The sequence below is a fragment of the Mytilus trossulus genome, chromosome 8 (assembly GCF_036588685.1).
Source record: "Mytilus trossulus isolate FHL-02 chromosome 8, PNRI_Mtr1.1.1.hap1, whole genome shotgun sequence".
NCBI classification, from domain to species: Eukaryota; Metazoa; Mollusca; class Bivalvia; order Mytilida; family Mytilidae; genus Mytilus; species Mytilus trossulus.
Genome location: NC_086380.1, coordinates 25394310 through 25466398, shown reverse-complemented (window position 1 = coordinate 25466398; position 72089 = coordinate 25394310). Strand labels below are relative to the sequence as shown.

General features: G+C 31.5%; 2 protein-coding genes across 4 annotated transcripts; one reads left to right on the top strand and one right to left on the bottom strand.

The window, feature by feature from the left end:
• Positions 1–6646: 6646 nt before the first annotated feature.
• On the bottom strand, positions 6647–12553 carry LOC134680747 (probable serine/threonine-protein kinase clkA). The gene is made up of 5 exons (XM_063539953.1): positions 12494–12553; positions 10263–10321; positions 9820–9910; positions 7868–8647; positions 6647–6841 (listed from the first exon to the last, which is right to left on the bottom strand). Exons 2-4 carry the CDS (start codon positions 10306–10308, stop codon positions 7873–7875), a joined length of 912 nt encoding a protein of 303 aa, XP_063396023.1. The 5' UTR covers positions 10309–10321; positions 12494–12553; the 3' UTR covers positions 6647–6841; positions 7868–7872.
• A 23962-nt stretch (positions 12554–36515) lies between these two features.
• LOC134681771 (AAC-rich mRNA clone AAC11 protein-like) lies at positions 36516–54416 on the top strand. 3 transcript variants are annotated; one of them, XM_063541415.1, is made up of 4 exons: positions 36516–36642; positions 38026–38084; positions 51379–51490; positions 53461–54416. In XM_063541415.1, the coding sequence occupies exons 2-4, from the start codon at positions 38039–38041 to the stop codon at positions 53786–53788; spliced, it is 486 nt and encodes a 161-aa protein (XP_063397485.1). In that variant the 5' UTR covers positions 36516–36642; positions 38026–38038; the 3' UTR covers positions 53789–54416. The 3 variants fall into 3 exon arrangements, with proteins under 3 accessions (XP_063397485.1, XP_063397484.1, XP_063397483.1); XM_063541414.1 differs by lacking the exons at positions 51379–51490; positions 53461–54416 and adding exons at positions 39943–40054; positions 41120–41700 and having other exon boundaries at positions 38026–38077; XM_063541413.1 differs by lacking the exons at positions 51379–51490; positions 53461–54416 and adding exons at positions 39943–40054; positions 41120–41700.
• Positions 54417–72089: the final 17673 nt, after the last annotated feature.

Below are 72089 nucleotides of genomic sequence, written 5' to 3'. Positions count from 1 at the left end.
CAAAAGTCTTTAAATATACTTTATATTCATATGATGGACACATAATCTTTCAATCAGTTGAATTGAAGTTTGTAGCTGGCAAGTCAGTTAACTGCTAGTAGTCTGTTGTTATTTATGTTTTATTGTCATTGTGTTTTTTTCTTTAGTTACCTCTTCTGACATCAGACTCGGACTTCCATTGCACTGAATTTTAATGTGCGTATTGACACCATCACGATTTGTTCGACCGTCATGGAATAACCGTTTCAAAAATGATATCGGATATGTTCCTTACGTCGTAACTACAATCCCCTTCCCTTTCATGAATGTGACCTACCGAATTAGACTATTTACCGGATTTGTTATTACGTAAGCAACACGACGGATGCCACATGTGGAGCAGTATCTGCTTACCCATCCGGAGCACCTCGGATCACCTCTAGTTTTCGGTGGGGTTCGTGTTGTTTATTCTTTAGTTTTCTATGTTGTGTCATGTGTACTTTTGTTTGTCTTTTTGTCTTTTTCATTTTTAGCCATGCCGTTGTCAGTTTGTTTCAGATTTATGAGTTTGACTGTCCCTTTGGTATCTTTCGTCCCTCTTTTGTTATGCGTTTTCTTTTCTTCATTTGCTATATGTATAGGGGGAGAGCTGATATCTCATAAACTTGGTATCCACGCCACATTTTTGCGCCTGTCCCACGTCAGGAGTCTCTGGCCTTTGTTTGTTTTGTATTATTTTTATAGTTTCTTGTGTACAATTTGGAGTCTAGTATGGCGTTCATTATCACTGAACTAGTATATATATTTGTTAAGGGGCCAGTTGAAGGACGCCTCCGGGTGCGGGAATTTCTCACTGCATTGAAGACCTGTTGGTGACCTTCTGCTGTTGTTTATTCTATGGTTGGGCTGTTGCCTCTTTGACACATTCCCCATGTCCATTCTCAATTTTATTTGTTGAAACACAATTGATGTATTTGAAGAAGGTTAATGGCAATTATCTGAAAAAGATATATATTTATTCTCTACACATGCTACATTTCACTCTTCTGTTACCGTTTCTTTAAAACATCTTACCAAGAATGCACCTATTGATTGATAATTTTTTATTTTAGATAATTTATTTACGAGAGGGGCGATATGTTTCGGACTTCAGTGTGACGTCCATTTTTACTTAACTAAAACACATTTGTGTCGTGGGATATTGTCGCAGAGTTGAAACAGAACCCCATTTGAAGGCTTGTACTGTCTCTACTGCGTGGAAGTAATGTTTTCTCTTTAATACATTCCTAATCACAATTTATAACTGATTTAATACATAAACATTCTCATTTTTTGTACTCATTTGTGTCGCATAACCGTTCAATGAGGTTCAATAGTAAATTTGAGGCAACTGTAGTTAACAGATGTTTAAATCTATAAATATAACATACAACTCAGCGTAAATAAACTCATCATAGATACCAGGACTAAATGTTGTATATATGCCAGACGCGCGTTTCGTCTATAAAAGACTCATCAGTGACGCTCGAATACACAAAAAGTTAAAAAGCCAAATAAAGAACGAAGTTGAAGAGTATTGAGGACCAAAATTCCTTAAAGTTTTGCCAAATCCAGCTAAGGTATTCTATTCCTGAGGTAGAAAAGCCCTAGTATTCCAAACAATTTTGGAATCTTATGAATTTCCAGAGGAACGAGAAGGGGCTGATAAACACATAACTCATGGTATAGGTGAATTTCTAGCCATGCAGAAAGTAAAATCACATAAATACTGAACTCCGAGAAAAGTTATAAAAAGAAAGTTCCCTATGAAATGGCAAAATCAAAGCTCAAACACATCAAACGAATTGATAATAACTGTCATATTTCTGACTTAATCTTATATACAATATGAACCAAAGAAAGCTAATCATTTTACAACTTTATCAAAATTCATTTCAGACAATATTATAAAATTTCATGTTCATAATGAATCAACGTCAGTAATAGGAATCTGCTGGAATCCTAGATAGATTGACACACACTTGCATTTTCGTGGATATAAGTTTCGTGGATTTGTCAAAGTCTGCATTCAACCTTATAGAAAATGTATAATTCGCTGACTGACCTGTACCAACGAAATCCACGAAAATTGGTATCCACGTAAATAAATGAATCCTAAGTAGATTATCGTTTGTTTTTATTGATATATAGCATGCGAGTACCTTATTGGTTGTTTACAGCTTAGTTTTTTTCTATCATTTATATCACTAAATCTCAACGTTTACTAATTGAGACATTCCAGTATATAATCCTTCTTTTAAAGTTGAGTTTTGTAGATTTTGTAAGACCAGTTCTGGCTCTTATGGTTTAAATGCCCTTGAATGTTTTATTTTTTATGTTTTTTTTAAATTTCGGTCATGAACCTGCCTTATGACGTGTGTTCAAGAATCTGTATATAATTTTAAATAAATGATTTGAAGACCATTTTTTTCACGTTGTTTCATTAGTATTAAACAAGTATAATTATGGTTGACCGTTTATGTGAATGACACCTTCTTTCCTCAGTTTTGTTGTAACCGGTTGACCCATAAATGACATTACTGTGCGTTTTGAGAAGAAGCATTAATAATGTATTGTTCATATTCTACGTGGACATTGGTCGTATCATCCAATTAAATTGGATGATGAAAAATAGTTCAATTTCGATTATTCCTTGTTTACCTGAAAATTCAACTAAATTCTAAAAAAATATGTTCATCGACCGGTTTTCTTTTAGGTACGATTCTTTAATAAATATTTCGGGCCGGATCGACATGCATGTAAAGATCTTAACAAAGAAACGAAGAAACAAAAGGGTCAATCAAAACCTCGAAAAGTCAAACACACTATACCATGCATTACACATAAAACAATACATTTAACAACCGGACCCCCCCCCCCCCCCAAAAAAAAAAAAACCCAATAAAATCAGGGGTCAATCCATGTGCCGCGGTCGGCAGAGTCAATACTTATTTCTCTTTAAGTGACTTCATTTATTTCCTTTTTGTTTAAATTTACTACGTTACGTTTCCTAGGAAATAGGTTACTACAAAATAGACTGCTAAATGTCTCATGTTTAATTCTAAAACATTAAAAAAAAATCATCATGCTTGAACGTCATCGAATAAAAAATAATTGAAATTAAAAACCAATTGTTCAGAGAACAATTGAAGGTCTTTCCATCAAAACAATGTATTTTGATATGAAAAGTTGTGAAACTAAGTTTAAAATGTCATTTCAATCGTCAAATGATAGCTCCTAGTAAGCTGATTCCAAAAATATATTGTTTCCATACATTTTTTTTTAAATAAGGGAGATAATTTGTTACTTCCGGTTTGAAAAATGTTACTTCCGATTATATTTGATATTTACTTGACACTGATTCCAAAAATATCTGGTTCTATATACTTTTATATTAATAAAGTACAAAAAAATAGCTATTTCCGGTTTACAAAAGGTCACTTCCGGTTGTTTTTTACAAGATGAAATGGTTTGATACCTTTTTCTAAAAGTTGTATATCTTTATCATGTATACATATAGAATAAAAGCAAAGGTCAAAATCTAGAACGTCAAATTAAGCTATGACCTTGAGATCAATTTCAAGGTCATAAACCAAGGACCTCAAATCAAAAGACCATAGGTCTTTATTATATTTAGTTAATGAGTTATATCACCAAACGCGTATTTTTAAATACAAGAGGGGAGAAAACTCCCTTTTACATTCAACGTACGCTTGCAATCAAAATTTACATCTTACGACATGTCGCAACTAACAATTTAGTAAAAATAATTTGTTGGTATCTTATACAGTCTTTGGATATAAGTGAAAATAAGCCAAATTCAAATATTAGAATATGACCTTGACCTTTGATCTTGACCTTATTTTCATTTTTTGGGACCAAGGACCTCAAATCAAAAGATCCTAGGTCTCTATCACTTATGATTTATAAGATAGAAATTCATATCACTTATATCAGATGCATAAGGGGAAATAACTCTCATATGGAGCGGTCATATCGCTTCGGTCAAAATAGGACAAATCATGCGAAGGATATAACGAGCAATTTTGTAAAATAAATTTGTCATAATCTTTTACGGTTGCGAAGGAGATGCACTAACAAGGAAAACAGTGTTTGGGGAGATAACTCCTACAAGGAAAAGTATTCGTTTACGCAGGGTAAATTTCAAAAGCGCATAAACTGTTCGATATCATATACCAAATATCTAAGCGACATATTGCGAAACAAATGTTTATCGCAAGAACAAAATTAGGCGGAAGAAAAAAAAAAAAAAAAAATAATCAGAAGAAAAACAATAGGTCTTTCCACAGAAAAGTGGAAAGACCTAATAAAACTGTATTTCTGGTCAAAGTATAAAAATAACGTTTGCTGTTACGGCAAAATAGACATTAAAAAATAAAATATGGCAAATACACACAGAAAAGTAACAACACGCCCTTTAAGCAGGAAAGTGGGTGCTTAAGAAATTTAAGTCATTTCCAAGGATAAGACAACGTCAATGACAAATCGGTAACGATTTAATACAGGAGAAAAAATACATTTCATAACAGTCAACCAAAGCATGGTGTAAATAACGCTCAATTTTCTAATGCGAATAGTTCAATTTAACTATTCCGAACTCTTAGTTAAATAGGTGTCGTGTAAGCAGAAACTATTTTGAAAATATTCGTGTTAGGAAAAAGAAAAGCTCTGAAAATGTTAAAAAAAAAAATAATTCATAAAGATTTGTTGTATTGTCCAGCAGATTAAAATTATACCTACATTCGATCTTACTAAGTTCTAAAAGGACAGAAATAAAAACTTTATGATTTCAATTGATTTTTAAATATTTGCTTTATCTTAACCTTTACTGTTATGTAATGCTTACATCTCCAGGTTTTAATGCTGTCCATTGTTATTTTTTAAATAGAAAGAGTGCAATTACAAGTTAAAGAAAAAAAACAAAGGACATGAGGTATCCACCCATCACTCAAAATCAGTACATGCACATCAAAAGACACACAAAATGCAAAGGAACATTGCTGGTCTTCATCTCAGAGTCACATATTTGAAATCAAAACGATTAACGACGGTGTTAACCTAAGATATTGTTCCCCGTTGCACGGTTCACCACTCAATAGTGCTTGATTCCCTATTGACCATTTCATAATTAAACTTTTACCATTAAAACATACCACTTCTGTATTTTGAAGGTTGCGAATTTTTGAAAATATATATCTATAGTTCTTATCTGTGTTGATAAGGAAACTAACTTTTGTTAGTTATAACAATAAAATGTTCGATGTAGCAAGACTGAATAATGTCACACTGAATGTATATTTTCTACATGGCAATTGATGACAACATCCTCAGCTCAAACCTTTTAAAAGGAGTTTCAATGTTTTCGTTTTGTGTCTATCTAATGTATAGCAAAACAACATAACAAAAAGGAACAAATGATAACAACTGCGCATGCCATATTCCCAAATTGGTACAGGCATTTTCCAAAGAAAGGGTGGGCTAATCCTGGTTTTATAGTTAGCTATCTATGTTATTCTTCACTTTCCTTTAGCTTACACATTTCGTAGAATATTGTAGACAAAAGTAAAGTAGAAAGTTGTAGAACTGCTAAACCAAAGGGAAAACGAAAACACCACCAGTCAAATGACGACAGATAGATAATTCATGAAAATTGTATTTGTGCAATTAAAACCTTTATTAAACATGTTAAACACTATAAATTATTCGAAATAAAAAAGTATTACAACAAAGCAAGTATTTAGCAGTATTGAAATATAACATATATATTTATATATAAAAAAAATGTAACATAACATAAAAGAATGATAAAGTGATATATCTTATGCAAACAAAACTATTCAAACAGTGTAATGTATAAGTGTATCTTTCTCAGATTAGTTCATTTGACTATTATTTAAATGCCATAGTACATGTAACGAAAATTTGTGTTTAGTCATTTGGTCTATTCTCACTCTTTGTTTTAGGATTTAGGCCAATGAAAATTATAAAACGTTATGTTCCAATTCTCCTTTAATTTTTAACATTTTGCCTGTAGTTTCAAGAAATAAAAAACAATCATCTTATCATTCCATAATGCAATTAACATTTTAAAGGAAAGAGACCAATGAAAATAATATTGGCTTTGGATGGGCAATATCTTTTTTTGAATAAATACACAATTGAGAACAACGTTTTCTTTTATTTCATAAAAAAATTTTAATTTCAAAATTGACAAGTGTGTATTGATTTCTAATCGAGAAGCAATTACTATTGATGTACATGCAATGGCGCACACATTTGACATTTTTACTCACATGATTGATCTGTGTAATAAAATAAACTCAAGTATCCGTAGAATTAACAAATATTAAAGATTTATCGTAATAACGAAAACATTTACAGATTTAAAACTGTCATTTTACTTTAAAATGGATTGCAGTTGCTCTTTTCTTGGGTTACCTTTTATAAAAAATATTTCATAGCCATATCTGACATCTCAATCGTATTACACACGTTATGCTCTATATCTTATTGAGTAGGGAAATTACTACTGTTGAATAAAAAGTGGACACAATGAAATACCGTAAAATCATTGAAAAAGATAGTGTTCTTTATGAAGACAAATCGATTCGGGAAATACTAACACTTTATTTACTAAAAATATACGGTATAATATAAAACATAAATCTAAAATATTTCTGTTAGAGTATCTACATATGATGAACGTGGTGTACATGCAAATTGTTTAGTAATATATGATATATTCACATCTCACGCAAAACAAAAGGTGACTTGTGTTAATGTCCTTTCTTCTCTTCTTAACCTGCATAACAAAAACAAAATTAATAGTATAAGAAAGTTAATGACAAGTTTTTTTTTTTACCCATTATTAAAATGCTATCATATTTACTAACCTTACAAGCGTTATCTAATATCTTCTTGACAACAGTGAATTATAAATATAAAGAATTTTCTTAGTCTTGTAAAAGGTTTGATATCATTTACTTACGTTCACAAAAAATTTTGTACCGTTTTATTAGTATATAATGTTCTACTATATATGTGTAATATATAACATATACGTTTAATGAATTAAGTCTTGTTGGTCTTAACATTATATGAAAAGATTAGAACTAAAATCGTTAAATCTTTAAGGTTTGAAGTTATTTTGAAGATATTTTCTTCTAGTTGATTCAGTACTGTTCGGGTATTTTCCTAGCAGGCAGTCAAGGAATGGTCAGTATATTTTTACGAAAGTAAGTATGATGTTGTTTGTACAAGCAAAAACAAAACAACTACTGAAAAGACAGAACAAAGACTGGACAAATCTTAATTGACTGCAAGCGATTTGTTCTGCATTAACCCGCGTGATCCAGTTTGAAAAATAACCGAAAGACTGAAAAAGAGAGGCAAAATATACCGAACTGACAGATATTGCTCCAAACGTCGGAAGTGTTGCTCTTTTAAGTACGAACTCGGTGAACACGGCCACGAAAGGGAAAGCTGATGATACAAAAGGAATAACTCATCTCAGATGTCGAATACAAACTGGCAATGCCACGGCAAAAAAAAACCCTTCAGACAAAAAACGGTCTACAAAACGAAAAAAAAAAAAATAACAACAAAGACAAACTCCATAAAACAAAAAGCAACAAAAAACAGGGTTGATCTCAGGTGCCCTGGAATGCTAAATACATCCTGCTAAATTATTTATAATCCTGTCTTTGATAAGATCAAAATGACTGTTGCAGTTCACATACTGTTTACTAGTTAACTAGGGATATCAGACTGATTTAGTCAACATCTAAATTGTGTTTACTCTATAAAAACATTATTGGAAACAAGTTACCTTATTTATCGTTTCCCATCAAAGTTTCCGAAATTTCCAGCTCCTATAACATTTGTATCTTTATTATTCTCTTCATACGAATTACCAATGTTGCTGTTGTCATTTGCAGTGTTACCATTCCCTTTGTTGCCACTTCCTATACTCCATCGTTTACCTTCATAAGACCAGTCACGTTTTCTTCCAAAGTCTCCGATATTTCCGACGCCATATACATTTGTATTCTTGTCATCATACTTCTCGCTATTGCCGATGTTACTATTGCCATTTGCAGAATTATGATTGCCTGTATTGCCACTTCCAATATTCCAGTCCCTTTTCCTTCCAAAGTCTCCCATATTGCCTATTCCCGCTACATGTGTTTTTTTATTATTTTCAACATGAGAATTACCGATATTTTGGTTGTTGTTTGCTTGATTCCCATTACCTGTGTTGCCACTGCCTATATCCCATCTTTTATCCTCATTTGACCAGCTACGTTTTTTTCCAAAGTCTCCGATATTTCCTATCCCGGCTACATGTGTATTTTTATTATTTTCTTCATATGAATTACCGATGTTGTTGTTGTTGTTTGCTTGATTACCATTTCCTTTGTTGCCACTTCCTATACTCCACTTTTTCTCTTCATTTGACCAGTCACGTTTCTTTCCAAAGTCTCCGATATTCCCGAAACCCGCTACATGTGTATCTTTATTATTTTCTACATGCGAATTACCAATGTCGTTGTTGTTGTTTGCTTGGTTATTATTTCCTTTGTTGCCACTGCCTATACTCCACCTTTTCCTATTGAAAAGGTAAACAACATATTTAAGCTCATACTTCCAGGTTTAAAACAGAAAACAAATATGGGTGGAAAGTATGACATTTTGTGTTATAGAACAAAGATCTGAGATGCTCCTAGTACTAGTTGGAATTCTAATATTCACCAGTAGAAAATTAGATATCAAGATTTGTACTTGGAGGAATATGAATTGTTTTAAATTTCTATTAACAATGATTAAAAACTAAGATTGTATTTTAAAAAACAAAAGAAAGTATGATTCAGGATTCTACTGGATGCTTTCAAAATAATGGATAATGGACTATTTTTACTGATGCACTTGTTATATAGAAAAACAAAATAAACGATAACATAATACAACATTCAATAGTTTTTAACAAAAGATATACTGTAAAATACATCAATGTTCGTGAAATTATTTTATTTATCATGGTATTTTTTGGTATTTGTTGATGGAATTTTGATAAGCAAACAATTTTGACTTTGTAGCAAAAAGACATCATAAACATAAATCAATCAAGTTTTATCATATACACACCATTTGATATGCTTCCAACAAAAATAAGATATTTGTTAAAATGTGTCCTTAATATTACTCAAAATCTGCAAAATTGAGAGTTTAACCACACATAGATTTTTGTATTGTCCTTTGGTCATGTTGGTACTTCTTTTCATAACATCGGTTCAAATTTTATCTATTATTGCAAATGTATCCAGTGAAACGATCAACCAATCCATTTTATTTGGCGGCTAACGTACAAAATGAAAATAACTTCTGAAAAGTTAACTTTAATGTTGAAACTTCAAAGGCTTGGAATGATGTCATGATACTGATTCATACTTGGAAGTTGCAAATTAATCAAAGATGATAGATGAAATTCAACAAGAGTACATAGATGTAAGTACTCACTATAATATTAGCTATAGACATAAAGTGAATGTTTAAACAACAGAAATGATATATAGATTCTAACCACGGTTTGTAATGGGGTAAGCATGGTTCAGTGCTTAGATTGTTAAGAAGATAAGCCATTAGATCTCGAAATTTTTCTAAGTCAGAAATAAGATTCATAAATTTTAGTTTATTAGTATCAGAATGAAAAACTATAAAAACCTTATAAACTATGAATTGTTCATACAAGTTGAACTAAAACTTCTACAACACTGGTTTTACCTGAGATAGTTCATCAGGGAATCAATGGCGACATCATCATTGTCACTATTTATTTCTCCAAGATCTGCATTTCTCTTTTGAATACCCATTCCTGAAAATTTTACAGAAAAGATGCAATTTGGAATTCATTTTTGAGAACAACACAAAAAAGCATTGTTTAGATTCGCTTATCTTTGATTGAACTATGCTTCAAACAAGTATTATGACAACGAACTGTTTGCACACACTGTACACATATAATCGATTAAAATGAATTTCGTCGATTTTTTCGATTTTTTTTTGATTGGTTGTATACCTTTATCTGAAGTCATTGACAAGACAAAAACAATAATTTTTCGAATGTAAATAAACATATTGTTAATTAGCAGTGGAATTGTTCTGTGAAATCTTCTAAAGACTTCGTGTATTATATTTTTGTATAAGTATTAACACAATTGTCTTACCACATACTGTCATGAACAGACAGCTAAATATTACTACAGCCTTCATTGTCACTAGTTTTCTGCAAAAGAAAAAAGAACAATTCAGTATTGAAATTACATTCAGTAAGATTGTTCATCAGACAAAAATGGTGCATGTATTTTGCTTGTTAATGTTTAGTTTAGTTTATGTAGCTGTTTTTAAAACGTGTTATTAAAGAGTAAATGTTCAAGTTCGCATATAAGTTAAAGAGTATGTGTTTAAGCTCTTTTACAAGTAAACAAGTATATATTCAAGCTCATTATTAAGTTAATTTGGCTATACTTGTTGGACCTTTTGGATTATAAGCTCTTCATCTTTTATATTAGCTTTGGAATTCAAATATTTTGGCCATGAGCATCACTGAAGAGACATGTATTGTCGAAATGCGCATCTTGTGCAAGAGAATTGGTACCGTTAATTTTATTAAGGAATATATGTTCAAGCTTGTATACAAGTAAACGAGTATGTGTCCAAGCTCATATTCAAGTAAACGAGTATGTGTCCAAGCTCATATTAAGTAAACGAGTATGTGTCCAAGCTCATATTCAAGTAAACGAGTATGTGTCCAAGCTCATATTCAAGTAAACGAGTATGTGTCCAAGCTCGTAAAGAAGTAAACGAGTATTTGTCCAAGCTCATATTCAAGTAGCAGACTCTGTATCATTGTATCATTTCGGATTTTGATATAAAACAGCATGTTTACTGAAACAAAAAGACAACTTGGTGAACAAGATCAAATTAAATTCTACTTTCATTGGAAGGGTCTTATATCTTTTTCAAAATAATAATGTGATTGCTAAGAATGGTTGCAAATGTTCAGATACAGCATAACGAGTTATATATGCATACATGTTTAAACATCCATAATACCGCTTAATGGTTATGATAAAATTGAGAATGGAAATGGGGAATGTGTCAAAGAGACGACAACCCAACCGTAGAAAAAACAACAGCAGAAGGTTACCAACAGATCTTCAATGTAGCGAGAAATTCCGACACCCGGAGGCGTCCTTCAGCTGGCCCCTCAACAAATATATACTAGTTCAGTGATAATGAACGCCATACTAATTTCCAAAGTGTACACAAGAATCTAAAATTAGAATAATACAAGACTAACAAAGGCCAGTGGCTCCTGACCTAGGACAAAAAATGCAATAATTCAGACTCGCATTTTGAAATATTTTATATGAATTAAAAAGGATTTTTCTCAAAATCGTAAAGTTAAATTCGCAGTAAAGTCTAAAATGACAAAATCGCAATTATAATAAATGCACACAATAATATCTGAATTCACAGTAACCCCCTGCCCAATTTACAGAAAATGGGTTCGCAATATTTTTATAGTAGGTATGATAAATATAATTTTGCATCATCAAACGTTGACTCTTTGAATTAACGGATGTTTGTGTTAAATGTCATAACGACATCAATCCAAACACACAAACCTATAGAACAATCAAAAGTAAACAAATGATCACTCAACCTTTGACGTGCGTCTCAATGATATTCTCATATAAGTCCACACAAGTTGTAAATGAACTTAACAATGACTTTTAAAGACATTCATCAATATATATTTTACTAGATTTGATAACTTATAGTAACATAATTCAAAGCACTATTTAATATATACAATTATCGTCTTAAAAATAATAATCGCGTTTCAGTTTCAAAGTAAAAAACTTTTCAAAACACTAGTTTATATTGATAGGAAATTGATAAAGGAATCCAAAGAGCAAAAATAAATATATAGGTCACCGTGCCTGTTTTCGAAATATTAGCCATTAAAATTTTGGCGGGAAAATATTCTCTCTTGACTTTTCATAGCTTTGTCATCGACAAACTGAAGTTCTCAAAAACGGTTAAAAAGTAATTAAAATTTTATAAGACTTTTACAGATTGCTAACCATTATTCATGTAAAAGATTTACAAAAGAAAACTAGGGGTCAAATTTTTTCAAGGCATTCAGATGGATAAAACCAGAGGATTCCGAAAATTTGACAAACATTCCAAAAACGTGACAAGCCAGCTTCCTTACTTTGTATTTTCTTGACCCTCCGCGAGATTTTAACTTCGATACACTAATGTTGCCTTTACTTATAAATGCAGTTTGTTCACTTAAAAAATACAAAAAAAATTGCATATATCAAATTATGGCTATTCACACGACGAAAACATTATGTTTAAGTAATTGTTTTGTAATAAAACTTACCTTTAACTTCAGTTGCAGTATACAGATTTCCAAATGTATGCCTGTTTTATAGTTTGTTAAAAAAACGACAGAACCAATAAGGAAAGCGCCTCCCACACGTTAAACTGTTTTTGTATATTTTAAGTATATTCAGCAATATTTTTAAGTATAACATGTAAACACATGAAAGAAGTAGGTGTATTTAAAACACATTTGGTATCATATGTTTACATCGTCACATGCACAATTCTTTTTCAAAAGATTTGTTTTTAAATCTAAAATTACCGGTTAGCATAGTAACATATCAAGAGTCGTTGATGTATGCAGAAATGTGTATCAATGTATGCATGTAGTGATATGTTTATCATCACTCTATATTATCGAATATACTAAAAAAAACTAAACTTTGAGTGTTTGTCAACCACATTTTCTTAAAGTATTAATTTATTTCTGAAAAAAGTACACTTTACTTTCTTCAATTACATAGGTTTTGTAGTTTGGTATATTTTAATAGCTCATGTTTCTATTTGTATTAGTGCACATAAAAGGGAATGATGAATGTCACCACAGAATTAAAATAAATATTATTATGTAATAATTTAACCTCTAATAATTAAGTAAAGCCTGTTTAATGTAATGCTGTGAACAAATGATCTTACTTTAGTCTTTTTAGAATGTCGGTAAACATCTGATAAAATAAGAAATGAATATAACAGGTTAAAGAATTGTTATGATCATGCTTTTATATCAATCTCAATTATTAGCATGCAAATTTGTATTATTAATTAAAACAAAAGAAAGCAATAACAAAACCGACATTACCCGATTCTAGAATGTTATCATTTATGTGTAGCAGGATATGCTTACCCTTCTGGAGCACATAAGATCGCCTCTAGTTTTAGGCGAGGTTTGTGTTGTTTATTTTTACGTTTTCTATGTTGTTTTATGTGTACTATTGTTTGTCTGTTTGTCCTTTTCATTTTTAGCCATGGTGTTGTCGGTTTATTGTAGATTTTGACTGTCCCTCTTGTATCTTCGTCCCTGTTTTACTCAAAGTTTTAATCTGATTAGCGTGTTTGTATTGATGGGTACCCAATTTGTCAAGTAAAGTTGTTACTTTCACACGATATAGACCGTTTGAGAATATATTCAATAATGGTATATTTACTTAGAAATAGTATGAAATTACGAAAGAGGTGGTCCAAATTAATTGATTGATTCATTAATATGATTATGCTTTAGGTCGCCTTTTTCAAAATTCACGAATCTGAAAGACAACAACACAGAAAGACAATTAACAGCCGGTAAAACACATTTTAATAGAAAATAGATAACATCAACCTAATTTAAAGCACAGTATGGTCTTGAAGAGTAAGCAGTTCAGTATAATTGAAACATACATGTACGTCATTTTGCGTTATAAGTAACAGCAAAGCACTTTTCTTGATTTATCTTTGTCGGGATAGCTCAAGGCTAAACAGTTGAAAGAAATATATATATAAGATAAATTTAAGGACGAAAGATACCAGAGAGACAGTCAAATTCATAAATCGAAAATAAACTAACAACGAAATGGCTTAAAAGACAAACAGACAAACAAGAGTACAAAAGACACAACACAGAAAACGGAAGACTGAGCAAAACGAACACCACCACAGACTTGGGTTGGTCTCAGGTACTCTGGAAGGGAAAGGAGATCCTGCTTCAAATAGGACACCCGTCGTGAAGTTCACGCTATTACAAATTCGATTAATAGTTTAATTCTGTAGGTTAAATTCGTGAAAAGGGAACGGTATAGTTGTTACGACATAATGAACATATTCGACATAGTCTGTGAAACGGATATTCCATAACGGTCAACCTACCCGTGATGTCGTCCGTAAAATTTACGAAGAGATAATTTCAACTTCACCATTTGGAACTTTTGGTTTGATGGCTTTCATGTAAGCAGCAACCTTCTATCAAAAACTCATGATAGGAAATACAAGCCCTGGAATATTGTATCAATTGGGAGATATATACGCCGTTTGCTGGCGCTGCTGGAATGTTACGACATAGAAAGGAAAAGCTTAAAATTGGGAAGCTGAAATCATCTCTTTTGTTGTAAAGGTTTGTTTTTAAACGACCCTCATTGTCAATTTCTAGATGTAAGTCAAAATATGAGGCAGAATTAAATGTATCTATTGTATCCTTAACTCTAGTTAGATGGTTTAGATGCGTTCATCATAGTCACCAAATTTTTTTATTTAGTTAGAGAAAATCTATATAACTGAAAGTTAAGTTAAAGGATATTTCTAACTTATCTTTCTTCCTAAGAAGTTCATGTATGGAGTCAGCCTCATGATATAAAGGCACAAGTCGGCAAGAAGACGGGCACAATTGGTTTCCATTGGAATGCCGCCAGTCTGTTGAAAAACACGTTCCAAACTTAACAAATATGTTCTCAAGAAATCAAGCATCTTGATAATGTCGGTTTCAGGGAATTGTTTGTTTGAATCAGAGTCATTCTTTGCAAAGTAGGATGTATCCCTCTCTAAGAAAATATACTTGTATCTACGTTGGATATTCTCCTTCATGAAACGAACCAATAAAAACTCCTTTAATTTGTCAATTAGTTTGGAATGGGAAATACTTGGGTATAGTGTAGAAAAGTCAAATGTTTTAATACTATTGAAAGATACAAGCCTTAGATTGTATGTACTCAAAAAAATCTTTGGATTTTTTTGGTATCCACATCTGAGTCACGCCACCTCAAGAATAGGCAGTTTCACAATATCTTTGTAGCCCGGCTTTGATTGCTGATAAAATAGACGTAAATAATGTTTAAAGAGGTTACGTTGACACTTGGAAGACCCAGCAATTTACCGGTGTATGTAAGGACACGTACGTAGTTTAGGTATCGAATACAGTGATGAAAGAACTACTTTTTCGTCTTTGAAAATTCGATAGGAACATAGAACAGACATATGATTATCTACGATTTCCTCTTTGTTAAGTGTCGTTAAGGTATATGTTGATTTTCCAAGTGGATTTTCAATACCGAATTCATGTATTATGCAGTTTTTGTAATGAGATTTACACACAGAAACGATGTTGTTTGGTACTTTATCTGCGGGGACAATAATATATTTATCATGAAATAACACCATTTATTTCACAGAATTACGATCATTTTACCTTTTGGAATATATGCAATGATGGTACACCTATATAAAAAAAAGATGAAGATACAACACAGGCGGTCAAAATTAATGGATTGATTGATTTATATATTGTTTATGCTTTATATCGCATTCTCAAAATTCATAAATCGAAAAAAGATTAGCAACACAGACTGACAATCAAATGTCCGAAAAAACATCACTTACGTGAGGTTGAAATACATCGACCTCATTATAGTATGCTGACCAGACCCATTCTTTTTTTTAGATTGAATCGTCAAAAATACTATATGGCTTTATTTTATATCATTGTATTCGGAAAAATGAGTACCTTTTGAAATAGCGATGTCGTCAAAAAGAGATGCGGTAACAGTTTCGCATAAAATAAAGTCAAAGATCAAATTCTGTTCTTATTTGTTTTTTTGCTTGCTTTCAAAATTTGAAGATATATACAACAATTAAGGTTAAATTTCAGTGCTTGTTAGTTTTAATGAATTACATGAATGAGCTTATGCAAAATACGCCTTCATGAAAGTAGGCTTCGGGTAAAATAATAATACTTATCCTTTATTGCTGAGATTGAATGGCAGCCGGCAAGGTAACTACTGTAACTTTAACAGAAAATGTGTATAATGGACTGATCAAGCGTTCTAAAAACGCAAATCTCCAGAATAAATAATCGATTTCCTAATTAGTTTTTTTTACACTTTCAAGATAATTCATTGTTGTGTCTGCTTCTGAAATTTAACCTAAATTGTTGTATATATCTTCAAATTTTGAAAGCAAGGGGGTATTCGAGGTATTGAGTGTTGTCGTATATTTTATATTGTTTAACTTTTAAAACAGGGGGGGGGGAGAAGAAGCTCTAACTGCATGGTGCTGATGAAACACAATGTTTTGTGTTAACGCGAAAAGAAAAATGACACCTTCAAATAATATTATGGTATTATAGATAATAATCGTGTGTGTTCATGAAATCATAAGAACTTATAATACTTTATTCTAAATATGTTTGCTTGTTAAATTAACCTTTTGATACACTAATTCTTATTTAATAATTTCAATACTTTTTCATGTATGTACAATTAAACAAGAAGTTACAGATTTAAATTTTAAAACTCTAATTGTTTTGATTACACTGAATGTTTTTAAAGGATACAGGATATTGTGTAACCCGGATTTATTTTATTTTTGTTCAATCGATTCATAAATTTCGAACAGCGGTAAACAACTGTTGCCTTTAGGTGTCATACCACCAATTACTCCCTCAAATTTAGAACGTATGTGAAAGTAGGCCTACTCAGACAAAAAATAGTGCATTTGATGTCATTGTTCACCTAAACTAACCAACAAATTTGCAGAAATAAAACTTTTGTTGAAAGAGAAATATATTAAGACCATATTGAGTCAAATTTTACCTGTCTATGAGCTTGCATTTAAAATTGAGGATTAATGCGCTCCATGGTATACTTATTTAAGATTTCCAGAAAACCAGGGGTTATTTTTAGTGGTACCTCCTTTCGGAAGCTCTCTTCTTTCTTATATGATTTTGAATGTATGCTGAAAATTGGCATGCAGAAAGGTGACACCTGTACAATTCAGGATATACCTAGTTTCTATGAGGTTAAACTTAAGGTAAAATATTTAGAAAGCTGTGAAAATTGAAAAATTTGGTTGAACAGATAGGGACTTTTAATTGGTGGTATGACACCTTTAAGCGAAATGCGGTGAAACATCAAATTTAGAAAACAATGGATTTTTTTGTCTTAACTGATCATTTGATATAATAGTAACCACATTTCAATCTTTCTGGGGGCTAAATGTCGCATATTGCAAATTTAGAGCCTAAAACTTGAGTTTGTGCTATTTTTAGCTTTTCTCACCCTGACAATATGCTTTAATATAAAAAAAAATGTCCTAAATTGTTATAATGCACAGAAAGTTGTTTCAGTGGTGTTAAACATTAAATATAGGTTATTTACTACCCCCAAACAAATTTTGTCATGCATTTTTAATGAAATTATTTGATTTTTACCCCTTATATCATTGCGTCATACTATGTACTTGGCAGATAGCATAGCCTAATGTAAACACTGGAGAAACTCACAAAAATACCATTTATTATTCCAAATGAAATTTTTATATCTTAAATTTTATTAACTGATGTAAATAAAAACAGTTAAATGACCATGAATGCACTTTTGATCAATTTGTAGTACTTTACTGACACCAGATGAAAAAAAGGGGGGTCAATATTCCTTGACACTTCAATACCTTGGATTTTTTACTTAATTCATTGCAAAAAATGTTAAAAGTCTTTAAAGTAGTAGAACAAACAAGGAAACATCAGCGAAAACTGATCTAGATATTGAAAATTTATGTTCCTGTAGCCCAAAATGAAATTTTAAAGTATTTTCTATCAAAGTCATACATTACAGTCAGTTTAAATTGAGCTGTGAAATTTTTAATATAAGTCACATTATGCTCAGAAAGGCTGTTTTTAACTACAAATTGACTAAGGATAAGGAATAAAGCAAAACAAAAGATTTCTAATCAACTTTTTTGTCTATTAAGCTATAACGATTTAACAGTGTGCACCACATTTTTTATGTAACTTCGAATAGACGGAATAATGTTACAGTCATTTCTTATATTTTAATTCTAACTTCCATTTTAAACCGTAGAAAACCATAAAAAAACGTTAATGACGTCACGGTCACATGACTAAATTATTTTATGGCTCATAACAAAATAACGGCAGCCAATCAGAAGTCGCGTTACATCAACAATTAAATCATTTGTTAATATCAATTTATTATTTAAATCTTTTTGAGAATAACAAATACGAAAGCTTGAATATCTATGCGACTGACTTTTAAATTACATAATTTGGTTTTGGTCTTGTCACCCAACCTTGATAATATGATGTAGTTTGCTGTGTTGATTTACTTTTGACTACATTAGCATAGCTTTAATTTAGATAAATACTTCCTCCTCGTCAATTTATCTCAAATTACCAATAGTATGCATGAACCTAGCCGAAACACTGTGGTTTTAAAAAAAACAGACATGCTGATGACTGTCATTTTCTTATAAATACAAAAGAAAACATGAAATAAATGCTCCACTTTCCTTTAAATATAAAAATATGAATATAATAATGCAAAGGCGTTCACTTTGAATTTAGGTTGAGCGGTCTGACCCAACACTTTATTTCTATAATAAAAGTATTTCAATTTACCAACAATTTGTGCACGTATTCACAACCCAAGAAGTTTAACAGTTGTATACATGTAAAGGGGACAACACAATGGACAAAAGTCAAACATAGATCTGGGATCAGAGTGAAGTGGGGGTTGGCGTTCTATGTTTGAAAATTCAGGAATAAAAATGATGTATGATGCAATACGAAAAAAGCTTGAGTAGATAATATGTAATCTAATTCTGTTTATATAATTAGTGTATGCACAATGTTGTTCATTAGTTTATATTTTAAATTATGTTGTTGTTCAGTGTTTCTGTTTGTCGTTGTTTTTCTCGTCTAGTTGATGTGTTTCTTCGGTTTTAGATTGTTACCGGGATTTGATTTTTCTTAATCGATTTCTGGCTATTAAAAAAAGGTATCTACTACTGCTGTATTTATTAAGTTTTGATTTCAACTGTACTTGAAATGTTTTTTAAGGTTTTTCGATTTTAAATTGTGCATAATTGGTTTAATTGGTCTAAATGAGTATTTAAAATAAAGAAAGGAAAAACAACTAACATTTGATTTGTGTAACCGCTTTACAATAATTACTAGTTGAAAACTCCAAAAACTGTTATGTTAGTATGATTTTCTAATAGAGTCTTTTGCAGTGACTCATTTCTGGAATAATGGTTTTTACTCCAAAGTTAAAATTTGAAGCAGAAAACTTTCACTGTCGGGCAGTCGAATTGCATCGCATCATTGAAGAATCAATGCTAAGCGGTTTTTATCCCTGTTGATTCGTGTATTTTGCTAACATAAATTTAGAAATTATGAAATGGTCTTATGCCTTCAAAGACAATTGTAATCAAATCGATAAAACATTAAATTAATACATGTTATTCTTGTCACTTCTCACCACTCCTTTGCACTGCACATACCTAACGATGAAAATATCTCGTATTAAATTTTAGGTTCAAAACTATATACAGGCTTGCGGGAGTGAGTTTGAAGAACAGAGTAAACATGAATATACGACATAAAAAAGAATGCAAGTAGTGATGTCTAACGGTGTGTTGAACAGCAAGAAAATCATGATCTTTAATATCTTATCAATAGGGAGATATATACTATATATGCCCGGGACTGCTTTAATGTTTAGTTATTTCTTATGTGTAAGTTTAAAATGAGGAATCCTTGTGTGTTTGAATGATAAAAACATCAAATGTTTTATACTATTTCACGAGGAGAAATATTGTGTGTTCTCCAACAGAACATTAACAATGTTTCGCGTCCACATCTGATTCATATCTCCACTTGAGTAGATAGTTTCAAAACATGTCTTAAGCCTGATGTTTTAAATTAGAAACATATTCGTTAATATCAATTTAGTGGATGTAATCACCATAAAAAATATATCTTCCCTTAGAATAAAAAAAAATCCGAAATAGTTCTTAACCATAGAGGCCTAATGTACATATTCTTTGATAACTTACAAAACATTGCATTCTTATCACAACAAGAAACAGATTGCATATGCAGTTTTAAAGTTCTTTTCAGCTCTAATTATCAACAAATGTGAAACTAAATGTTGAACGTCCGTCAATAAATAAGTTGCTTTTTTCTTGTGCTATATTCCTTTGTTTATCACGTTTTCTTCCCCCCAAAAAAATCGAAGTTACATATATTACGAATCATTCTTTGGCCAAACTTTGTGAAATTTATTGCAAGAGTTTGTATATATGTAGGACTCGGAAATACGACGCACGGGGATGTTAAATTGCGATGGTCATGCTGAAGTCCGAAAGCCACGCTGAAGTCCGAGAGCCACGCTGAAGTACGAAAGCCACACTGAAGTGCGATTGCCACGCTGAGGTGTGATCGTCCATTCGCTCATGTGATGCAATGGACTTTATTACGCATGATGGCTAGTTACAAATGTACAGATGTTCCATTAAGAGGCCTATGAGAAGTAGATTGTTTCAATTGTAAGTTGATAAATTTGCATACTTTATTGTCGCCGTAATCAGTTACATACTACATCAGAGATCGTCCTCTCTGGTTTTCTGCAGGTTAACATGGTTCTGCGTTAACATACATGTATGATCATTATTTGGTTTATCTAATGAGTTGCACTTTAATGTAATATTATAATACGGAGAGTCCGTATTCGGATCGATGTGTTTTTAGAAAATGCCAAGCTCCATCGTTCTTAAAATGAACATTTTGTTGATTTGAAAAGAAATCGCTGTAAAATCTGAACATTCCCTCTCCACCAATCATTCTTCGTTTCCCGTAGGTTAAAAGTTTATAAGTCTCTTATTAACTTAAAAAACCCCAGAAAAAACAAGAATGTGTCCCAAGTAAAGGGATGCCCCATCCATATTATCGTTTTCTATGTTCAGTGAACCGTGAAAATGGGATAAAAACTCTAATTTGATATTTAAATTAGAAGGATCATATCATTAGGAACATGTATACAAAGTTTTAAGTTGCTTAGACTGCAACTTCATCAAGTACTACCTCGACCAACAACTTTACCCAAAACTTAAACTTGAAGCGGAACTAACGGTCGAACGAAAGAATAGAAGAACGAGCGGAAAGACAAACGGACACAGAGACCAGAAAACAGAAATGAGGCATACACAACTGTTTAAATCAAACAAATTGACGTTTCTGCATCTACATGAAAAGCATTGATATATAGTTTATGTAGTCCATCGCATTTCTGCGTTACAATGCCACCATAGTCTGATAGCACTTCAAAAAGCAATTCAACGTCAAACCATCAGCGGGAATATTCCGGTTCTGATTACCATCGCGGTTCAGAGTCCTATATATATGCAATATAAATAACATAAGAAGTTGATTTGAAAACATGAATGTTTTTTATAATTTTCATTCAAATTTATAGATGTAAAATGTACTTGACTTTTCATATAACCACTAGATATATATATTGTAGACTAATATACCGTATACATATTTATCTTAATCAAGAAAAAAATCATGGGGGCTTGAATAAATCGTAATTTTACCATGGGTTGGCCCTTTATGACAAATATTTGACCCTGAGCGAAAGCGAGGGGTTAAATATCTGCATAAAGGGACAACCCGTTGTAAAATCTAGAAATATTCAAGCCCCCATGAATTATTTTGATTCTAATAAGACTAATACGGCAATTCTTTTGGATCGATGCGCTCTAGATGGAGACATAAATTAACGCACTTTTGTTTGGCGTAAAATAACGGAACAAACAGAATAAGTGACATGCTCAACCTATTTACAATAACGTAATTAGATAGATTGCGACGAATTTTAATGATAAATTACTCATATGAATCTATAAAAGAATGGACTTAAACCACATTTTAGCATCCATTGTTTACGTTTCCTTGTTGTGATGATTTTCGGTATCAGAAGCGTGTATTTTCCCGTAAAATGCGAAACTTATTACGTCATCATTCTATGACGTCGGGTACTTCATTCTTAAAAAAACATATGACGTGGGAGTACGATCGGAACAGCCAATATATTCATATTTTACCACGTGTTTGTACACAAAGCGTTTGAGGACGTCATGTTAGAAGGAACAATTAATGTCGCACTATTTTCTACATAAGAAAATGCGTATACCAAGTCAAGTATATGACAATTGTTATCCATTCGTTAGATGGTTTTGAGCTTTTGTTTTTCCAATTGATAAAGGAATTTCTGTTTAGAATGGAGTTAGATATTTTGTGTTATTTAACTTTTTACCTAGGAATAGCCGTCTTAATCGCATGAAATGGAAATCATCGATCTATAATCAGATCCCATAAGAAGCTACACGTATTTCATTTGTGCATACCATCTTCTTAAATACGCTGAGTTAAATAATCAGGCCCCGGCGCCATAAAACTATTTGAGTAAAGTTTTTTTACTCAGCCTGAGAATTTTCTCAACTTTTTTATTCTCAGCAAAATACACCGCCATAAAAAAATTCTCAGGCCCCGGCGCCATAAAACTATTTGAGTAAAGTTTTTTTACTCAGCCTGAGAATTTTCTCAACTTTTTTATTCTCAGCAAAATACACCGCCATAAAAAAATTCTCAGATATTTTTTTACTCAAAGTTAAGAATATTCTTAAATATTTGAGTATAGCCAATACCATACTTAAGTAAAAAAAAAATCTAATATGTTGCCTTTGCGGGTATTTTGATATAGAATTAAATGTCAATAAGGTTTTTAAGGATTCCGAAGCGTATAAGAGACATATAGTAAACATAAAATGGGTCTTAATTTTTTTTTTCAAAGTAGAAATTTTCACAATTCAAATCTTAAAATTTCTACTTTAAATAAAATATTGTATCCGAAAAAAACATAATGTCTTATAATTCTGTGATAGCATATGAGAATCGAAAACTTGAGTTGATAACCTCATTTTTGTTAGTTGGTTGTAGCATATTAATCTTACCAAATTTTAAGAGACCACAAAAAAACCAACAAATTAAACAGCTTCTCATTGTAGATACTCCTTCACTGGTAGTATTATGCACTATATATCCCGCTTGTATATCAGATCTCTATTTGAAATTCCATATATATATACAAGGTGATTTTCAGAATAGAAATCCCCCCTCCCCCCTAACTGAAAAAAAGAAAGAAATAAAGAAATGAGCTAAAAAACAGAGAAAAAAAAGAGACTGACTAATTGGGTGCTAAATTTGATGTCCATTTACCAAATACATATGTATAATCATCAAATTTATCAAATAACTCAGATACTAAATTATTAGGAAGAAAGTTAAATAATTCCCCCCCCCCCCCTGTTTGTATGGTTTTAAACAGATCATAGTCAAAATTGATTAATTTATCATTTGCGCAGATTCGGGGAAAGGGGGGAAAAGTGTCTGTGTGTGTGGGTTTTTTTTTTTTGGGGGGGGGGGGGGTTCTATTTTCCCGTATTCTGTAATTCTATTGGCCCTTTTTCTCTATTCAGTAAGGAAATGTTTTCTGTAAAATTATCGTGTTCTGATCGTGCATATTTTTGTCTGTATCAACGACATATATATGACGACACTACCCAGATACCCCCCCCCCAACCCAACCCCACCCCACTCCCCTTTTCCCCTTTATCAAGACCCTCTTATATCATTGTGACTAATAGTTTTGTTTATAAAATTAAAGTTTTTATTTTCGAAAAAAATATTTTTACTAGGTGATAAAGATATGACCAATATAATATGCCATAAAAATGAGAATGGAAATGGGGAATGTGTCAAAGAGACAGTAACCCGACCATAAAAAAACACCAGCAGAAGGTCACCAACAGGTCTTCAATGTAGCGATAATTTATATTTTACTGCACGAAGAGGCTTCCTTGAGCTGGCCTTTAAACACATATAATATACTAGTTCAGTGATAATGAACGACATTCTAATTTCCAAATTGTACACAAGAAACTAAAATTAAAATAATACCAGACTAATAAGGGCCTTCTCACTCGATGTCGTATTTCCATTTTCTCTTTCTGGCAGGGCAATATGATATTTTACTCAGAGCAGTTTTACTTTTTGCATAATTGTTAAATTGTATTAAAATTATTAAATTCTGTATCAATATATCTCGAATATTGAAAACGAATTAAATCTTTTGTCGAAAAGTTTTAGCCTTAAATATAGTGGCAGCTGAGGGTGAAACAAACATTTTATTTTTTCAGGGTCAAAAAACTTTTTCTCTCTCCTAAAACTGAAAACAAATTAAAAAAAATCGCCCCCCCCCCCCCCCCCCAGAAAATCAAATGATTGCTGACGGTTTTATATGTATTTTTTGGTTGTTTGTTGGTAGCTTCACTCTAATAAACAAATGACTTAAAATTGTCACATGGTGTCTTCTTATGTTGTCTGAATACTGTACATTATTAATGTTATTGATCCGTAATAAATGTTTATTTGGCATGCCATATACGATAGAAGTGCGGACGTGAAAGAAAACACTCTTCACATAAACGTCAACGAAGACTACCTTTTAACTGTATTGAAAAAAAAACCACATGAATAAATAAATGATTATTAACAATATACATATTTATAAGAAGGTACGGGTAAATAACTTAAAATATTGATTTTCTCTTAATGTATATACATGTACAGTCTTCTAGCTCAGTTGCTGTGACTTTTTGCCCATTAACAGATGCTTACACACTTTCCATTTACCGATGCTTACAAAATGCTACTTGTCATTTTGTCTATCATAGATTCTTTTTTATGTTTTACAATATTGCTAAAAAGATAAAACTGAGTTTTAGCGAAGTTTGGTATACTTTTTAGTTTTCAAACATCTATTTTTACCGCTTACATCACTGAGAAAAAATTCTCAGCAAAGAAAAAAATTTCTCAGCTAAGAATATTCTCAACGTTGAGAATATTTTTTATGGCGGATGAAAAATTTCTCATTCTTAGCTGAGTAAAATAATTCATTCTGAGAATATTTTTTTACTCAGAAAAAAAAAGTTTTATGGCGCCGGGGCCAGATATTTTTTTACTCAAAGTTAAGAATATTCTTAAATATTTGAGTATAGCCAATACCATACTTAAGTAAAAAAAAAATCTAATATGTTGCCTTTGCGGGTATTTTGATATAGAATTAAATGTCAATAAGGTTTTTAAGGATTCCGAAGCGTATAAGAGACATATAGTAAACATAAAATGGGTCTTAATTTTTTTTTTCAAAGTAGAAATTTTCACAATTCAAATCTTAAAATTTCTACTTTAAATAAAATATTGTATCCGAAAAAAACATAATGTCTTATAATTCTGTGATAGCATATGAGAATCGAAAACTTGAGTTGATAACCTCATTTTTGTTAGTTGGTTGTAGCATATTAATCTTACCAAATTTTAAGAGACCACAAAAAAACCAACAAATTAAACAGCTTCTCATTGTAGATACTCCTTCACTGGTAGTATTATGCACTATATATCCCGCTTGTATATCAGATCTCTATTTGAAATTCCATATATATATACAAGGTGATTTTCAGAATAGAAATCCCCCCTCCCCCCTAACTGAAAAAAAGAAAGAAATAAAGAAATGAGCTAAAAAACAGAGAAAAAAAAGAGACTGACTAATTGGGTGCTAAATTTGATGTCCATTTACCAAATACATATGTATAATCATCAAATTTATCAAATAACTCAGATACTAAATTATTAGGAAGAAAGTTAAATAATTCCCCCCCCCCCCCTGTTTGTATGGTTTTAAACAGATCATAGTCAAAATTGATTAATTTATCATTTGCGCAGATTCGGGGAAAGGGGGGAAAAGTGTCTGTGTGTGTGGGTTTTTTTTTTTTGGGGGGGGGGGGGTTCTATTTTCCCGTATTCTGTAATTCTATTGGCCCTTTTTCTCTATTCAGTAAGGAAATGTTTTCTGTAAAATTATCGTGTTCTGATCGTGCATATTTTTGTCTGTATCAACGACATATATATGACGACACTACCCAGATACCCCCCCCCCCCAACCCAACCCCACCCCACTCCCCTTTTCCCCTTTATCAAGACCCTCTTATATCATTGTGACTAATAGTTTTGTTTATAAAATTAAAGTTTTTATTTTCGAAAAAAATATTTTTACTAGGTGATAAAGATATGACCAATATAATATGCCATAAAAATGAGAATGGAAATGGGGAATGTGTCAAAGAGACAGTAACCCGACCATAAAAAAACACCAGCAGAAGGTCACCAACAGGTCTTCAATGTAGCGATAATTTATATTTTACTGCACGAAGAGGCTTCCTTGAGCTGGCCTTTAAACACATATAATATACTAGTTCAGTGATAATGAACGACATTCTAATTTCCAAATTGTACACAAGAAACTAAAATTAAAATAATACCAGACTAATAAGGGCCTTCTCACTCGATGTCGTATTTCCATTTTCTCTTTCTGGCAGGGCAATATGATATTTTACTCAGAGCAGTTTTACTTTTTGCATAATTGTTAAATTGTATTAAAATTATTAAATTCTGTATCAATATATCTCGAATATTGAAAACGAATTAAATCTTTTGTCGAAAAGTTTTAGCCTTAAATATAGTGGCAGCTGAGGGTGAAACAAACATTTTATTTTTTCAGGGTCAAAAAACTTTTTCTCTCTCCTAAAACTGAAAACAAATTAAAAAAAATCGCCCCCCCCCCCCCCCAGAAAATCAAATGATTGCTGACGGTTTTATATGTATTTTTTGGTTGTTTGTTGGTAGCTTCACTCTAATAAACAAATGACTTAAAATTGTCACATGGTGTCTTCTTATGTTGTCTGAATACTGTACATTATTAATGTTATTGATCCGTAATAAATGTTTATTTGGCATGCCATATACGATAGAAGTGCGGACGTGAAAGAAAACACTCTTCACATAAACGTCAACGAAGACTACCTTTTAACTGTATTGAAAAAAAAACCACATGAATAAATAAATGATTATTAACAATATACATATTTATAAGAAGGTACGGGTAAATAACTTAAAATATTGATTTTCTCTTAATGTATATACATGTACAGTCTTCTAGCTCAGTTGCTGTGACTTTTTGCCCATTAACAGATGCTTACACACTTTCCATTTACCGATGCTTACAAAATGCTACTTGTCATTTTGTCTATCATAGATTCTTTTTTATGTTTTACAATATTGCTAAAAAGATAAAACTGAGTTTTAGCGAAGTTTGGTATACTTTTTAGTTTTCAAACATCTATTTTTACCGCTTACATCACTGAGAAAAAATTCTCAGCAAAGAAAAAAATTTCTCAGCTAAGAATATTCTCAACGTTGAGAATATTTTTTATGGCGGATGAAAAATTTCTCATTCTTAGCTGAGTAAAATAATTCATTCTGAGAATATTTTTTTACTCAGAAAAAAAAAGTTTTATGGCGCCGGGGCCAGATCCTGTAAGAAGCTACATGTATTTCATTTGTGTATAACATCTTCTTAAATATGCTGAGTTAAATCTACCACTTGCAAGTATAGAAAAAATAAGACGAATGTGTTTAACTTTGCTAACCTTTCGGAGTATATTTTAGCTCTCAACTAAGTCTCACTATTGATGTATAATGTAAATCAAGGCACGATGTAGTGTTTTTCATATTTGTAGCATCCTTTACACAAAATGAGATAGATGCGATCAGCATTAGTTTTGTAATTTAAAGTGAATGGCATCATGTCTATTGCATACAATTTGAAAATGATTCGATTTATTGTGTTTCAAAGTATCAATAAACAAATATGGAGATGAGATATGATTGCCAATGAGACAACTATCTACCAAAGTTCAACAGAGAAAACGGCCGAATTTATAACAGACGTGAACCAACAACAACCACTGAACTACAGGCACCTAATTTGCATAACTTTTTTTTATTAATACCATTTGTTGGTCATAAAATTCTGCTAACGAAATGAGTATTGCACGCTTTTTAGTCCTATCAAAATCGAGCTCGAAAAATAATGGTGATAATATGTATTATATAAACAGCTTTACTTTTTATGGCGTCATAAGAAATTATGTTAGAGTACTTTGACGTTTCTTTACTTGTTTTCTGCTGATTTTTTATTTTGGCTCAGGCAGAACAAAAGTCAAAATTAAAATAAGAGGCTTTTTAGCATGGACCAGTACACTTCGTAACAAACAAACCTGACCATATTATTGTACACGTAGGTCATTGTAGGTGCTAAAATTGCATATAGCATACAGACGGCATCTTAAAAGTGTGGGCAAATCACACAAGTGGAATAATAAAAGATTACAACTGATGTATATCCATACAAAATTAAAGTTTGTCACGCTAGTAATGTGGTTTTGAAATTTAAATACTTCACTTGATTTCTTTTAATCAAGCTAAAGAAATAATGTGCGTAGGTTTAAATTATTACGTGTTTAACAATTATATAACATTACTATTGTAATTTAATATGATGATATCGTCAATTTAAAAGACGAATAAAAGAAGACAAATCTTTCTATTTATGGTGTTGATATTAGGGTGTTTATCTGAAGGTTGTATATCACCCGATTCGAAACTGATTTCATATAGTGTTCCATAAAAAAATTTAAGTTAAAAACTAACGAGTTAGTAGCAAGGCTCGGTACATCTTTTGAAGGACATGCAATTACCGTGACAGCAACTAGACAGAGAAGTATTTTTCAGATTGCTATTCAGTATATTTAATTTTTCATACAATTTTTGGTGTAATGTTTACCATCTATTTTTCAATGAATTTGTTGCTAGTGATGCTAGTGAAAAAAGAGCGGATACCAGTTAGAACTCATTGATATATTAAACAATCTGTTTCATTCAAAATTTGCATCTTTAATATCTTTTTTATATTTTTTGAAAAGCTCCGGTGTACTGAGACCGATTCAGTACAATTCTGCCAGAATTGGTAACATAATGGTACACTCAAAAACCAACACTTTAGAAGTCATCACATAAAACATTATATCAACTTACGAAAAGATTGCATTTGGTCTGAAAACAATATATACATAATTGTTGACACTTTTTTCTTTTGTTTTGCTTTTTAAACCAATACATTAGAAGAGATCTATAGCTTTGAATTGTGTGTGCGGAAAAGAAATGGGTAATTTATGTGTTTGTTGGGTGGTGTTTGTGTGTGGATAGTTGTGGCCTTTAAGTCATTAGATAAACGTCTGCTCCATATGAATTTGTAAAAATAACTACTAAATTCTTACCACAAACTTTTCATGTAGAGAAAACATTTTAATCCATTCTTTAATACACTTCTGACTAAAAAATTGTGTCTAAGACTACATTATGTTTCAGAAATTGGGTTTATAAATATGTAACTATAAGAAGATGTGGTATGATTTTCATTTATACAACTCTCCACCAGAGATCAATTGACATAGAATTTAACAATTATAGGTCACCATACGGCCTTATACAATGAGTAAAACCCAGACATTATAGAATGAAATTCAAAACAGTGTGGCTGTGGCCATTGAATGACACATTAAATTCATCCATGATTGACTAGGAAAATTAATGTGAACGTTTGTATGTAACGACAACTACTCACTATGCACTTTTAAAAGACTCTTAAACTATGGGGTCACCAAAGGTTCTCAACACCTAAATAAAGTAATTCGAAAAATTAATCAGAAATAACACGATAATTTGATTTATATCAATTATATAATTTAAAACATAAAGATTATTCCTGATTAATTTTTCGAATTATTTTTAAATTAAAGGCGTTTAGAAACCTTTGGTGACCCCACAGTTTAAATGTCTATCGTATGTACGACGTGAACAGTGGTCGTTACAGACAAACGTTCACGTAAATTGTCCCAGTCAGTGGATGAATGTAATCTGTCAATCAATAGCCACAGCCACGCTGTTTTGAATTTCATTCTAGTCAGCTGTAAAAGGCCCCGAAATCACAATCGTAAAACAAATGAAATGAGAAAACTAACGGCCTCATTTCTGTAAAAACAATGAACGAAAAAAAAAATAGAATGCATTTTAGATATTTCAAAATCAATGGTAAATGTTTTCACCAACAGAAAAGTATCTCTAAGAATTTGTTTTGAAAATTAAAAAAAGATCGTTGTATAATTTCATAATTCTTTTTTCGGTTGCATTTCTTTGATGACTTTCGATCAGTAATATAATTCCATCTGGTAAAAACAAAAATCATTTATTACGTGTCATTCTAACAAAAAAAAATGTCATGAAAAGTATAGATTCGCGTTTTTCAATAAAAGTGTACCTTTCAGACTTAAAAATAATGGAAAATCAACTTCTCTAAAATTGTATATCAAGAATTTTTTTAATACCTCTATTATATACCTGTTTGAACTATAAAAAGGGCTATCTTAAATAATTTTTAAGTGATATTATTTTCATAATTTATGTATTCTATCGTAGGGGACATTTGTCCAATACGAAACAACTTCTAAACGCACATCTTATTCCAGTGTAATGTCTCCTATTTACATTCAAGTTTGTTTTACTTTATATACTAGAAAGATTTTGTCTGAATTGAAGAACCATATTTTATCAATAAAGATTAGGCAGTACTTTACATAATATGATGGTACAACTAATGCTACGTAGTGGACATTTTGGTGAGTTTCGTAATGGACAAAACCGTTTCGTAGTGGACATCAAACCCTACTCTATGTTGATAACAACATACTGAACATTACATGGATCTAACCCTTGTTATCTTTTTTGCACGAATATAATTGGAAAAGAAGTAAAAACCAATGCGTGGTTGTGGTAGTGTCCACTACGAAACCTTTTTCTGTCATACTTGTTTCGTAGGTGACCGTTTCGTAGTGGACATTATCCCATGTTTTATTTTTTTCCTCACAAACCCTATATTGCAATAGTAATAAGAAAGATTATAATCATCAAAACGCGTAATAAGCTATACTTTGATACTTTTCACATAATTTTGAAATCAGATACTGAATGAGATTTGACCTGTTTCGTAGTGTACATCAACAAAAATACGGTATCACTCTGGTCCATTTGATGTGCTCAATTTTTTGGGCCAACAATTCAACTGCCGTTAAAAAGCACCACTTCTTTTGTAAGACTCTCGTGTTTATATCTTTTGGAAACATTGACAATGTATGATTTTATAAAACTATTAAATAGCAAAATGTAATGACCATCTCAAATTAAAAAAAAATCCATTGTCAAAAACCGTTTGTTACGATATGTTGGCTCTAAACATACCAAGTCGTTTGAATAATTAAAAAACTTATATTAAAAATAACATTCATTTCTACCTTTATAGAGTATGAATGTTGAACAGGTGGTCTCGTGACTTGCCATTTTTTGTTATTTTGAACCATTCAGGTATCAATATTTTATTTAACCCGCTAAAATAGTATGTTTCTTTGCTTGACAATGTTAAATCTAATTCAATGTACTGACTGCATAAAAAATACTTGTAAAGATCAAACACATTTTTTTTAAAGTGGCTGAGACAGGAAATTACGTTTTTTATAAATAAAAAAAAAACACGCCCAGATACCGAACTCTAAAGGATGTTACAACGACCTATTTTATATTTAAACTAATAAAATACGATTTCAGCAAACTTGTCGAAGGCCGTACGGTGACCTATAGTTGTTAATGTTTATGTCATTTTGGTCTCTTGCGGACTGTTGTCTCATTGGCAATCATACCACATCTTCTTTTTTATATACTGTGTATTGCATATAAATGATTTAACGATATCATTAACTGTTGAAACTATATATATAAAAAAAAACGCAGTTAGTTTTGTTTCTCTAGTAAATAACTTGCTACTAGAAGGTCTTGGAATTTTGTAAAAAAATATAAGCTTTTTTTATTTTCAATACGTGACATCAATTCTAAACCACACGACTTATTTTAATATGTGTTGTTCGGTTGTTGTCTTATTAAAAGTGAATATCTGATTTGATTTTTAAGAACATAAAAAGTGAGCACAAACTATTAAGGGAAAACTGTTACGGTAGTATTTAGTCTTCCATAGACGACAATACTAACATTTTTCCAATTTACAATTATTTAAAATAAAATCCTGGACAAAACAGTTATGTGTGATATTTTACCTTGTTTAAACTGTTTCAGAAATTGAAATCAAATGTTATCATGGCCATCGTCGATCGATTGGAATGTGTTTATAGTATTCAATTTTACCGTAATTTTAGATTAAATTGATGAAAATTTCGAAGCCAGTCGAATATAAAATATTTCAATGTGTTTCACAATTTATATTGTAAATATACGCACTACAGTTATTTATAAACAAATATGAAATTATGTGTTACCCTAACCTCCAATGATAGCGCTCCTAAGGTGACTTCCTTTACCTGCCTTTGGTATATGAAAGGCAAACCCAAAAGCCGAAAAAAAATCTATACTACTGTTGTCCCTTTAACATTTCCCCCTATTATAACATGTAAAAATAGTAGCACCTAAAACAGGACAGTTGATGGTACACTCTTATTGTGAGGAAAATATTGACAAACATTCCATGGTGAATTTGCCATTGTATTCAATATGTAAATGCTATTTTAAAAGACTGCACTTGATTGCATTAATGCACGTATCTTTATACATCACCGACTTAAAATTTGTTACCATGATTTTTTGTACTTATAGATTTTAATGAAAACTTGTAAACAGAAGTTTGTCGACGTCATTGTTACCAATGACATAACATTTTATTACATAATTATACCCTTTTCAAATTTTTTTCGGATTGCATCGTAAATCGTAATATTACTTAATATGCAAATATAAAATACTGTACGCTTGTAATTGTTTTTTAATAACTATTTGTAAGAGTATATATCACACAAAAAGTTAACTGCGAACATGCCGAAATAAACAACACAATATAGAGCATTTGATTTTGATTTTTTTTTCAACGATTTACAGAACTTAAGGTGGTATGGGAGTCTAAAAAAAATGATAGAATGTGTTCAAAACGTAGTATCTATTGATATATGTTGAAATATTTAATAAAAATGATAGGTCACCGCGCATTTTCTCAAGGTACAGGATGCGACAAAATGACACATTTTGTAAGGATTATACAGGAAAAAACACCATTTTGTGGTTAGAAACTAAACGAAATGATAGAATTGTTAAATACTTTAGTAAAAGATAGCTTTCAGACAATGCTTTGAGAATTTCAAAAGAAAAGATAGGGTCATCGTGAGTTTTTTCCGGCTAGGTACAAAATAGGAAAGTTCCATGTAGAATCATTCAGAAAATGCACTATTTTAGAGTTACCTCCCCTTAAAATGGCAATTTGTAAAAAATAAAAAACAAACAAAAATAATCAATATTTGCAAAAATATTAATATTTATCAGATGAATTCTTATAAATTGGTTCTTTTAAATGAAAATTTATATTAAATATCTGTATTCCTGCCTCAAATTTTGCTAACTTGATAGAAAATCTGGACCTTTGGTTCACTGTTTATTACAATCCAAGATGGAGGAAGACACTCATACCACCTTAAACAGTCTTAATAAACATTTAAATTGAATTTACATATTCATGAACTGTCTAAAATTACAATTAAAAACCCAAACATTGGCATAGCATTGGCCAAATATATAGAAATGAAATAAGTATTTGAATTTGCAGAATACATATTTAACATCATAAAGCCCAACAAGTGTTTAAAGATCAATTTTCAAGGATAAAAGACGCACTTATTTAGTACTTTTATATATTTATCAATAATACACGTGTTATTATGTCTGCTTTTTAACACCCACACTGGCAATGATTAGTGTATAGATGGATAATAGGAGACTAATCGGTGAAGAGGAAACATCTATTTATAGATAAGGATGTGAAGAAGATGTCAAGGATACACTAACAAAAGTAATGTGCGAAATCGAGGATGATTCACCGTATATAAAAAAAATATATGTAACAATTACAATTTGGTTTCAAATTCCAATTTGTATCGTCATCAGGTCATGTACTGACTTGAAAGATACTCTTCATAGAGTTGTTTGCACTTTTATTTCCCTGGGTCGATACCATTGCTTGTGGACTACCAGTCCCCGAAGAGAAATTCGTTTGAAACTAGAATTACATTTCCTCAGGCAAAATTGCACCAAGATTATTTTGAGGTATTTTGGGTCATATTAATCATTAGCAATGGTCACAGGATTACAATTTAGTACGCCAGACTCGCGTTTCGTCTACATCAGACTCATCAGTGACGCTCATATCAAATCAAAATATAAAGCCAAACAAGTAAAAAGTTGAAGAGCATTGAGGATCCAAAATTTCAAAACGTTGTTTCAAATACAGCTAAGGTAATCTATCATGCCTTGGATAAGAAAATCCTGAGAACTAGTATTTCCAAAAAATTCAAGGTTTTGAAAACAGGAAATTTATAAAAATGACCAAATTATTGATATTCATGTCAACACCGAAATGTTGACTACTAGGCTGGTGATACCCTCGAGAACGAAACGTCCACCAGCAGTGGCATCGACCCAGTGGTGTAAATAATTATCAAAGGTACAGGATCACATGTCTGTACGCCAGACGCGCGTTTCGTGTACATAAGACTCTTCAGTGACGCTTATATCAAATCAAAATATAAAGCCAAACAAGTACAAAGTTGAAGAGCATTGGTCGGTGATTTGGTTGTGTTTGAAAAAAACGTCTCGTTAATCATATCGTGATGGAAAGCAAGTGAAAAGCTGTAAATATTTGAACTAAATCTTACAACGATTTACATTTTTATTACAAATAATTGTTTCTCCAATAGCTCTTTGCATCCATGGCAGCTGTTTATTCGGGACAATTATATAATTTTAAATGTAAACTTTGTTGTACGAATGTACATGACTTTAAGATGTGAGATTTCCGCGGGTTTTTTGTTTAATATTTTCAAATTTAAATACGTCGGATATCTTTTTTAAAGATAGTTCTTGTTCTATGTTCGACTCATTATGTTTTATCGTCTTTATTGAGATCAATATAAAGTATTTAATTTAATTTTAAAAAAGGAAACCGTACAGTTGTTTGTCAACTATATCTAACCATGTTTTATAAATAAAATTTCCCCAGTCTTCTGTATCTTCAAAATTAACAACGAGTCGCACGTCTAGATGGCACTACTTGTATTTATATATAATCAAATTATCATGATAATGATGCACTCAAACAAACTTTTTTTGTTAAGATGTAATGGATTCAAACGATAGCAACAACATTTTTATACAATATCAAATAAAACAGGATACATTTCTTCAAAACAGGAAATACCAGTACGGTATTTGATATATTTTGTTATAAGTTTTTATAACGTTTACTATGTATCTCTTATTTTGCTTAAAAAATACAAACGTAAAATAAAGAAGACAGTAGGCGTATTTGATTTAGAAATGATTGAATTTTCATTTTTTTTTATTATATTATTAATTCGTATATTTTAAAAAAATATGATTCGTTTAGAGATAGTCACATGTTAAACTATCTTTTCGAAGGTAGAGAGAAAACGGCGGATAGCAAAAAGCATATTGCACAGAGCATATTGCACGGTTATTTTTAGAATATCTAAACACCTATTTACTTTGTGACGTCATGTTATGAATTTCAAGGTATCGATAAACGTTTTGAAACAAATGATATCTGTGATCGATTATTTGACGAAAATCAAATACATAAGATGTCAAAACAAACAAAATAAATCAAATTAAATAACAACTAATATGTTGTTATTGTCAAGGAGACAATATGACAGTTATAAAATTCAAACAAAAAACAATGTTCTGAAATTAATAATATAACAAGTATAGCTTTTGTATGAGGTCAATACATGATATATCGATCCAAAGAAGTATATCAACCTCGGACTTTGTCCTCAGTCAATATATCCTTGTATCGACCACATACAAAGGCTATCTTTGTATTGTGTAGGGAGGTGATATAATCTTTAACTACAGGCATACATTAATGCACATTTTAACACACATCAACAACTTCGAACATTTTATTATACTAACTGTTTATTTGAATTTCAAAACAAACCGAGGAAAAAACGATTTGTTATTTACAGTTTTCAGATATTTAACATAATACACCCACTTCTAAGTCTGAAGTTCTTTTAGTATAAATCAAATATTGCTAAATATACATGACGTGTGCATAGACACAGTTTGAAGCGTGATAAACCCATTTCTGATTGGTTTTGGTAATAAAAAGTATATTAAATTTAGCATATTAAAAGACACACATTTGGTAAGGCTGTATACTGTAATGACAATTCAAGGTAAGTTTTATATTGTTTCAATTTACTTGAAAACAATGCTTTCATCTCTTCCGTAGCCTAAGTCTAATACAGTTCCCACTATTTTTGTAAGTTTATAAGTTGATTTTATAAATTCATATAGCAGTAGGTTACCTATTTTCAAATTTCTCCCATCACTTTAAAAGATAAGAACCAAGAGGCACAGGGTTGAGGAAACACATACTCTACTACTATAAGCCGTGTGTTAAGAAAATATCTTTAAAAGTACTGGTTTCAATTCAGCTGTATATCGGACGTAAGAGAAATTATGTGGATTTCGAACTCATTACGATAAATCTGAATATCGATTTATTATTCACTGAGCGTGTAATTACTTGCAGTTGTCCCTTGGTTTTTGTCTCCCTGGCTATTTGTTTCCTAAGATTTTCCCTTCTTGAATTATGTCAGGGATTTTTTATTGTCCTTCTTCTCATATAATTTTGCATTTTTAAATATAATGATTGAAAATAGTTTTTGGGAAATTGAAACATACAGTAAAAAAAATCCAGTATTGATATAAATCAACGCATACATATATGTTCTTTTTCTTTCTAAAAGCAAACTTTAAAAGACCCATTTGTGACCTGTTGTGTGCTCTATGGTCGCTTTGCTTTGACACATTCCCCATTTCCATTTTCTCATTTTCATTTCGGTAAAACATTTGTAGAATGTATTTCTGATGATTTAATATGTTTAATATATTAGAAAACATCCCTCCCATGATAGTAAACTTTAATAAAAACGTTTTCGTCAAGTGATATTACTTTTCTTGTAATCGTACTGTTTTATATAATTCATGATGTAATGGTTAATAAAATAAAAATAGATGATGTGGTATAATTGCAAATGAGACAACCGTCCACAAGAGACCACAATGACACAGAAATTACCAACTATAGATCATCAACAATGAACGAAGCCCATACCGCATAGTCAGCTATAAAGGACCCCGAAATGACAATGTAAAACAATTCAAATAGGAAAACTAAAAAAACAATTAACGAAAAACAAATATTTCTTACATAAACAAACAACAACTACTGACAAAGAATGCTACTTTAATACAAACATAAAAATAAAATTGAGAATGGAAATGGGGAATGTGGCAAAGAAACAACAAGCCGACCATGGAAAAAACAACAACAGAAGGTCACCATTAGGTCTTCAATATTATGTAGCGAGATATTCCCGCACCCGGAGGCGTCCTTCAACAGGCACCTAAACAAATAAATACTAGTTCAGTGATAATGAACGACAAACTAATTTCCAAATAGTACACAAGAAACTAATTAAAGATAAAAATATATTGTTGTGGTTAAGAGATATATGCTATCTTAATGTTGGGTATTAATATTTCAATTTTAGAAAACAATTGATAATGAGGGATGAAGTTATATTTAGCTGTTTGCTTCTGACAGTATGTGGTATGACACTTATGTTAAATATCATACAAAAAAGTAAAACAAAACGTTGCTTATAAACATTCAATAAAAGTAATTTACTATTTGTTGCAAATGTGTCCATTTACATCTGACATACATGAACGTATTCTTTTGTTACGTCACTGACTTCGAAGAAGAGTATATAGTTTAATATAAATAGAAATGTATTTTGGTTGATCATGAAGTAAGCTTCGATTTTAAATCTCAATTATCTCCCGTTTGGTCACTTAAATTGTGTTATTGCGCAGACTTTATTGTTTGCAAATGATTATCGTCTTCACAGTTGTTGTTCAAAACAGTGTACTAACAGAAGGTTTTTTTTTGGCAGACTATTATGAAGTCATATTGTGAAATCATAATTAGGATATATTTACTTATGTGACTAGAGTATATCATCTATTCATTTCCATTGAAATTAATATCATATTGAATGTTTTTGAAATATTGTTACAGCATAAAGGCTACATATAGCTCTAATCATACCTCTTCCTTTTGCTTATTGGGTCATAAGTGGAAACAATATTTTATTATGAAATTAGATGCATCTTGTACAATATAAATTCACCTTATGGTAAATGGGATTCAGAAACAAGCAATTCGTGTTTATATTAATCTGTATCATTCTTGAATTGGATACAAATTACAAAAATAAATCAAAACTTTTAGTTTACATACTCAGTTACATGATAGAAATATCGACAATGTTAATTGAGTTTCATGATTTTGGAAAAAGAAAAATGCTTACAGATATATTTTGTAAATTGTTAGTTTGTAAACCTTCCTTTTAGATTGATTAATAAAACTTTGTACAATAGGAAATAAACGAATTTTTCTTCATTTGAAGTCAAACTTGATCCATTTAAAAGTACTTTGGTGTCCATTGGTACAATTAATTGTAGGTTTCCAAATGACGTTATCATTTCTTGTGTTTTGGCCACATATGATGGGCAGTCTTATGTCCACATATAATGGGCAAAATTATTTAAAAAAAAATACGAATTAGTTGAATACCTGACATGGTAAAGGAATAATATCATTTTAATTTCTATAAAAACGGACGTCTTTTAACTGTTAATGATTGTGGTTTCATGCTTTTCCATTTAGATGGTCACACCCGGGATATAGATCAATTAGTCTAAAACAGAATGAAAAAATGTTATAATTTGGACATTAGAAAAAAAATGTAGATTTTCGATAAAAACCCTGCATTGATATCCGCCTATTTGCTACGACATTTTCTTCATCCGACCGTGTGCTCTCTAAATATAACCTTCTCAAATGATTACAACGGTGTACTTTTTTATGACAGCAATATTTGTTTTTTGTCAAGAAAACATTTTTGAAACGGATTCCTTTTTTCCTAACTTTTAAAACTAACTTTACCATTTAGGTTCTGGTCTTTAGTGTTGAAGGTGGTACGGTAACAATTAGTTTCTAATACCAGTGCCCTTTGGTTTCTGCATGATTTTTTTCTCATCGTCAACTACACAATATCGCTTTTTGAATATAATGAAAATCGGATTCAGCGTGTTTTTACAGATATTTTGACCAATTTGCATTATTTAATATGTTAATATGAGTTTTAAAAAACCCAGATGTATGAATGAAAATAATAAAGCGTCGGTAAAAGGGAATAAAATTAGCACTAAACGGTTTGGAAGTCTAATAAACGTTGCCAATATTTCCTAAACTCATTATCTTGAGCCAGAAAGGAAAGGGGAATCTTGAGGAGGGGCTTTTATGTTTCAAGGCAAAACCTAAATATTCTAAACAACTTGCACTTTGTTTAGCGTTTTCGTAGAATGAATACCACAATACGGTTTTTCTGTATAATTTTTAGGAATGACAATTCAAAAGAGAAATGCAGAAATGGAAGAAATATATGTCAAACATAATGATTCCGGAATGAAAACAAGATATGAATTCAATGATATCCGAATCAGTAATCGCAGGTAAAATATATGCTTATGATGATTAAGATAAATGAGTATTTCAAATTCAAATACTTGTACATATCTAGTTAAAATGAGGCAGAAGTTGCTGAAAGATTCTATAAAAATTCATTCATAATTGAACGAAAAATAGACGATCAGTGTACCATGACAAACAAACTACGAAAAGACAAAAAAAAACACTAGTTAATGAGTTTTATTGATAAAAGATCATTTGGATCTTAACGTCTCTGACAAGTATGTGCAACAATACATTACTTGATATTAAGTCTTTCAGACTTATATACTGCGGTAGATTCAGTAATGCTCGGACGTTTTGCTTGCAGTCATTTAAGTACTGTTCGGCACCTTTTTCAAAAAACGATAATGTATGTTGTTAATGTGTAGAGTTAATTAATATTCACTGAACAGGCTGAACATGAGTGCACAGCTTCAAATCGACTGCAAGCAAATTGTCTGAATAGTACTTTTAATTTTCCAGAGTGAATAAGTCTAAACATTTACTGAAAGACAGAAAATGACTCAATTATTAATAGTTTCTGGGCCTTCTGATCGAAATGACCATTTCAGATCATAATTGGTATCTATTTAACCGTCTACTAAAAACTACATTCAAAGCTTACAGAAAAAAATATAAGCTATAACCTGTATTTAAATTATACAATTACACAGCATACACTGGAATTTTGTCAATAGTAATTTTACAGTAATTATTTATATCTCATTTTTCATTTTGTAACTTCCAAATAGATATATAACAATGAATTTGAATACCATGTGTCATTTATATATATATATATATAGGGAAGAACCAAAAATTTGCGCAGATCTAACATTGTTGGGTTGATGTTTAGACGAGTTGTATATATATATATATATATATCGCATTCGTTTATAGATAATAGATGAATTTAGTTGTCAGTATATTTTTGGCTAATAAGTTTGGATATCCCTTTGGTATCTTTCGCCTATTTTGTAGGTGATAAATGAGATTTGAATATTGGTATATTGCTGTTGCCTTAATTTATAAATTGCATTATGATGATAAATTTTTTTTTTCAACAGGAAAAGATGGAGCATTGGAAGTGGCAATAACGGCGATCATAACTCTGCAAATGGCAATCAAAACATTGGCAATACAAATACAAAAAAGAGCAAGCATACACATGTGATAGATGCTCGAAATGAAAGAAATTTAAGAAGGAAACGAATGATGAAAATCTGTAAAAATTGGAGCATAGGAAGTAACTATACAGGCGATGGAAATACAGCAGATAACAACACTAATATTGACAACACGAATAAAACTACAAACGAAATTGGGGTAGGAAATTTTGAACATTCTGAACAGAAAAGGGACTGGAGTATTGGCAGTAACAACGAAGGAAATAAACATTCCGCAAATGGCAACACAAATATTTGCAATAACCAGAAACATAGTCACAATAACACAAATGTATTCATTGCTGGAAATGTCAGAAACAATGGAAACAATGGAAAGAAAAGTGGCACTTTTTTATATTATGTGATTTATATGTCAAAACTGCTTATTACTTGCTTTATTGTAAGACATTTGATTTTGTAAATAGTTGACTTTTTCATTTTGTGTTCATTAAGAGAATTTCACAAATAAAAATTCCTATTTTTTTTTAAGTTGTGTTTTTCTTGTCTCCTTGCGTTAGCAGCGATACATGAAGAATAATAAACGGGGAAATCCGTAATACATTCTGTATCACCCCGAGTAATCAATACCAGCAGAGGGCCGAAGTCCTGAAGGCTACTATTTGTCGAGGGTGATACAACATATGCTACGGATTTTATCATTAATTAAAACGGAGGACTTTAGATTTTCCAAATTGAAGTCTTCTTACGAAAAAATTTATTTGTTAAGGTTTGATATTCTATCCAATATAGATTTGACGTCACACAGAAGGCAGACCTGGGGTCATCTTTTCATGCTTCACTCTTGGACCAGTACTGCAGCAGCACTACTTATGCATTCAAGCTCCTCAAAGAATATGCCAGTGGGTATGGTCCACCACCAAAATGACAATGTAAACAAGTTAAACTTGATGTATTCAACAGTTTTCAATACTTCATTTTTTAACTTTCATGTGTGCTTCTTGTAAGCAATTACTGTTCATCTAGTCCTGATGATATCTGTTTACTGTTTTTATTTCAGATTAAATTGATAGTTGAAATGAGTAGATTAAGTGTGTTACATGTATTTTGTTATTCAACTAAAGATCAATGCATACATTTGTATAACCATATAGATACAATTTACAAGTATACATTAACATACACATTGTTTCATGCAAGGTGAACCATATCTGCTATATCTGCTAAAGGATGTCCTATTAACACCTACTTTTCCAAATTACTACTTCAAAACACATATGACGAATTTATAATTTACCCTATAACTGATTTCATATTACAAAATATTTGTCTTGACTGTATACAGTGGAATATAGAAAAGTAGCTTTATCAGGTATCGATTGGTCTAGGTACTGATTAGTTCAAATAAATATGACGTCTTGAAAGGCTATTTTGTTTTGCTGTGACGCCTTCCTACGACTGACAAAAGTATGAAACAAATATATTGTACACTAACTTATAACTTATAAATGTCGCGATACATATCTACTTACATACATAACCATGCTTAATCGCAGAGAGTCAGCAAAGATGAAAATATAGGCAGGTGTAACAGCAACAAATGAAAATAGCTTTTCAAGACGTCATAATCATCATATTCTTTCACGAATGTTTTAAATCATACAAAACAATCAGAATAACCAAGTCCAATATAAACAATTTAAACATGGTTGAAGTAAATTCTGTTTTTCTCCCTTTTACACTGCGGCTTAAACCTCTTGTCGTCGATAACCAAATGTGGTTACATTTCGTATCATATAGTAATATACAAATCCTTGGTTTTCCCAAACCAATTCTATTTCAAGTTCTTACATACATTTTTAAGTGCCAACGGTCACTATATGTGGGTGGGGTTTCACCCATAACAGATCCCAAATTGAAATGTTTAATGAGCAATTTAGGTCCATTTTTTTTTATCAAAACAGTTAATTATATAGTATATAGAAGCCAAAAACACAGCATTAAAATACATTTGAAGGCCCCCTAGAAATAATTATTGGAGTATAAGAGCCGTCTTGCATGCAAAACCTCCATGGGCATTTTGAAAAGTTGGTAGGTATGTTCTTATAAATAAATATGGTATAACAAATTATAAACACATTTCTATGAAACATACTTGCATACTTTTTGCGTTGACATGTTATAAATAAGTATTAAAAATACTACTTATACAACCCTGCCACCGAGCCCTCAATACAATACATGTCTATTGTATAAAACGTTAACGGTGCCAACAATTAAAGTAAGTTCGTTTTTTTTTATGTTATTTAAAGATACATTTCTATTATTAGTTGTACCTTATACAATTCCCATGAGGAAAAATCTGTGTAACTCCATCCTGAATTTGAACAAAAAGTAAACACATTACGATCTCAATTAAGACTCAAAACTGGAAAAACAATTATAGAGGAAGTATTTTCTAGCTCGCCATATTTCATTCATAAGGTATAATTGAATCAAAGTCAACACAACATCAAGGTATCTGTTTTGTAATGGTTGTATTATTGTGAAATGGCTATCAATTTTCATTGTTTTTATGTGTCCAGTGCACCACGATGTAGTGACTATATCTGCAATATGGTCAACTTCGCGCATGATTTTATACCTGCTCGCAACTTTGTCTACATCGTCTCTTTTCCTTTGTACAGCGTTGACATCGCCGACATCGTGATATTGACAAAATTGTGACAACATCGTCACCATCGTCCCCCTTTCCTGTCTACATCGTTGACATTTCCGACATCATGATGTTCACAACATCGTCACGACATCGTAAACATCGTTGACGTCGACGAAATCATGATGTTGACAACATAGTGACGTCATTGTCTACATTTCCTTCTTTTTCTGTCTACGTCGTTGACTTAGCCGACATCATGATATTGACAACTTCGAGCCGACATCGTATACATCGTCCCCCTTTTCCTGTCTTCATCGTTGACATCGGCGACAACATATTGTTGACAACATCACGACGTCATCGTATACATAGTTGTTCTTCCTGCATTCATCGTTGACATTGTGATGATTATATATCGTGACGACATCATCTACATCGTCCCCCTTTTTGTGTCTACATGATTGACATTGCCGACATCGGGATGTTGACAAAATCGCGCAGACATCGTCTACATCTTCTTCTTTTCCTGTCAACATCATTGACATCGCCGAGAGCATAATGTTGACAACATCGTGACGTCATCGTATATATCAAGATGTTAAGCACATCGTGGCGACATCGTCTATATCCTTATCATGTCTACATAGTTGACCTCCCCTTTTCCTGTCTACATCGTTGACATCGCTGACATCATGATGTTGAAAACATCGGGACGACATCGTCTACATCGTCCCCTTTTTCCTGTCTACATCGTTGACATCACCGACATCAGGATGTTGACATCATCGTGACAACATCGGCCATATCGTCTACCTTCCCGGTCTGTATCGTTGACATCGCCGACATCATGATATTGGCAACATATGTGACGACATCGTCTTCATTGTCCCACTTTTTCTTTCGACATCGTTGACATCGTCTTCCTCATGATGTTGACAACCTCGGGACGATATCGTCTACCTCGTCCCCTTTTCCTGTCTACATCATTGAAATAGCCGACATCAGGATGTTGACAACATATATATCGTGACGACATCGCATACATCGTGCTGCTTTTCCTGTTTACATCGTTGAGTTGACATCGCCGAAATCATAATGTTGACAACATCGTGACGTCATCGTCTATAGAATCCCCTTTTCCTGTCTACATCATTGACCTCGCCAACATCGTGATGATATCGTCTACATCATGATGTTGAGAACATCGTGACGACATCGTACACATAATCCCCCTTTTTTTACTCTACTTCATTGACCTCGCCAACATTGTGATGTTGACAACATCGTGACGATATCGTATACATCGTCCCATTTCCTGCCTATATTGTTGACATCGCGATGTTGACATCATCGCGACGACATCATGTACATCGTTCTCCTTTTTCCTGTCTTCATCGTTGACATCGCCGACGTTGTGATGTTAACAACATTGTTACAACATCCTATAAACATGAAGAAACAGAATTATTATTCATGATAAGCATGCTGCTAAAAATGATTGTTAAAAGAAATTTTAAGAAGAACCGACACAAATGTATTAGAAATTGCAGCACTTGTAAGATAAGGTGTGGACAAATTGTGTATTGGATTTTGAAGGAATTAAAGCTTTCTATGACTTCCTCTACATGTTATAGCAAATTTGTTTGGTCCTTGTGTACCTGCTCTTCATGTTTGTCATGCATTTAATGGATGTGACACTGTTTCGGCATTTCATGGTAAAGTGAAGAGGTCAGCTTGGCACACATGAAAAGTATTCCAAGATGTAATGAATGTTTTACCCCGTACTAAAACATAAACAAACACATTTTCCTGCCTATATCTTTAACATCGTGACGTGACGTTGACAACATCGCGCAGACATCGTCTACATCGTTCCCCTTGTCCTATCTACATTGTGACATCGCCGACATCGTGATATTGACAACATCGTTACGACATTGTCTACATCGTCCTCTTCCTTGTCTACATTATTGACATCGCAGACATCGTGATGTTGACGGCATCGTGACGACATCGCCTATATCGTCCCTCTTCCTTGTCTATATTGTTAATATCGCAGACATCGTGATGTTGACAGCATCGTGACGACATCGTTTACATCATTGACATCGCCGAAATCATGATGTTGACAACATTGTGACGACATCACCTGCATCATCCTCCTTTTCCTATCTACATCGTTGACATTGTATACATAGTCTCTCTTTTCTTGTCTACATCATTGACATCGCCGATATCGTGATGTTGACACTTCGTGACGAAATCGTATACATCGTCTCTGTTCTGCCTACACCATTGACATCGTGATGATGACAACATCGTGACGTCATTGTCTACATTTCCTCCTTTTCCTGTCTTCATCGTTGACTTAACCGACATCATGATGTTGACAACATCGTGACGACATCGTATACATCGTCCCCCTTTTCCTGTCTACATCGTTGACATCGGCGACAACACATTGTTGACAACATCACGACGTCATACAGGAAATATAAGAACGGTATTTGATATATTTTGTTATCAGTTTTTATAAAGTTTAATATGCATCTCTTACTTTACTTTAAAATACAAACGTAAAATAAAGAAGACAGTAGGCGTATTTGTTTTAGAAATGATTGAATTTCATTGTATTTAATTATATTATTAATTCGTATATTTTACAAAATATGATTCGTTCAGAGATAGTCACATGTTGAACTTTCTTTTCGAAGGCAGAGAGAAAATGGTGGATAGCAAAAAGCATATTGCACAGAGCATATTGCACGGTTATTTTTAGAATATCTAAACACCTATTTACTTTGTGACGTCATGTTATGAATTTCAAGGTATCGTTAAACGTTTTGAAACAAATGATATCTGTGATGGATTATTTGACGAAAAAAAATCTTCAAATACATAAGATGTCAAAACAAACAAAATAGATTAAATTAAATAACAACTTATATGTTGTTATTGTCAAGGAGACAATATGACAGTTAAAAAAATCAAACAAAATCAAATGACGATTGTGATACAAATTTGCACAATGTTCTGAAATTAATAATATAACAAATATAGCCTTTGTATGAGGTCAATACAGGATATATCGACCCAAAGAAGTATATCAACCTCGGACTTTGTCCTCAGTCAATATACTTCTTTCATGTCAATATATCCTTGTATCGACCACATACAAAGGCTATATTTGTATGATCAAGGGAGGTGATATAATCTTTTACCACAGTCATACATTAATGCACATTTTTGCACACATCAACAACTTCGAACATTTTATTATACTAATTGTTTATTTGAACTTCAAAACAAACCGAGTAAAAACGATTTGTTATTTACAGTTTTCATATATTTAACATAATACACCCACTTCTAAGTCTGATGTTCTTTTAGTATAAATCAAATATTGTTAAATATACACGACGTGTGCATGATAAACCTATTTCTGATTGGTTTTGGTAATAAAAAGTAAATTAAATTTAGCATATAAAAAGACACACATTTGGTACATTGTAAGGCTGTATCACTACAAAAGTCTAAAAGTCTGAAAAGACCAGTTTTTGTCTTAATTTGCATGAACTTTTACTCGACATTCTCCAAAAGTATGACTTGTGTCTTAATTTTTCTTGACAAATTCTCATTTATATTAAATTAGTATTAAATTTACTCGACATATTCTCGACATTCTGGATATTGTCTTAAAATTACTTGACAAATTCTTGATATTTGAATACTGTCTTGAAATTTCTCGACATATTCTTGACATTCTTATTTTTTATCAGTATGGCTTGACATATTCTGAACATTTTGAATTGTGTCTAAAATTTACTTGACAGTTCTGAGCTCTATTATATATAAATCATGACCAATATACATGATATAACTTTATCTTTATTTCTCTTCATATGATAAACTGTTGTTTCAAGTTACACTTTTTACAACAAAAATAAAAGTTGGGCATGTAAAATAATTGAAATTTTGGAAATATAAATATTTTTACAAATGCAAATATGGATATGAAATCTAAAGTATGAAATAATTTAAATGTGGGTTTTTAAATAATTACAAATTTTGATTCATAAATCTTATAAATTAAATGATTAAAACCAATCATACTGTAGACTTATTTCATTAGACATTCATAATACTCAATGTTTATATGGTAAATAAGTATTGTACCAAAATGTGGTTTATATAAAAAGCAAATCATGATGATATACACATTCATTTAATAAAAGAACAATTTGTGTAATGTCACCGGTTAGAATATACATGGACAGGATGTTCACCATAAAATTAAGGTATTCCACACCCCAGAGTACACTCAGCTATCAAATAGAAATTACTGATTTACCTGTAATTAGCCATACAACTTATCATTTGACTGACCATGCCAGTACAATTTAAAAAATGTGTTGATAGATGAAAAGGAAAATCATCATTTTGATGATGAAAAAAATTGAATTAAAATGATTTTTCTTCATCAAAATTATGAAGTTAATTATTTTTAACATAAAAAACAAATTGAATAATTCCCAAAGATTAAAAATAAATTATTATCTACTCCAGGAATAATAAGTCTGTTCACATTTCAGGTGAAATTTATACTGTTGAGATAGTGTCAAGACATATTTAAGACTGTCAAGAATGTGTCGAGACATATTCAGACATTATTAAGAATGTCAAGAATATGTTAAGACATATCGAGACAAATTTAAGACAGTCAAGAATTGGTCGAGACTAATCCAGACTCTTATCAGATGATACAAGAAGTGTTGAGAAATTTTAAGACAATGTTCATACTGTCAAGACACTTGTCAAGAAAAATCAAGAACCTATTAGACAAATTCATACTATGTCAAGAATTTTTAAAAATTATTCAGGCAAATTAAGAATGTCAAGTAAAAATTCATGCTAATTCAGACAAAAACTGGTCTTTTCAGAGTTTTTGACTTTTGTAGTGTATACTGTAATGAAAATTCAAGGTAAGTTTTATATTGTTTCAATTTACTTGAATGGCAGTAGATTACCTATTTTCAAATTTCTCACATCAATTTAAACATTAAGAACCAAAGTAACAAGCACAGAGGCACAGGGTTTAGGAAACGAATACTCTACTACCATAAGCACAAAGCTGTGTGCTATGAAAATATCTTTTAAAGTACTTAGCCTGATTTTAATTAAGCTGTATATCGGACGTAAGAGAAATTATATGGATTTAGATCTCATTACGATAAATCTGAATATTCGATTTATTATTCACTGAGCATGTAATTACTTGCATCTGTCCCTTGGTTGTTGTCTCTCTTGCTTTTTGTTTCCCGAATAACCGTTTTGTCAAAGAGAAATCTGTTATTTTTATCATTACACATAACAAATAAAATTGAGAATGGAAATGGGGAATGTGTCAAAGAGACAACAAGCCGACCATGGAAAAAAAACCCAGCAAAAGGTCATCATTAGGTCTTCAATATGATGTTGCGAGAAATTCCCGCACCCGGATGCGTCCTTCAACTGGCCCATAAACAAATATATACTAGTTCAGTGATAATGAACGCCATATTAATTACCAAATTGTACACAAGAAACTAAATAAAAAAATGTATTGTTGTGGTTAAGAGTTATATGCTATCGTAATGTTGTGTATTGCTATTTCTATTTTAGAAAACAATTGATAATGAGGGATGCAGTTATATTTAGCTGTTTGCTTCTGACAGTTTGTGGTATGACACTTATGTTAAATATTATACAAAAAAGTAAAACAAAACGTTGCTTATACACATTCAATAAAAGTATTTTAATATTTGTTGAAAATGTTTACATCTGACATACATAAACGTATGTTTTTGTTACGTCACTGACTGCGAAGAAAAGTATATAGTTTAATATAAATAGAAATGTATTTTGGTTGATCATAAAGTTAGCTTCGATCTTTAATCTCAATTATTATCCGTTTGGTCGATTATATTGTGTTATTGTGTAGACTTTATTGTTTGCAACTGATTATCGTCATCACAGTTGTTGTTCAAAACAGTGTACTTTGCGAACATTTACAGAAGGGTTTTTTGGCAGACTATTATGAAGTTATATTGTGAAATCATAATTAGGATATATCTACTTATGTGACTAAAGTATATCATCTATTCATTTCCATTAAAACTAATATCATATTGAATGTTTTTGAAATATTACATGTGACAGTACCAAGGCTACATATAGCTCTTATCATACCTCTTCCTTTTGCTTATTGGGTCCTAAGTGCAAACAATATCTTATTATGAAATTAGATGCATCTTGTACCATATAAATAGGATTCAGAAACAAGCAATACGTGTTTATATTAGTCTGTATCCTTGTTGAATTGAATATAAATTACAAAAAAAGATAAAAACTACTAGTTTACATACTCTGTTACATGATAGAAATATCAATAAGTCAATTGAGTTTCATGTTTTGGGAAAAACAAAAATGCCACTATAAAGATAAAATACTTACAGATACATTATGTAAATTGTTAGTTTGTAAACCTTTTTGATTGAGTAATCAAACGTTGTACAATAGGAAATAAACGAGTTTTTCTTCATTTAAAATCATACTTGAACCAATTAAAAGTACTTCAGTGTCCATTGGTACAATTAATTTTTAGGTTTTCAAATGACATCATCATTTCTTGTATTTTGGCCACATATGACGGACAGTCTTATGTCCACATATAATGGGCAAAATTATCTAAAAAAAAGTATGCATTAGTTTAATAGCTGAAATGATAAAGGAATAATACAATTGGCTTCATTCTTTTCCTTTTAGATGGTATATAGATCAATTAGTCTGAAAAAAGAATAAAAATATGTTATAATTTTGACATTAGAAAAGAATTTCGCTTTTCGATAAAACCCTGCATTGATATTCGCCTATTTTCTACGACATTTTCATCATCAGTATTTCATCTAACCGTGTGCTATCTAAATATAACCTTCTCAAATGATTACAACAGTGTACTTAATTATGACAGCAATAATTGTTTTTTGTCAAGAAATCATTTTTGAAAAGCACTCCTTTTTTCCTAACTTTTAAAACTAACTGAGTGTAAGATTTAAGTTCTGGTCTATATTGTTGAAGGTGGTACGGTAACAATTAGTTCAAATTACCAGCGCCCTTTGGTTTCTGGTTGATTGTTTCTCATTGTCTACCACACAATATCGCTTTTTGAATATAATGGAAATGGGATTCAGCGTTTTTTACAGATATTTTGACCAATTTGCATTATTCAATATGTCAATTTGAGTTTAAAAAACCCCAGATGTATGAATTAAATAATAAAGCGTCGGTAAAAGGGAATAACACTGAGCACTAAACGGTTTGGAAGTCTAAATGACGTTGCCAATATTTCCTAAAGTCATCATTCTGAGCCAGGAAGGAAACTGGGAACTTGAGTGGGGGCTTTTATGTTTTTAAGGCAAAACCTATATATTCTAAACAACTTGCACTTTGTTAAGCAATTTTTAAGAATGAATACCACAATACGGGTTTTCTGTATAATTTTTAGGAATGGCAATTCAAAAGAGAAATGCAGATGAGGAAGAAATATATGACAGACGTAAAGATTTCGGAATGAAAACAAGATATGAATTCAGTGATATCCGAATCAGTAATCGCAGGTAAAATATATGCTTATGATGATTTAGATAAATGTGTATTTCAAATTCAAATACTTGTACATATCTAGTTAGAATGAGGCAGAAGTTGCTGAAAGATTTTATTCATTCATAATTGAACGAAAAAAAGACGATCAATGTCCCATGACAAACAAACTAAGAAAAGACAAAACAAGAACTATCTTTAAAAAACATATCCGACGTATTTAAATTTGCGCATATTTTAAAACTATCATTTCGATAACCTTCAGAAGCACAATGACTTAATGATGCAGGACCTCTTAAATAAAATCTCCATCTGAATGTAACTACAAGAAATTCTTTACTAAGTCTAATTATATTAAGGCAATAACATATACGAATATAGTGATGACACCTAAAAGTTTTATTTGTAAAAAAATCTAGTGCTAATAAAAAGAAACAAATATACATTTACTACTGTTTACATTAAACTTAATTCATGGTTAACAAAGCCGTCTGCTAAAAACTATATTCAAAGCTTACTGCAACAAATATAAGATATACATGTAACCTGTATTTGAATTATACAATTACACAGCATACACTGGAATTTTGTCAATAGTAATTTTACAGTAAGAATTTGTATCTCATTTTTTTTTTCATTTTGTTACTTGCAAATAGATATGTTACAAAGAATTTGATAGTCATGTGTCATTTATATATATATATTGCATTCGTATTCGTGGAATTTTTCAAGATAGATGAATTCATTTTTCGTAATGAACAGCTTTCAAGATGAAGCAGAATTATACCATCTACCCAAGTCTTTGTTGTCTCAATAATGATTAAATATAAATTAACGTTTTTATTATTTTAAACTTTTATCGGTTACCATCATGAGTTGATGGATCATAAGAGACGTTCAGTTTATAAGCTCACTAGAGACATGTTTCATAACAGATCGAACAGATCGAACAGATCGATGTTAAAAATATATGTAATGAAGGTGAAGGGGGAGGTATCAAAAGGTGTAGGTTACACAAGGCCCTAAAATGGCCCTCTTTTTACCTTAAAATTCAAAATAGAATTTAATGGCCAATATTTTAAGGATTCATAGCTAATACATTGATGAGATAGGAAACAAGCATTATTGCTAAAGAAGTACGTTCCTGCGTTCTACTGATGACGTAACAAAGAGTACTCATTTTTATTTTCTAAAAACAATCATAAAACATTGGTTAATTTTTCATTGTTTATTGGACACGAAACATACAGGGCATAGGTCGACAGAAAATATCTTTGAACACAATGTTTGTAAAAACATTTTACATTTCTAACTTGACTATTTAGTTTGTCGAAGACAGCTGCGCTCTATGCTTCCTGGTCCTTAATTTGAATGACATCCGGGTAATATTGTCAAATTTCGTCAAAATCTTTTATTTTGACCTATTTTTGGAAGTAAAAATCTACGCTTTAGAATAAAACTTTGACACGCATAGTTCTTTTAACTTTCTCACATGTCTTTACGACAAAATAACACATATTTCATCTTATACCGTCCAATTTCATAATTGGGGCAAAATATGGGCCTTACCGAACGTACTCCTTTAATCACCGGTCTATGTGTGGCATATTCCTGGTTATGGCCCCTTTTACCGGGCTTGACTTTGAACCCCATTTTGTAAGGTTTTTCAAGAAACTGAAAGCATTGGAGAGGAATTATTTTCTGTTTATTTTTCATAGTTCTACGGTCAACATCACGAATTTGTTGACCAATAGAGTTGCTCAATCTTTAGTTATCTATGTTGATTTTTTGAATACTTTATTTTGTCTGTTGGTCTTTTTGTTAGCCTTTGCGTTGTCAGTATATTTTGGTTAATGAGTTTAGATGTCCCTTTGGTATCTCTCGCCTATTTTGTAGGTGATTAATGAGATTTGAAAATTGGTAGATTGCTAGTGCCTTAATTTATACATTGCATTGTGAATATAAAAAAATGTTTTTTTTTCAACAGGAAAAGGTGGATCATTGGAAGTGGCAATAACGGCGATCATAACTCTGCAAATGGCAATCAAAACATTGGCAATACAAACACCAAAAAGAGCAAGCATACAATTGTGATAGATGCTCGAAATGAAAGAAATTTAGGAAGGAAACGAAGGCTGAAAATCTGTAAAAAATGGAGCATAGGAAGTAACTATACAGGCGATGGAAATACAGCAGATAACAACACTAATATTGACAACAAGAATAAAATTACAAATGAAATTGGGGTAGGAAATTTTGAACATTCTGAACAGAAAAGTGACTGGAGTATCGGCAGTAACAACGAAGGAAATTAAAATTCCGCAAATGGCAACACAAATATTTGCAATAACCAAAAACATAGTCACAAGAATACAAATGTACTTAAGGCTGGACATGTCAGAAACAATGGAAAGAAAAGTGGCTGGTCATATAAGAGAAAAAGAGGGAGAAAAGTTATTAACCGAGGATAGTTTTGACAATAACGCAAATGTATTTGGGGTTGTTGTTGTCGGAAACTTTGATAGGAAATAATAGGTTTATGCATTCGTTTTCGTTTGTTGTTTCTCGAAATTATAAATATGGTCCCAGATAAAAGGTATTGCAGATGCTGATTTACTGAGTCTATTTGTAAAGCATAAAAGATTGTTCACTTCAGAAAAAAGTTAAGGATAAATTAGAAAACAATTGTATAGTTGTATAGGCAAAATCGTACTATATTTTGCCTATTAAAGTTTTTTTTATTCGAGCGTCACTGATGAGTCTTTTGAGGACGAAACACCCGTCTGGTGTACACTATCTTAATACTGGTAGAAATTGACAGACAGTATTGAAAACTAAATCTTGTTAATTAATCAAATTGTCCTTTACAATGCAATTGTCTTCTGTTTCTCAGGTAAAATAACGAATCTCAGATAAGGACGTTCAATATCAAGTTCTATTTTCTTTGACAATGCGTATAAATATTTTGATATATTAACATGATTAATGAATCTTGTATTTGATTAACTGTTTTCTTTTAGTTCTTTGCACCCTTTTTATATTATGTGGTTTATATGTCAAAACTGCTGATTACAATGTACATGCTTTATTGTAATACATTTGATATTGCAAATATTTGACGTTTTCATTATGTGTTTTTGAAGAGAATTTTTGAAGAGGGCCGACGTCCTGAAGGCTAATATTGGTCGAAGGTGATACAGCATATGCTACGGATTTTATCATTAATTAAAACGGAGGACTTTATATTTTCCAAATTGAAGTCTTCTAACGAAAACATATATTTATTAAGGTTTGATATACTATCCAATATAGATTTGACATCACACAGTAGGCAGACCTAGGGCCGACTTTTCTTGCTAAACTATTAGACCTGGGGCCGGTAACAAGAAGCATTCGTATGTCTTACGAACGCCTAAAGGATTTAAGAATGTAACAAGACTCTACCTAAGACCTATCTTAGAATGATTGATTGCCCTTAATGATTTGAAAAAGTGCACGATTTAAGAACGATTCTTACGTCTTCCTTAAAGCATTTTAACTAATTCCGGTAACACAAAATCATTCTTCAATTTTGGTCAGTTATTAAGTGTTGTTAAAACAAACTTAGCAAATTAGGGGTGTACCAAGAACAATTCGCAGTAGCTTCACTTGACAATTTTTGTAAGAGTGGTCCTGACTACTCTTAACTGTACATGCACTTGATGCTTAAAAAAGTTTATACGTCAACCTTATAACTTTTTTATTCTAATTATTCATTCATCTGAATATGAAATTATATATCAGTGTTTTCTTGGCCATGTATGTGGAGGATGGTAGTTTTTCTTTTTTTATAAATCATTACAATTTTGGCTTGTTGAGAGGAAAAGTGTTAAATATAAAGCAAGGAGAAATTTGTGACCTTTTTCAATTTTAAACCAAAAGTTCCAAATGGTGAAGTTTAAATCATCACTTCATAAATTTTACGGAAGCCATCTTGAGTTGGTTGACCCATTATTTACCGTCTTTGTAATATAATGAGCAACACAATGGGCGCCACACGTGGAGCAGGATTTGCTTACCCTTCCGAGTCATCTAAAATCATCTTAAGTTTTTAGTGGGTTGGGTGTTGTTGTTGTATACCTGTACTTTTTTTAACATTTTTTTCCTATTGTGTCTTTTTTGTTAACGCATCGTTACCAATATCATGGAAATTGACAAGACTGTCATACAAGTTAGAGGTTCAGCTCTTTAAACCAGGTTCAATCCATCATTTTTTACACTTTGAAAATACCTGTAACAAGTCAGGAATATGACAAGTGTCCATTCGTTTGATGTGTTTAATCATTTGATTTTGCCATTTGGTTACGGACTTAGTTTCCGTTCTGAATTTTCCTCGTAATTTTGTGATTTTATTTTTTGTAAGAAAAAATATTGTTTAAAGTGAAAAAATATAAGAAGATGTGGTATGTGTGCTAATGAGACAACTCTCTATCTAAATTACAAATTATAAAAGTAAACCATTCTAGTAGTGATTTGACCGAAATGAACGGAAGGATAGAAAAATAAGCCTACGTCATTTGAGACTCGTCATTTATACTCGATTCAAATCCTACCATTGGCCTGGTGAATAATAGGGCCCCTTAAAGGATCGTCATGAGACAGGCATATTTTTATTAAAATAATAATGTTCTATGAACAGTTAAAATATTTTCATGTTTGAAGCGGTGCAAATTTTTTAATTCAATTTGACTTTCATCAAAAAAGGGCCGGAAGAATAATGGTGGTCTGTGGCCAGAATTGTTCTTAGGTTAAATGGGTAGTTGATTTTTATGCGCATTTAATCATTCATTAAAACGTTTCTATGATTTATTTAAGGTGATTCTAATTTCTTTGCGAGGAACCAAAAGCGGAGACACCAGAAAATTATTAAGAACTCGTGGAAAACTATTACGATGCAACTTAAGGGAGAAATAAGAGCGATCTACGAACAACCTGAGGGAGCTTTGATTTACACTCTTTGAGTGATCTTAGAATGATCTTATCTTCCCCTTAATTCAATACTTACGACCTCTCTTAATAACATTTCTTGTTACCGGACCCAGTACTGCAGCAGCACTACATTTGCATTAAAGCTCCTAAAAGTATGTGCCAGTGTGTATGGTCCACCACCAAAATGACAATGTAAACAAGTAAAACTTGATGTATTTAACAGTTTTCAGTACTTCATTTTTAAACTTTCATGTGTGCTTCTTGTAAGCAATTACTGTTCATCTATTCCTGTTGATATCTGTTAACTGTTTTTTTTTTGGATTAAATTGATAGTTAAAATGACAAGATTAAATGTGTTACATGTATTTTGTTATTCAATTAAAGATCCATACATATCACCGTGGATAGAATTTACCAGTATACAAGACGTATTAATCAGCATATGAACTAGGTGCTGAAATGTCTTGATAACGAACTTCCTTTTTTGAGTGCCGCACTGTCTTTTAAGAATGACAAATTGTCCTCGCGCTGATTTTTTTAATGCCAAAATGTCAGAGTAAATGAGAATTGCAAACCCCATTTTTCGCACTTTGAGATGATTAGTATTTGAGTTTTGTTTGAAATCTTACAAATACAATCAGAACCACCGAAGTCCGATATGAAACAATTTCAAATATGGTGGAAGTAAATTCTGTTTTTCTCCCATTTCCACTGTGGCTTAAACCTCTTTTCGTCGCTTATTACTTGTGTTTCCATTTCGTATCATGCGAGGAAATACAGCAATTGGACTTCATATACCCAACTTTGACGTCATTTGATATATCATGTCATGCCCTGATGACGTTGTAAACGATAATCTAAGAACGTTAGTATTTCATTTTAAAGAGATGCGGTTATGAACAAGTGCTTGCATAAATTACATAAAGGGACACATTTGTCCCTCTAGCAGCAAGATGGTTGACATGTCCGACATTGACGTCTGCTAACATTTCAAGCGGATAACAACTGAAGAGTTCCAACAACAGTCTAAACAAATTGAAAAACAACACGTTTAATTGTTTCAATGTGTACAAATCGTTTTTCTGGATTTACCTCAATCTGGAAAGCTTAAAGCCAAACATCGGAAATCCGAGGATGTATAACTACCGAAACTGTGAAAGAGCTTTATGACAATTATACATAAAATTGATAGCTAAATTTTACTAAAGTCAACTCAAAAGTGGTACGATACGGTGTATGTGATACGGCTTAGCTTTGCGATACGGGATGTGAGATACAGGGTGGATAATAGAGAAAGGAGAAAAAAACTTTTTTCTAAATCAACAGAATTTATGTATCTTGTACTAAATAAATGATTGAAGTTGTTCATTTTCTTGTGTCTGCAATATTAATCGAAATATATTACCTACAGGGACAAATATATGCCAGCATAATGATAAAAGTCAGTTACCTGGATTTCAAATGAATATTACGGCTGTATCGATATTATGACAAACAAATTTATATCTGCTAAAGATGAGACACAAGACCTCAATGCTCTGTTCAATGGGGTAATATGAAGTTTTTGCCAACTCTCATAATCAAAAACCTTTAGAACCAATGTGACATCATTCAGACTTCAACATCCAGAATCACATTGCTATATAATGTCTTCGGTTATCAGCTTCATTACTGTTTTTCTCTAATATCGAGTGTTATCGCACTCTTTTTATTCAAATAAATATCAATAAAAACTTATAAAGACGAATTTAATACGTAACATTATAACTTATAAATTATGGTTATTCTAAAAACCAGAAAGCCGAGACCTACTATAGGAGCTTAAAAGTTTAAAGCTATCATGTTACCAATATGACAAGCGCTACCTTTTTATTTAAAAAAAAATCGTATGTACCGACAGTATTCTAATTACAAATATGCAATTGCTGTAGTTTTTTATATACAGTGCTAATTATAAACTGAAAAATTCCCATTTCACTGTTTTTTTCTTTTCCTGCTTCAGTATTACACTACTGCAGACCAAACCATTATAATTTCATTACAATATCATTAAAATGCCATTAACAAACCATTAAATCTCATGAATCTATTAAAATCACCCATTACTTTTTTTCAGAAAATAATTAATAGTTTTGTAAAATATGCCATTGAAATAAAAATTAATGACAAGCATCAATGAAATTACCATTACTTTTTCATTAATTTGACTGAAAAAGTCCTCTCTTCACGAGATTAATGGGCATTAAGATAATGATGGGCATTTTTTTCTGTAGAAAAAAAGTAACGCCCATTAAAGAGATAAATAATATCAAACTAATAGCCATTAAATTAAATAAAATCAATGTTATGACCTTTTTTGTTTTTAATGGCGATTAATTAGTACAAGACCTATATAATGACCCATTACTATACATAACTTGTATAGTAATGCCCATTACTTGACATGATTTTAATGTTTTTATTTTAATGACCATTAAACAACCTGATTTATAAATCAATGTCTATTAATTTCCCCTGCGAGATGAAATTCGTGAACTGATGAACCATCGTGAACTGTTCATGAATGTCCATGAACAATATATGACTGTTCATAAGGAGTTCATTAAGTTTGTTCATGAATTTAGTTCATGATTAGTTCATAAAATGTAGTTCATGAATATTTTCTGAACTTTAATGAACTGTTAGTCAGTTCATAATGTTCATATTTTGTTCATAACACATGTTCATGAACATTTTCTGAACTTTTAATAAATAAATGAATTCATAAAGTTCATAAATTAATTCATAACACAGTTTCATGAATATTTTTATTTTCAATTATGACTTACAAAATTCAACTCTGATTACTTTTTTGTTTTAGTCAGGCCAAAATAAATTAATAATGTGTTTCCGGTTTCCAGACCCTACCTCCGTGTCTGACGCCGACCTTAAGCATTTTATTGGCAAAATTAAAAAAAAAAATGGAAAAATCCGGAATTTTTGGTCTGTCCGGATCCGACTTTTTGTTTAGAAAACTACCGATCTTCAAAACGTTTGATAGCAATGACCAATATAAATAAGTCACGCGTTTCAAAAACCTAGAGTTTAAATAAACAAGCATGGCTGCAGCTATTTATTTATAGCTGTCAAATATGCAAAATGATTTGTGTTCACATGTTTGCAAAATACAATGAAATCAAGATGTATTTAGCATTTCTAGTTGCAAGTTCTGACACAGCAATTTTAATTACAGACAGGAAGAGAAGTTTACTGATGATAATTACATAAAATGAAAATTCAAGAAAATCCTTTTTAATAATTTTATGATTGTAAGGTGTATATATTTGTCTGGCAGTTTTCTAGTCCAAATAATTATGACGTCTTGAAAGGCTATTATTTTTTTTCTTTGACGCCTTACATCGACAGGAAGGCGTCTAAGCAAAAATTTAAAATAGCCTTCCAAGACGTCATAATTATTTGGACCAGCAGGTTTCATGTTCATCTGCTTTAATATGTATATGCCAATCGTGTGAATCATCAAGCCATTGAAGTAACAAGCAAGTCATTAAAGTCTTTAATTTGTGGCTTGAATTTGTAAAGAGTTAACTGACCATAAAAATACAAACACACCATTAAAGTACAAGCCAGCCAATAAAGAAATGATCCATCGATTGAAATAATAATGGCCATTACATTCTTTTATTGATGTACCATCACTTTTTCATGCCAAATTTAATGGTTATTTTTCAATGCCCACTATCATGACTATTTAGTCGTTTTAATTGCCATTAAAATGCAGGAATGGCCATGAAAAATCCCATAGAAATAATGGTGCTATTAATAACAGTTACATTTAATGCACATTAAAATTTTGAAAACAGAATTCATGCCCATTAACGGTTAGAAAACAAAAATTAATGGCCATTATATTTAGTTCCCATGGTAAAAGTTAATGGTCATTATCTGGTAAATGCATGCCCATTAATGTATTTATGACGATATTAAGGGCTCATTATTAATGGCCATTATTCCAAGTTTCATGGCTTTATTTAAGGGTTAATATTCATATGTTTAATGGCAAGACGATTAATTTAATGGAAATTTACCCAATTAAATGTAACCGTAATTAATAGACCTAATTTAATGGGTATATTTCATGGTTTATTAATGGGTATGCTCACAGTAGTGTTAGTCACATTGTATGAAAGTTAAAGTAATAACTTACCTTTAGAGTGAATATTTATTCCAAATTTAAAACAACCCTAGGTCTATCATGAATACATTTACGATCAACTCGACTTTTAGAAACCGATGAGCCATGTCGTTAACTTCTTGTGTGTTTCATGTCTCCATATTAATATTGTTTATGATGTTATTATTATATGTTTCATTTTGTTCGGTTCTTTATTTGTTGTATGTAATAGAGAAGACGTTTAATATGTTTAACTTTGAAGATAAACTATATCGTGACTGTTTTTAGTTTGAAATTGTATCTTCTGCTAATTCTCTTTAAAGTCGAATGAGATAGCAAAATCGATCATATTTAAAGGTTTTCAATATCACGTATAGAAATTTGGGTATAGGTGCTAGGATGAAGGTTTAACTGATTTTTGTTATCCATCTCACAGAGGATGTCGGCAATGTCCTATTGTCTTTTAAAAAATCCCGTTCCCTTAACCAACATGTGACCTACTTGTTTTTAGCCACGACATTGTCAGTTTATTTTTCATGAGTTTGAATGTCGCTCTGGAATATTTTCCATATTTTCCTAGCTAAATTTAATGACATAATCAATAGTCCAAAAAGAGACCATAATTAATTTATTGTGTTGAGTAACTAAATTTAAAATGTTTAATTGTCAAAAAATAACCTTTAATGAATGAAAGCGGTCAAAATGGTAAATGATTTTGGTTGATTGAGTGTGTACACCATACGATTAAAGAGAGATAACTCCTGTTCAAAATTTAACTATTTAATATACACAGAGCTGTTTTGTGATAATCATCGTTACCATAAGCGGAAATACATATCTTATATGGATATTGATTTTGATGTAGGTGCTCTTTGTGATAATTCTTTTTATGGTTAATTAGAAAAGAAAACATCGTTATGATGTTTTGCTTAATGTATTTCAACTGATTAATTTTTTACAATGTTGTGTTCATTTAAAATTTAGATTTACACCTTTAAATGAAGTAAACTCTCATAAATGACTCACTGACCCTTGATAATGTGTGTATTTTGTTGGATATTATTGTTTTCATATATTTATTACCTGGCATATACATTTTTCTACACAAGACATGCAATGTTTCTATGCACAACTCATCAGTGAAGCTTGAATCAAAATAATTGCAAGGCCAAGTATATCAATAGCAAGTTGAAGATTTGTTTTGCATTGTCATTTTAGGCCCCTTTATAGCTAACTATGAGGTATGGAATTTACACATTGTTGAATGCCGCATGGTGACGGTATGGAGTTGTTAATTTCTGAGACATCTGGTATCTTGTGGAAAGTTGTCTCCTTGGCAATCATACCACATCTTTTTTTTTAATACTTAAAGATGTAAAAAATGTATGTACTGAGGAATCGTCAAATCAGTGTCAGATTTTAATAAAACTTAAATCCATGACTTTGTTTATTTATTTTGTAGACGTATATGTTGAAGTTGAACCGAAAGTGAAGTACTGGTCGGATAAACAATCTACTAATGATGTCAATTACCATATAAATGTAGTGTAAAAAGATGCAAGAGTGGACCTCCAAGAAATGTAAGTTTTGAACTGCATATCTTTGAATCATATTTTCTCATAGTTCAAATAAACTAAAATGAAAATATCCATTAACGATTTGTGCAATTTAATAAATATAAAAAAATTAAAAGTAATCATTTATTGAAAACAGGAAATGGAAAATAAGTACAAAAACAGTACTTAAAAAATCGACACTCTAAACATACTGAACATACTGAAACAGTAGCGACAAAATCAGTTTAAGGACAGATGACAAAATCAGTACTGAAACAGTACTGACAAAACCAGTACACTTAGACAGTACTGACAAAATTAATACTGAGCTTTTCTGGATTTATCCTAATCAGGAACGCTCAAAGCAAAAGATTTGAAATCCGAAGATGTATAAGTACTGAAACCGTAGACGAGCTACATGTGTATGTCAAAATTATCTAAAGCCAACTTTGCTTGAGGGAGTTGGAACCTTAGTTTCTTAACTATTTTAAAATTTATAAACGGACAATTTTAGTAAAGTTTGTTTAATCATGTAATTACCGATGTACTGAGCTGATGATACCATCGGGGACTGATAGTCCAGCAGCAGAGGTATCGACTGAGTGATGTAGAAAAATGAAAACGACACATGTAATAATGTCTTCTTGTGTCCGATGTGCTTTTCTGGAGTTACCTTCATCTTGAACGCTCAAAACCAAACATTTGAAATAGCATTGAAAAAATCAGTACTGATTTCATAGAAAGTATAACTTTATAAGTGTTTAGTTTTTCCTTACTTACAGTACTGATATGTACGAGGGTACAAATGTACCAAAGAACGTGGAAAAATTATTGGCAGTATAGATCCATATTCTAACTAATTAAAGCACAGGTAGTGGTCTGATTACTTTTGAAAATTTATTGTGGATTAAATGATGAATACATAACTATCTACTTTAAAAGATTTTTAACAATGCTTATTCTCTTATTAATAATCATAGTTTGTTACCAAACAGAAAATATTCTTAAATATTTATCATATCTATTTGAAAAAGATTTTTAACAATGCTTATTCTTTTATTAAAAACAATAGTTTTTAATCACACAGATAATTTTTTTAAATATTCATCATATCTATTTAAAATAGGTGTTAAACTGTATATAACATTGATTTGCATAACTTTGAATCATATTTTCTCATAGTTCAGTTACATGCTCAAATGAAAATCGACATTACCGATTTGTGCAATTCAAACATGTCAAAGACGTTTTGTTACCTACCATACCAGCTTCGATGCTTCGAATTGCGTATTTTGAAAAAACTAAATAAAGAGCGGAATTATCGTTGGAAACAGTTTCTTATATCGGCTTTGTTTCAGTGAGTGAAATCGTTAACATGGACAAAACATGTGTAACATAGGCAAACATAGAATGGTCAAAGTTCTCACTGGATTCCAAACATTTAGAGACGATCTCCGCTATTTCTTTGAAGAAAGTTATATCTATTGAATCGATCAAGATAAAGACCTCATGGTGAAGCTATACTACTTGATCCTGATGGAAAAATTCAAAGACAGCTAAGTGGTCGTTCATCTTTAGAGCACATTGATAGTGAATCAATCAATTATCTTCCGCAAATAAAAGACAGATTGATTGAAACGTTTAATGAAGACGAAGACTATATTATTAGTGGGAGATATTATGGACATAATTATGCAAATCGTGATACAAGCATGAAATTTGGTATAAAGGTTAACTAAATGATACTTATAAAAAATCCGCTGCTGGCCAGAAAAAAAAATCATTTTTTCAAGATGGCCACCGCACATTTTGGAAATGGCGTCATAACAAATTCGCCATTATTTGTCAATCCTTTAAAAGGTGTGTTATATGTAAAATCTATTGTTAGATTTGATAAAAAGCAAATGAAAGTTCATAAATTACGACTACACAATACATTAATGAAACTTAAGGTGACTTCCGGTTTCAAAATGTCGGCAAAAAAGTAAAAAAAACCGATTTTTATGCTTTCAAGCAATTTTACAAGGGATTTTAATCCTTGAAAGATGTGTTATGTTTAATCAAGTGTAAGTTGTGATTAAACGTTAAAAAAAAACAGCTCCTCAGTATGACAAAATAACACATAAATGAAGACAAATAGGGGTTTCCGATTCCAAATTAGAGGCAGATACGTAGAAAATGTTTTGATAATTTTCACCAACTTAACAAGTAATAACACTATTTGTTAAGTTTAAATGCTTAGTTTGGTTAGAAAGACAGGATGTTAGTCTTATGATTATCTTACAGTTGACTATACAACAACCCGTACAAGGAAAGTCAGAACGGTAGCATATACAGTCACAAACACAGCTGGATATTTGACTCAGCATTTCAAAAGTTCCTGACAAGAGGATGCAACGGCAGTCAAAGAAGTCCATCTCGGTTTCCAACTGTCATTGGTTCTTTCTATCATCCAACCCCAGTGTTCATGACTTGGAAGATTTACCCTTCGAGTACTTCTCTTTTGATGTGCTCTGGAAAAGACCCTCTTGTAGGCGAAAATGATTCACAATGCCGCTACTTCCTGGCAAACAATTTAAATCATGCCTCCCTTCACACTTAAGCCAAAAAAAAAGTCCTTTACATCTAAAAAAACCTTCCATTGTTAGCCAAGGTGACCTATTCCTTCTCCCACGACAATTCGATAAAGTGTCATATCCACTGAATGCATGGACAGAAGGAAGAGTAGCTACACAGGGACCAAACGCATTTGATATGTCACGTACATGAAGCAATAACAAGTCTGTATTTCTTCCATAACCTAACCAAAATGTGCTCTGTGTCAGTACTTAGTACCTAAAAATACATTTTACAACACTTCTCATAATCATGCCGAACATAGAAACTTCGACAAAAATCAGCGGGACACTTCAGCATTTGCAATACAATATAAGTATGTAGGTATACAACGTGATACCGCACGCAGTATTCAATTATCATATGAAGAAGATGTTTACATATCCAAAAGAATAAAAAGAAGAAGAAAGTATGAAATACGCAACAACAAAAATAAAACAAGGACCTAGGGAACGAAAGAGGGACTTCGAAAGAGATTCATATCGACTAGATTTTACTATGTTTAACTATGACAATACAATATATGGTGACTGTTGGTTTAGTTTAATATTCTAGTTCACAATGCAAGTTCTCTTTGATTATGAATAAAATAGTAAACTCGATTATATTATATTCATAGGTTTCAATATGACGTTATTTGAGTGATATTGATATTATCGAGGTATTACTTATTTTAGTTATCCGTTTCATAGATGATAGCTGATATGTTCCTCGTGTCGTTACATCATGCCTGTTCCCTTTCCACGAAGGTGACCTGCCGAACTAGATTATTTACCGGGTTTGTAATAAGATGAACAACACAACGGGTGCCATATGCGGAGCAGAATCAGCTTATCTTGGAACACTTGAGATCATTCCTAGATTCTGGTGAGGTTTGTGTTGCTAAGTCTTTAGTTTTCTATTTTGTGTCTTTTGTACCATTGTTTCCTGTTTGTCTTTTTTTTTATAAACCAGAGCGTTTTGTCAGTTTAGTTTTTATATATGAGTTTGAATGTACCTTAGGTGTCTTTCGCACCTTTTTTATTGAATATTTTTATTTGCGTTGCCCAATTCAATACCATAGAAAAGAGTAAAACACGAGATAATAATTAGTTTATAGTCTTGAGAAGTGGAATGTAAAATGTTCAAATGGTTTAGAAAGTAACCGTTAATGAAATAAAGCGGTAAGTATGATCAATTATTTTGGTTGATTTAATGTGTACACCATACCATTAAAGAGAAATAACTCTTGTTCAAAGTGTGTGTCATTAAAAAACCGTTTATTTAATATACAAAGAGCTGTTGCGTGAGTTTTATCGTTATCATTAGCGTTGTTATATATCTTATGTTGATATTAATTTTGACCTAGGTGATGATGGTGACTTATTAAAAAATTAAAAAATGAACCGTTCTTGTGATTTTTATTTAATACATTTTTACTGATTTTTTTCTTTTTCACTTCTATTTAGTGTTGTTTTCCATTGAAATGACATTTATGCCTTTAAATAAAGTAAACGCTTACAAATGAATCATTGGACCATGATGATGTGGGTTTTTTTCGGATTGCATTGTGAACACACATTTATAGTTTTACTGTAAAATTACACAAAAGTGACGACTCTACAAATTATAAAAAAGAAGATGTAGTATAATTGCCAATACGACAACTCTCCACTAGAGACCACTGAGCAAATAGTGTGTATTTGTTTGCAATTGCTACTAATCTAAATTAAAAATGTTGTCTTACACTAATAATAGTTTTTATTATTCATGTTATTTTAAACAATTTCTTCAATAATTTTGGTATTACTTTTCAAAATTGTTGCAGCTGCAATAATTGGAGTTATTTACATAAGGGATGATATAATATATTATTTAACTAAAATTTGAAAATGACAATTGACACATGACAAAAACAACCAGAAAGGAATTTAAGCGAATGGCCCAATTTAAAAAATAAATATTGTTTTACATACTGGACCGGTAAACATGGTAAATAGGCATTAGTTTACATTTTATAAAGAAATTAAATGAAGCTCCGTATACACAATGAAATCAAATTTCGACAGCCGCTAATGTATCATTTAGTAAAGTCATAACAATGTTCAGCATTGTCTGACTAAAGAAAGAAAGAATTATTAAAAATGTTACTGAATGTCTATATCGGTCGTTTTGCTGAAACAGTAAGGGTTTTTATCTAACCCGTAAGAGAGGAAATGGCAAAGAGAATCTAGACTACTTGATCATAATGATCCTAATGAAGACAACTAGAGGCTCTAAAGAGCCTGTGTCGCTCACCTTGGTCTTTGTGAACATTAAAGAAAGGAAGAGGATGGATTCATGGCAAAATTGTGTTTTGGTGATGGTGATATGTTTGTACATCTTACTTTACTGAACATTCTTGCTGCTTAAAATTATCTCTATCTATAATGAACTTGCCCCGTAGTTTCAGTGGAAAATGTTAGTAAAAGTTTACAAATTTTATGAAAATTGTAAAAAATTGGCTATAAAGGACAATAAGTCATTAGGGGGGTAATTGACCATTTCAGTCATGTTGACTTATTTGTAAATCTTACTTTGCTGAACATTATTGCTGTTAACAGTTTATCTCTATCTATAATAATATTCAAGATAATAACCAAAAACAGCAAAATTTCCTTAAAACTAACAATTCAGGGTCAGCAACCCAACAACGGGTTGTCGGATTCATCCAAAAATTTCGGAGCAGAAAAATCTTGACCTGAAAACAATCTTACCCCAGATTTGCTCTGAATGCTCTAAATGCTTTGTTTTTTATGTTTTAAGCCAAAAACTGCATTTTACCCTTATGTTCTATTTTTAGCCATGACGGCCATCTTGGTTGGATGGCCAGGTCACCGGACACATTTTTTAAACTACATACCCCAATGATGATTGTGGCCAAGTTTGGATTAATTCAGCCAAGTAGTTTCAGAGGCGAAGATTTTTGTAAAAGATTACTAAGATTTACGAGAAATGGTTAAAAATTTACATTAAAGAGCAATAACTCCTAAATGGGTCAACAGAATCTTACTTTGCTGAACATTATTGCTGTTTCCAGTTTATCTCTATCTGTAATAATAGTCAAGATAATAACTAAAAGCAGCAAAATTTCCTAACAATTACTAATCCAGGGGCAGCAACCCAACAACGGGTTGCCCGATTCATCTGAAAATTTCAGGGGAGGTAGATCTTGACCTGATAAACAATTTTACACCATGTCAGATTTGCTATAAATGTTTTTGTTTTTTATTTATAAGCCATAAACTGCATTTTACCCCTATGTTCTATTTTTAACCATGGCGGCCATCTTCAAATTTAATACCCCAAAGATGATTGTGGCCAAGTTTGGTTTGATTTGGCAAAGTAGTTTCAGGGGAGAAGATTTTTGTAAAAGTTAACGACGCCGGACGACAGACGACGGACGACAAACGACAGACGACGGACGACGGACGACGAACGACGGACGACGGACGACGAACGACGAACGACGGACGACGGACGACGAACGACGGACAACGGACGACGAACGACGGACGACGGACGCCGAACGCCAAGTGATCGGAAAAGCTCACTTGGCCCTTTGGGCCAGGTGAGCTAAAAATGAACATTCGTCTTAAAAAGATACTTCTATTCAACCATTTGAAAGAGAAAAACAATATTATAATGTGATGAAGAGGTAAAGTACTATATTATATATGATAATAGCAGTCACAATGAAGAGAATTCCCCTTTCAAAAGTTTTAGATCATTTAGTACCAACTTGTACGTGGTTTACATGTAACTCAAAAAGAGTTGCGTGTTTTGACAACTAAAAGATTGAATTGCTATAATTGGTGAAACTTTAAAATATTTACTGTCATGACAAGAACAAAATCTGAGGATGGGCTTCTAGCCAAAAAAATCCTGTTACATTTTAAAGGGTAAATCATCAAATGTTCTGGACTGGTTAGCCTTTTGTTAATTAATTGACAGTTCGAGTTAGGCCTAGGTGTACCTCTTGAACAAATTAAGGAAACACAAATCAAAGGGATATACTGTACCTAGAATATTTAAATTATTATATGTATCATTGTCAAAGTTTTAACTATTGATATATTTTATTATCAAAAGAGAGACTATTTCAAAGAGTGATACAAGCATGATAAGCAAAGGTAAAATCAATATTTACTATGTTTACATTTCAGTTTTCATAAGCAGTTTGATTTCTTATGTTAAAACAGGTTATGCATGTGCATCTGCTAACATTTTCAAACCTGCCACACTACAATCATGACAAATTTAGGGTAAAGCTGTACAATAGTGATCATTTTTTTTTTGCACAAAGCAACCAAAAAAGCGTGAATAGCAATAAACAGATGAAGTAAAAAAACAAACCCAGATCAATCCAAATCAAATACCTTGACCACCGCACAGAACGTCAAATGGTCATTCCCTTAGGTTAGAAAATGTGGACTTTTGTGGGTATTTTTTTTCTTTCATTTTTTGGGGGGGAGAGGGAGATTTACATCGATGGACTAAACTCAACTTGTTTAGAGTATAATGATTCCCAAAGAACATATTTACCATAATGTTTAATCTTTATCATGTTTATAGCAAAAAACAAAATAATCTTTTCATAATTACTTCATATGACAGAAAATGTGAAAATTGAGACAGTAGAGGAATCATTTCATAGAGGTCATTTTTGACAACTCATATGCGGTTACCATGGTTACAGCTTTAAACAACATCAATATTCAGCAGGGATATATTTACGTTTTTTGTGGAAAAAAATATTAAAACTTAAAGTGGTCACAGACGACATGAATCAATTCACTCTGAAATGACAAGAAAAGACGGGAATGCCATGTCTACAACAAAAAGTTTGTTGATAAGTTCCACTCTCTTGGTCACAAAAACACTCATATGGTAAATAAACCTTTCAAGTGTGAGAAATGTTAATTGCAGTACGCATATAAAGCTTCATAAAAGAGGCACTTGGAAGTTTGTAAAACTGTTACTGCAAAAACTTCCAAGTGTTCAATATGTCCTTGTATATTTGAAAGAAAAGATGTTCTCTCTGACCATATGAAAGGAAAGCATGAAAAGCGGGTAGACCATATCGATGTGAAATATGTAATAAAGGATTTCGTTACCGATTAAGCAAATCTAAACATAACATGACATATCATCAGTGAGACTTAACTGCTTGTATAATCATACTTTTTTAGATATTGAATGACCTTAATTATTTAAAAAATAATTATTATTAGAGAACTATAATACATTTACTGTTAACAATCTGTTTCACTATCTATTTTCTACAACTTATTTTTCATTACCATGATAACTACAATTACTATAGCTAAATCAATTGGATACTTCATTTATATGAAACTTACTTGTTACTTTATAATGTTTGGATTTTGGCCCCTAAATTCTCTGACATGTTAATGAGATCAAACATCACAGAGTAAATATAGTTTTGACTTGATTTGGTTTTTTTTCTGAGAAAAAAAAATATACGAAAATTTCATACATTGGCAATCCATTTTGTTGTAGGATCAGTATATATATATATATATATATATACAACTCGTCTAAACATCAACCCAACAATGTTAGATCTGTAAATTTGCTTTCGCAAATTTTTGGTTCTTCCCTCGCCGGGATTCGAACCCATGCTACTGTGATATCGTGACACCAAATCGCCTGCACTGCAGCCGTCCCGCTAGACCACACGACCACCTGGGCTCTCAAAAAAAGAGCTTTCGGTGGGCATATGTTACCTTTCCTCGTCAGTTTTAATCTAGCGGCGTACTACAGTACATGATATATAAGGCATGAAGATGTATATATATATATATAAATATAAAGTTGGTGATTGATGAATTTCAAACTGCTCCATAATGATCACACAGTGTATTGTACAATTTTACATAAAGCTTGATATGAAATGGATGAATTATTTATTTAGAAAAATCGTATGTGACAGAAGGATGGAAACACCAACAATAGATACTTTATTGATTTTTTTTTCTGCAGTTTTGACATTCAATATTTCAATCTCTCTCACTAAATAAACTTCAAAAAGGTCTTTAATGATTGCATTTATAATCTCCTAAAATGTATAAACCAAATAAGAGAAAAAATGATATAATGTGACTTCAATGAATTACATACACCTAAACACATGAGAAGATATGGAAATTCATTTGACTCTTTTAATTGATTGATAATTTAATCGCCAAGCAAGTAATTAGTTTTCCACACTGTTTTTCGTCATGTTGGAATATGTTAAGCTCGAAATATGTTCTGCAGCTGTCTGAGGATGATTTTTAAATTTTTAAATGGTTTAATGGAAAAACTAATTTAAGAAAAAAATCATTTAAATGTAGTATGTCTTTCTCATAAAATACTTCTAACGTATTGTTTAATATATGTTTAAGAAGACAATTTACATAATTAAAATAAAAAACGAGTGTAATTAATAAAAATAGTCTATAAATAATACACCAATATATATATATAGGAAACTGTAAATACAAAACTGACAAAAATAGATAAAGTAATAATTTCTTTGGTACAAATGAGTAGAATTCAATTTGTCACTGTATCGGTAATAAAAGGATTAAAGTATATAATATTTCATTCTTGATATAAATACATTGAATGTAATTGTTGAAAAATCATGATGATTATCCGTCAATCTGTAATAAATATTCTGGTATAAGCAGGAAAAGGAGAATTGTTAACTTACAAATTATAAGATAATTTGCTAAAATAAATACAAAAAATCACTTTTATGTCTATGAATATTTTTTTGACTCTCCTAAGACCATCATAACACACTTTTCGTCTAGTCCCTACTTTATGACCAACTTTAACTGATGTCCTAGTTTAGGAACTTTTTGTAAAACCCACTTAGGACTAAGATATGTCGTAAGACCATCATAAGACCGGTCTTAGTTCTTAGACAGCTCCGTGAAACGGGCCCCTGATTTTATATCTATTATACCATGTACACAGTTTAAAACCATGACAAGTTATTTGTTGCAGTACAACGAATGTTAAGACATGAACTACATGTATATATTGGCATACAATTTTCCCACAATGCTTGTTTTATATGTTTTGTCGCTGTGAACTACTCCCTTATAATCAGAAATAGGATTACTTGTTTTGGTATATAACTTAATGATGCGTGTAAGGTCTTCGTGTCTGTCAGACATGATTCATTTGACCTAAACCTAATTTCATGGATCAATGATTCACTCAAGTTTTCGTTATCAATCGGTATTCGCAATACGTCAATTGATTTGCTTT

What these genes read in the sequence shown, in the direction of transcription:
- LOC134680747 (XM_063539953.1), bottom strand. Translation starts at nt 10,308, where the DNA reads ATGAAGGCTGTAGTAATATTTAGCTGTCTGTTCATGACAGTATGTG. An exon ending in TCTGTTCATGACAGTATGTG is followed by an intron (nt 9,911 to 10,262) that starts GTAAGACAATTG and finishes TAAAATTTTCAG; the next exon opens with GAATGGGTATTCAAAAGAGA. An exon ending in TCCCTGATGAACTATCTCAG is followed by an intron (nt 8,648 to 9,819) that starts GTAAAACCAGTG and finishes CCTTTTCAATAG; the next exon opens with GAAAAGGTGGAGTATAGGCA.
- LOC134681771 (XM_063541413.1), top strand. Translation starts at nt 38,039, where the DNA reads ATGAGGGATGAAGTTATATTTAGCTGTTTGCTTCTGACAGTATGTG. An exon ending in TTTGCTTCTGACAGTATGTG is followed by an intron (nt 38,085 to 39,942) that starts GTATGACACTTA and finishes TATAATTTTTAG; the next exon opens with GAATGACAATTCAAAAGAGA. An exon ending in ATCCGAATCAGTAATCGCAG is followed by an intron (nt 40,055 to 41,119) that starts GTAAAATATATG and finishes TTTTTTCAACAG; the next exon opens with GAAAAGATGGAGCATTGGAA.